We start from the raw sequence: 72,089 nt of genomic DNA, 5'->3' as shown, positions 1-72,089 counted from the left end.
TCCTGATTCTGTTTCATCTTCATCATGGCCTTTGACAGCATCTCTAAAGCCTCCGCCAATCTCGGCTCAGAATTTCGCCGAGTTGGTGTCTGTTGCCTTTCGAAACCAGGTGGTATATCATCACTCACCTCTCCATAGAGAGGTAAACTTTCTTTCTCGATGTTTCTGACCATGTGAGCCACATACATTTGCAGAAGTAGGATCATCCATTGTATCCTGCGATACAATCATATCTTTTCCTTTTTCACTTCGAGTTCTCAGCATATGTCTAGTGTCCCACTAGGCATGCCAAAAATTGTTACTGGCATTTTGCGATTTGTGTGAATAACCGTAACAACAAGTGTGTGAAAATTGCGGGCGTGCCAGGAACTGATTCCAATTTGTAACTTGACTTTTTAAAAACAAACGACTGGAGTTTGGTTAACCTTACTACAAGTATTCCAATAAGTAATGCTAAGAGAACTTCAATAGAAAAGTACAGAAATTTAATCGTAAAGTTGTTTATTGATTGAAGAAAATGAAAATAAAGAGTGTTTGAGTGTTTAGCCTTTGGGCGTGTTTTTTGGATGATTGATTAGGGGTTAAAATCTTCCTGCTCCTTTCTTATTTATAGCGTTTAGCACTTCTGGAAACTGTCACTCATCTTCAACAACACACGTTCTCACATCACTTCTCCGCTTCTACAAACTGCTCCCGAACTGTCGCTTTACAAAAAAGAACGTGATTTCTTGAATTTCTGGCACCCTGAACTTGTGACACGGGGTCATCTAACCCAATTTATACTTTTTTTAGCAATTAACCCCAAAACTCTTCATTTTTTGGTCAAATAACCCCATGATTGTATTTTTATAACGCGTAAAATACAAATGGGAAATGAGGGATGTAAAAAAGTAATTAAATACTTGCCTAATTGTTGCGATATAATTATCCTAAATCTATTTTTTAAAATAAAACTATAAATTATGAGGTTATTTGACTTAAAAATGAAGAGTTTTGGGGTTAGTTGCTCAAAAAAAGTATAAATTGGGTTAGATGACCCCGTGTCACAAGTTCAGGGTGCGCGTTGACCCTTTATTCTATAAGTTTTTATTTTTTATAGATTAACAATTTATTCTATAAATAATCATCATTCAATAATTTCATTTTATAATTAAAAGATAAGAAAAACATGACAAAATTAAAGTACTAAGCTTAATACTAATTTTACTCAAAATTTGCAGAGAGTAAATTGGCCCGTTTGTTCATTCATTTCCTTACATCGCCGCTAAGGCGCTAACCTGCACAAACATCAATTTTCTTCATCTCTTTTGCTCATACACAATAATTTTCTTCTATCTTCCCATCATGCTTCACTTATCAATCTTGATTGGCATTGTTTGTATACCCTTTAGTCAATTAATGCAAGCATAATGTCATGGAGATACAAATGGAGCTTCTTCCCCACCCAAATCCTGAATTCATGCTCACCGCGCCATTTTTCTTCATTACCAACGGTATGTTTTGATGTTACTGATAGAATTAGAACCCATAAATTATTTGGTCGGAATAATCTTAAACATATCACTCTCACACCTCAAATTGTACAGTCCACTTTAGTGAACTGCACTTCTGATTTGATTGCTTTGAGGTTCTTTATTTGGTGTGCTAAGCAGCGTAATTACTTTCATGATAAACCATCTTTTGATTACATGGTTAGTGTGGTTGGCAGGTTAACTAACCGTTATACAACTGTTGGAAAAATTGTTGGAGAATTAGAGAGTGTTGGTTTAGTTGTAAAGGCTCAGACTTTCTTGCTTTTGTTGAGGATTTATTGGCGTGCAGGAATGTATTCTATGGTTTTTGAAACTTTTGAGCAAATGGGTACTCTTGGTTTCGAACCGAAAACATTTGCACATAATGTGGTAATGGATGTTTTATTTAAGGTTGGACGTGCGGATGCTGGAGTTGGTGTTTTGAAAGAGATGAAGTCGCCGAATTTTTTGAGTTATAACGTTGCGCTGACTAATTTATGCAAGTTGAATGATTTGGTTAATGCTAAGGATGTACTAAACATTATGTTAAGGGAAGGTTATTTTCCTAATGTTGAGACTTTTGAGATGCTTTTAAGTTGTTGTTGCAAACTAGGGAGGTTGATGGAGGCATTTCAGTTGTTGGGTGTGATGATAACTCTGGGAATTGGTTTCTCCGTGAATACTTGGAACATACTGATTGATGGATTTTGTCGGTTGCGTCAGCCTCATATGGCGTTTTATTTGTTGGAGAAGATGGTTAGGAGTTGCTGTTATCCTAATGTAATTACTTATACAATTCTATTTAAAGGGTTTGTGGAATCCAGAATGATTCCTTGGGCATTTAATATTTTGACTACCATGCTATCCGAGGGTTATGCTCCAGACTTGTTTCTTTGTAATGTATTGATTAATACCCTGTCTAATGTGGGGAGATATGATGACGCTGTAGATGTATTTTTGAGTTTGCCGAAATGGAATTTGGTGCCTGATTCTTATACTTTTAGCTCTTTGCTGTCAAGCATATGTTATTCTAGAAAGTTTAACCTTTTACCCAAGCTAGTTAGCGGACTTGACATAGAAGCAGATCTGGTGGTGTATAATTCACTTTTGAATTATTTTTGTAAAGCTGGGTTTCCACATCTTGCTGTGGAGTTGTATAATGATATGATATGTAGGGGCATTGTAGCTGATAATTACAGCTTTGTTGGGTTACTTACAGGGTTATTTGGACAAAAGAGGGTGGATGATGCCGTCAATGTTTACCTAGGGATAGTAATGAATTATACCGGTGTTGATGCTCATGTACATTCTGTAATTATAGATGAGCTTCTAAAAAGTGGTAAATGTCATATAGCTATAAAATTCTTTAGGAGGGCTATTAAGGAGAACTATCAACTAGATGCTGTATCATTTACAGCTGCCATCTCTGGGCTCGTCGAGAGTGGAAGGACTGCTGAAGCTGCTGCTTTGTATGCTCAAATGAAGGATTTTGGTTTGTATCCTAATGCACACATGCACAACTTATTGCTCTGTAGTTTTTGTGCTCAGGGAGACATTAAAATGGTCAAAATGTTGCTGCAAGAAATTATTAAGGCAGGGGTTCAACTGAAGTACAGTACGTTTGTCAGATTGAGAAATTGTCTGATCAAGTTTAATCTATCTAAATCACCCTTTAAACTGCTACTTTACCTGTGGAGTTTGGGGTTGATGCCTGATGAGGCAATACATGAGTTATTGCTTGGACTCAACCTTAATATCAAATCTGGTGATGCAAATCATTTATTACGAAAAAGTTATCTATTTGTGGATTCATCAAGTTCAGATGATCTCCCTGATGTGGCTGCTTCAATGGGTTGATTACCGATTTTCTTTTTTCATGTTCAACTGTACAATGTCCAACCTTTGGATCTCAGCATGCTGTCACGTAAGGCATTATTACAAAGGTTAGACAACTCATTTATATAATTTTATGATAATTTTGTTTTCAATTGGTATGAGTTTTTTTAAAAAAACATTTTTTGTATTATTTTTTACTGTGTTGCGAACTTACCTTATCGCAAATTGTTAGGGCCAAACTTGGGATTCTATTAACTTGTGATTTCAACAAATTGTTTTTTTCGTTATTGCATTAAAGCTGCCTTCAGTAATTTAGAAATATTTTCCAAAGTACTATTTGTACGTTTTCCTTTTCAGTTAAAGAAAGATAAGTATTATATTTAAATTTTATTCTTCAGCACTTGTAGACTGAATTATTAGACAGGATAAGAAAAAATTAAAATCTTGCAAAGGAAAGGTTTGTCTTCACTAATTATCATAACCAATAAATATCATTTTTAATTTCTTTGAAATTTTTAAAATATAGTAAAAATTAGACAGTTTTGTTTTGTTTTGGTCAAATATCAATACCGAAAACAAGTTCGTTTGGAGCTACAAATAAAATTTAAACAGATTTTAGTATGAGAAAGGAAAACTAGAAGAGTACATTTAATCAATGAGAATTTTTTTTAGTCCTGATATATTCTTGAACGCTGCCATAAAAAGTTGGCACATGTATGCATCTCGATTATTTTTGACTTCTTGCTTATCTAAATAGTGGTATCTGTTACTTTAACATACCTCGAATTTATGCTGTTATCTTTACATATAAAGCCACACATCTTTTCATTACATTTTCTCCATTGTTTTCACTTTAAACCATTAACCTATTCATAGTGACTACTCTAATAAAATGGTGGAGATTAATACTAAGAAAATTTTCTCTTTGCATCAACTTGCCTCAGATAGCAATAGAAAAGATAGCTGCATATCATGATCTACTTGAATTTTTTGTTTTCTTAGATAAACTTGCAATATTTGTTCCGATGCTTTAATCCCCTTTGCCTTTGTCAGGGGGACGACTGAAGCGATTGTTGCTGACATGATTCTTCACGTATGTGAACTAGTCTCCTGCCTACATTATTCATTTGGCATCACGGGGGAACGCTTTGGCACTCCTTTGCCTGCATTGCACATTATATAAAGGTTGCATTTATTTGCTACTTTTGTTTTATTGATTTTGGTTGTGGAATTTTATTGCTTTGTTGATAGTATTGGCAAGGAATAGAATGACAAAAAAGCTAATAAATAAAAATGATAAGAGAAGATATTTTATAGCTTGTTCAGTCCATTAAATATGTAGAAACTAAATATCTGCTCACAAGGTTACCATTTGCAACCTAAAAAGACCCATGTTTCTCCTTTTTATTGATTTACGATTCAACTTGTCTAAGATTTACAATACTTGTTATGTATTTAATTTTCATTAATGTCCGTGCTCATGTTTTTGGCACTAAATGAATATTTTTATATTTTCAGGCAGCGGTAATTTCTAAGTTACAGAGCTGTTTCTTAATATTATCTGATGAATTTAGTATTCTCTTAGACAAGGTAATATGCATATATTAAGTTAATATGTTACCTTATTTTTCTTAGATACATGATCCATCATGTATATTTTAAAACAAATTCTTGCAGTAGTGATTCTCAATAGACTATGAAAAACAGAAAAAATAAACTAAAGTCTTTTTCTTTCAATGATGTAGCAAACATGCTGTGCATGAAGTTACTTGACTTGAGGACCAGAACGAGGATATTTGTTCCAAAAAGATGATTAAATGGATATCTAGATGAAATTGGAACACTGGAACATGGTCTAGTAGCTTCTTGCTTGTGCTGTACAGAATTATTATTGCACATGAACTAGATGTTTTTCATATTTCGGTCAGGTATGAGTACTGGTTCTTGGTGTAATTGTGAAACAGCACTTGTTAGTTTAAAATTTGATTGGACTTCAAACTTCAGTCAATCTTGATGTTTGCGGTTTTTTACTTACTAGATGATGCTATTGCTTTTCTTTCATTTTTTTCTTGAGATTTTGAATGTCGTGTTATGTTGAATTATTATCAAAAATTCGTTTTTGAATAAAATAAAATGTTTGATATGTTGCACGGAAACGGAAAATGCTAAAATGGGAAAGGCAGAATTGTAAGTTTAAGAATATGTTAAAAATATAAGTTTCGGAGATTCAGAACCGGAAACGGAATGCCGAAGTGTAGGACTCACTAAATTTTCATGCAACATAGTGTTTGAAATGGGACATGCTAAGAATTCAGTGTTGTTTCCATGCTCTAAAAAATAAAGAATCAAAGATGAAAATGCTTCAATTGAAAGGAAATTGTCTGCGTAGATTGCCTTCAGCATATTAGGAGCCTTCAACTTTAACATTGAAGTAAAAGGATTTAACGAGTGTACATGGAACACTCGATGTCAGAACAAGTCTCGGAACAAACAGGTGAGAAGTTGGTGCTCAACGAAAAGGCAAACACTCAGTACTGGGATCACTTTGAGCCCGAGTTTTATGCATTTTTATGAAGATAATAGATTCGCTAAAATGAAACACATTTCAATCATCTTGTTGATTTTTGTGGATGGTATGCATTTGCGGCTTTTTGTTTTGTCTCATCACGTGCTTGAGAAACTGTCATGAGTCATCAGATAGCTGAATAAGTGTTTTATGTTGTGCAGTTAAGGTGTCACTGCTGAACATCTTGGTTCTCAGGTTTCGTTGGCTGTGGCGTGAAGAACTTATTCATCTCTTGCAAATTTTACTTCGGTCGACTTATTTTACTATCGAGGAAGCTCTTTGATCAAGGTCTTCTCATTTGTTACATCAACAACTTCAGCAATATAAAGCAAAGATCTGAACATGTCTGCCAGTATTTTCCATCTTGTTGATAGAAACGACAAATATATTCACCCCTCCTCACTGTTCTAGTTTTATCACTCAGATGTCGTTTGTTATCCTAGCCTCTTTTGATTTTAGCTTCAATAAAGACTAGCCTATTATTCCAGCATTGTGTATACGTTATATCTGTAAAAATTTGTTTGGCATCACAAGAATATGGAATTCAAGCAAATTTGTTTTTTGAACCTCAAATATTTTATTTATATATCTAAAATATGCTAGCTTCACTTGTCACTGTCTAATTTAATTATCACAGAACTTCACTAAACTCGCTGAGTTACCGAAAAATCTGGTAATTTGAGTTCAATTAAAGCTGCTGGTGTGAATTCTGAAATAGTAACAATATTTAGTCGTACGTTAGAAATCTGATTTAAAATACTATCTTGAAAATTTATATTGAATGTAAGCATAATTTTTGTTGACAGATAACATAGTACTTGCATGATGCGTCAGTTTAATAATTACTACTCAAATTGGATGTTTCGATGCTTCAGTTTAAGTGTCTGAACACTGCCGAGATAATTTTCTTTCTACTTATATAACCTGAATTTATATAAACTGGGTTTTGCAATCACATAAATAGAAACCGTAATAAACCAAAAAGATAGACAAAGTGACAGAAAATCAAACAGAAGAAACAGTGAATAAAATATTCAATCTTGCAATTAAGAGTCAAATAATTCCAATAATAGAAATACATAAGTGGCTGTACTAGCCTAACAAAAATTGGTCTAGGAAAAATTCAAGCAGATACTTATAATCTGAGTCAGTGTGGATGGTGATACCCAAAAACATCAGCTCGAGCATCTTCATGCCATCCAAAGAAAGGCCGCACATGATTGCCACCAGCAGCAGTTTCAGTCAGTGGTACTTCAAGATCCATAAGCTCCAAAAACTGTCCATTATCCATGCTAAAGCTGACATCATGCGCACCAAATCCAAACATGCTTCCCAGATCTCCTAAATCATCATAAATATCAGATCCATCCACCACTGCATTACCAACCTGCTCTACCTCTCCACCCAACCCATTCAAGCCATTCATAACCTGTCCATCCAACCCATTTATTCCAGTGTTCTCTTCTGTAAAATGAGCCAACATGGCAGTAACATCATCCTCATTCAAGGGATCTTCAGAAGCAAAACAATAATCAGCAGCATCCACCTCACCAGCATTCACCTCGGATACATACGTTCCCGACCCACATAATAAGCTAGATTCCCTCTCAGTCTCAGCCACATGTGAGCTTGTCGTCGCAACGTTACTATAATGATTAACGCCTATTGTGGTATCTATAGCAGAAGCAACAGCAGCCTCTCCGACAGTCACAACATCTTCCTCTCCGTCGTCATCATCCTCATCCCAATCCTCTTCCCTAAACGGCGCACCATACTGAGCACCATTTTTCGGACCAGGACCATCCTTCTTGAAAATCGAACACAACACATAAGAATCCTGAGCAACACCTCTCTCCGCCAACTCCTTCTCATCAAGCTTATACTCATACATAACCCAATCAGTCCTATCGCCTTTCGGCGCTTTCCCTTGATGAAAAACCAAAGTTTTAATACTACCCACAACCTGATCATTATACTTAACAGCTCTATCTTTCCCCGTCGTTTTCCAGTAACCAAATTCAGTAGCGCGTTTCGCTCTAGACCCGTTAATATACTTCTTCTCCCTAGGGCAAAAGAAATACCATTTAAGATCACCACTCCTCAACAAAGACTTACTAGGCAAATCCCAGGGATCAAATCTATAAATATCAACCTCAGCAATTGCTTTCACATGAAATTTCTTCCCAAGCACTTTCCTTTTCAAGTAATACTTAACTAACTCAACATCAGTCGGATGAAACCGAAACCCGGGCGATAACTTCACCATTTTTAACACAAAGCTCGAAACTTTATTGAAAATTCTTCACGAGTAATGAATAATCTCAAATGGGTAATCAATAATCTCAAATGGGTATGCCTAAATTGTAATAATCTGAGCAATAAATGAAGAAAGTGCGATAAATCAAAAAAATAAAATCAAAGAAAAAAAAGAGGGGAATACCGATTAGGTCAAGTCCAGTCCCTAAAATGATTATTTTGAGAGAACCACAGTCTGCCTCGACTCATAAACACAAAATAGAATGGGTAATAACGGACTCTCTTGTGTGGAGCGATTGACATCTGAAGCACAGCGGAGCCGACGGCGGACGGAGAGACGCGACGGAGAGAGTGAGCGTAGGGCGAAGAGTGAAGGCTTAGGGTTATAAGAGAGGCATTTAAAGGCGTGTTCCTATGTTTTTATTTTCTCTCCGAGCATTGGTGAATTACTTATAAACGCGTTTAAAATTTTGTTTTATTTTTTGAATTATTTACTCAGCGTATGATTGAAGTTTTGTTAAGCAAAATGTTTATTATAAGATAATAAATTGTCGCTATTAATCCAAATATTTCATTTAAATTTATATGTGAAAAATAATGTTATTATAGGCTGATGATATGTCACTATTTAGTCCAAATATTTCGTTTATATAATATGAAAATAACTTTTAAATGTATATGTCAAGAAATAATGTTATTATAAGCTAACAATATGTCACTATATAATCCAAACATCTAGATAATATGAAAATAGCTTTTAAATTCATATAGTTACACGTAGAAGCAGTGGCGGAACGAGGGAGGGTCGAAGAGGGTCGGCCGACCCTCCCTCGCCGGAGAATACAAGGGACCGGTGCTATTCCATCACCGGTCCCCTTCATCTTCGACCCCCACCAGCAGATCGAAGATCTGCTAGTTCCTCCTTCAAACCAGTTGCAGCGGCGCTGCAACTGGATTTTTTTTAGGTTTTTAATGGGCCGAACGACACATTTTTTTTTAATTTTTTTTAAATCCAAACGACATGTCGTTTGGTACAAATCCAAACGACGTCGTTTGGATTAAACACTGAAACAGAAACAGACAGAGGTGCGGTCTGTTTCTGTTTCGAATATACAACCATTATTTGCACAAATTTCACAATCAACCCCTCCTTTTCTTCACTTCTTCTCTTTTTTTATAAACCCTAATTATTAAATTGAATCTCTTTCACCCAATTAATCACTCTATACCACTTAATTCTTGAAACCCATCATTAATTCTACCCAACAATCAAAGGTATTGTGATTTTAACCTAATTTTTTATATTCTTTATAATTAATTTAATTTTTTATATTATCTAACACTAATCTTAAATTATATCTTTTTAGGTTATATAAATTGATCTAGCAATGTCAAGTAGTGGTTTTGACAAAACTTCAACAAGTAAGTCCTTTGTAATTATTATTTATTTTTATTATTAATTGTTTATTTAAATTGCTGTGATGATGATGAATTGTGGATAAATTAATTTTTTGTATGTTAATTGTTATATAAATGGATTAATTTGGTTGCTTGTTTATGTTTTGTATTAGTGAATTGATAAATCAAAATTGATTACATAGTTAACTTGATGAATTAGACAATAAAATTGATAGATTTTTTTTGTTAATTTTATAAGGTAAATCAAGAAATACAAACATATTGAATTTTTTCAAGCCTAGAAATCTTGATTCGAGTACCCCTTCATCTTCTGAGGCGACTAGTATTCCACTAAAGAGAAGTCGTGTAGAATTTAATCCCAATGAACTTATTGTTGATCCTGGACTACGACTGTGTATTAATGATTATGATGTGGGAATTAGAGATCAAGTTAGAAGAGAATATTTGTTAAAGGGTCGGTGTCAACCATATGGTCATAATTTTTCAAAAAAAAAACAAGCGACAGAAATGAGAAGCTTTTTAGAGGCATGGTTCAAAAAGTTTCCTTGGTTGGAGTATAGTGTAGAGAAAGATGCTGCATTTTGTTTGTATTGTTACCTGTTTGCAAGTCCAGGTTCAAAGAGTCATGACGCTTTTACAAGGAAAGGATTTAACAATTGGAAAAAGGCAACGGAAAATTTTAATGACCATGTTGGTGCAGTAAGCAGTGTTCATAATGACGCAAGACGTCACTGTGAGGTTTTTCAGAATCAACGTCAAAGCATTTCCTATGTTTTGACTACTCAAGGTCGTGAAACAGAAAATGCTTACCGAACTCGTTTGACAGCAGTGTTAGAAGTTGTTCGCATTCTTCTTTGGCAAGGTTTAGCATTTCGTGGTCATGATGAGACTCTTGACTCTTTACAAAGGGGGAATTTTCTTGAGATAGTGTCATGGTATGCCAAGATGGATGAAAAAGTTAGGAATGTCATAGGTGGTAATGCTCCTGGGAATAACCAAATGACATCTCCCAAAATTCAAAAAGAATTAGTTAGTTCTTGTGCCTCACAAGTAACATTAGCTATTCTTAGTGAACTTGGAGATAGAAAATTCTCCTTACTAGTGGACGAGGCTCGGGATTGTTCTGTTAAAGAACAAATGGCAGTTATGTTAAGGTTTGTGAATAAGAAGGGTGAAATAATCGAAAGGTTTCTTGCCATTGAGCATGTTAGTGACACTTCATCACGTTCTTTAAAAGCGGTTGTGGATATGTTATTTGCTCGACATAATTTATCTATTTCTAGATTGCGAGGTCAAGCATATGATGGAGCATCCAACATGAGGGGAGAGTTTAATGGGCTGAAGGCACTTATTCAACGAGAAAATCCTTTTGCTTTCTATGTCCATTAAATTTTTTATTTAATGTACTTTTATATTTAAATGTGAAATTCCGACCCCCCTAATTTACCCTCATGGTTCCGCCACTGCGTAGAAGTGTCCATTCGGTTTTCGGTTCGGTTCGAAAATGTAATTATCAAAACCGATCGATTTTTAAAAAAAATTAAAATCGGTTAGAACTTTGATCAACAAAATTGGTTCGGTTTTACCGAAATAGGAAAATAATTTTTTTTCTTTAAATTTTACTCATAAAAAATTAAAAAAATAAATCTAAAATTCAAATCTAAGTCAATTATAATATTTTGCACACAATAACACTTAAATATGAAAAGAAAATAATATTATTTTTTAAAAATAATAGTAATATTTCTATAAAAAATTAATAAGTTTTAGAATATCGGTTTTTTCGGTTTTTCGGTTTTTGAAAACTCAAAACCGAACCGAACCGAACCGAGATGTGAAAAAAATCTTAATTTTAAAACCGAACCGACAATTTTCGGTTCGGTTTCGGTTCGATTTTTTATTTCGGTTCGGTTTTGCACACCTCTAGTTACACGCAGGGCAGACCTAAAAAGAGTTTATGTTGGTCAGTTGACCACTTTAATATCTTGACTTTTTAAAAAAATATGAATATATAATCTAGTATTATAGTTTTCCCGCATTAAAATAATAAACATCACCCACCTTAAAATTTATATTTTGTCAATTTTACAATTTTCCAGTACAATTTTGCCCACTTTATAAACAATTTATGGATCTGTCACTGGTCATGCGTCGTGCCATTCTTCGCTCTCAATGGAGGTTATATTTGGAAATTCTACGGAACGCTCTCGGGTTTCATATTCTGAAATTCTCTGGAACATTCTAGAAACATTCTATTCTAAATCTCTGAAATATTTAGAATCTTCTAAACCATTCTAGAATCCTGTGGAACATTCTAGAAGCTTTTTTTACGAGACTAACCAGAATTATGTAGAATTCTTAAGACTTATCTGGTGTAATAACTCGCACTATCGTGACGTAAGTTTCTGACGTGTGACGTGTGATCCGTCAAAATTCCGATGAGGCATGTGTCATATTGACTTATGTACTTTATGCAATCAATATTTAAATGAGGAAATCTCCTAGAACACCTTGTTTTAGATTTTATGTCTTAGATTTCTGTCAGCGGAATGGAGTTTAAGGGCTCGTTCGTCCAGGCTTATGCCTGACTTCAGATATTTTTTACACAATAATAAAATCACTTGGTTGTGTGCATCGAATTTAGTGACAGGCTACACAATATTGGGATTAAGAGAACGTGCATTTACTATTGTTTCATTGTGGTAGATTCGGCTAATAATCACTCATGGCCCCTGACTTTAGAGGTACCTTACGACAAACCCCATGATAAAAAAAACGATCAGTAAACCCTCTGATCTTTGTGGCGGCGCCACCTAAACCCCCTAAACCCCAAATATTACGAAAATATCTCTGACGCAGTCTTTTTCAGTCAACTGTCATACTTCAAAAAAAAACTGACGGCGCCACGTCAGCAAAATTGTCACGACCCAAATTTATGAGCCGCGACCGGCGCTAGGGAATGGGAGTGGTAGCTCCAAATCCCGTAGCAAGCCTAAAAACCTGTGTAAATTTTTTCGCAAATCAAAACATATTTCATATATTAAAATACATGTGACCCCATTTACAAATAATATCAGAGTTAAAAACGCGTTATACAAAATTCTAGTTAAAATATCTAGACTACTGCGGACTGCTAGAATGAAAACCTTCTTTTTCTTCTTATACAAATGACTTCCGAGAATTAAAACTTCGGAAGCTTAACTCTTCAAATCATATCATACCATCCCTGAAAAATGGGAGGAGCAACGGGGTCAGTATAAAACTGAGTGAGTTCACCAAATTACACGCAATATCACATAAAGGGTTAAAACATTTGAAAACCCATTTTATATATAGAAAATACTCTTTTGAAATCATATTGCATACTCTATTTACTTTCCTTCATAACTCTTTGTTTATTTCATAAACTTATAGTTTATACGTATCTGACATCTTTGATTTCTTATTATGGTATTGATATTTTTCTTTCTCGTTTTGTTGTAATAGTTTTCGATCGGATCTTAAATCTTAGGTTATATCATCATGATTCTAAATCGAATTAAATCATTGGCAAGTCTCTTGTGACTTGATCCTTATGGTTGGGTCCCGAGATAGTTCAACCGAGTTACCCATAACCATATGGTACAGTCCCGAGATAATTCAACCGAGTTACTTGTACCATTTCTCAATCCCAAACGATCGATAGGAGTCCCGAGATAATTCAACCGAGTTACTCCTTAGACACGGGTCCCGAGATAGTTCAACCGAGTTACCTTCGTGTCTGCATTCGGACTCTGCACCCTGCAGGTCTTTTGAACTTAACTGTCGATTCATATAATTTCTATTGACATTTACTAGGAGTGTTTATTCACATTGTGTCTCGATCTTGTTTCGTATTGATTCTCGATGTATCGTACTTACTTTTTATTACGTATGAGTTTGGAGGATTATCATCGAGAATGGATGAGATACAGGTCCCGGGATAATTCTACCGAGTTCCACTTTGTATCTCAGTTCTTATTATTGAATATATCAGAGTACACTTTTCTTATATCATATATTTATCATTTCGATGACTTATGTTGGGTTTTCTTGATCCTTTATGGACCATGACATGCACATTACACTCTACAAACATACATCTATAACACACGCACGTATGGGTATTTATTATAATTGAAAGTACGTATAGGAACGTACTATGTTTCTTTATAAATATATGAATAATAGTACATATAGGAATGTACTATACTTTTCTCATGCATATTTGGTTCGATACTCGTATATTATTCGATATTTGATTACGATTTATATTGCTTAACCCTTCCCCAATATTTTAAGCATATACGTTCTTTTCATCTATTTATGTTATTCTTAAAATAACACAGTACAGAAAATAATCGTTTTCAAAACATATAACATAGTACACATTTAAACATACATGTAATACATTCAAACGTAAAAATATTCGTAAAGCCTTTCGTATGAAAATACGTGGCTTTATGAATATTGACGAGTAATTTAAAGTGTACTCACCACTTGCTATCCATAATCTTTAAATAAACACGAAGACATCTCGATCCGTTCCCCTCAAGCCTTGTCGATAGTCGCTTCGTCGAGTCTTGAACAATAGGGCTAGATCAGTAGCTCTCCTTCTTCTCGTTCCGTGGCCACAAGAATCGTCCAATTTCGTTGAGAAACGAAGAAGTTATGCTCCTTTGAAATTTGGTTGATGATCTTCCATGGAGAAAGGATGGAGTACGAAATTTGGGAGCTGAAAATGATAAGCTTGCTGAGTTTAAACTCATATGCAAGTGGCTTAGATAAATGAGACAAAAGTCTCCTTTAGTCCTTGAGTTTGCCACCTCCTCAACCTCTAACTTCTAACTTTTCTTTCGTCCAATTTAGTCCACTAATCCTTTAATTATTCGATTCTCGATGAATTCCGTATTATTATTTTCCAAATAAATAGTATTAGTATCATATCTTATAATATCACTTTTCAACAATTTATTTTGACAATTTTGGCCAAAAACGCTCAAATTTCCATTTTGAGCTAATTTGCACTTTTTCTCACTTTTTCGTCCAATTTTCATATTAATGACTATCGATAACCACTTTATCGATATTATTTTCTTATTTTGAGAAAATAGAGTAAAACATAACTTCCTTCGGAAGTTTGTGGTTAAAAGTCCACTTTAGCCTAAAGTGGCTAATTCACATTTTACCTCAACTTCTCTATTAACTGACATGCTTAACTAAACAATGTCTGAAAGTTATGAAACTTTTTCCATAATTTCTAAAAATTATTCACGGATCTTGGCATGAAAATTATTAGCTCGGGCTTTCCAACTTATTTTATTTTATTCCCTTTAGTCCCGATTAAATCCAATTGATCGCATAATAATTTTCAATTAAATTTATTATTTTATGATAATTCCAATAGACCCGCTTCGGTCTAAGTCCTTATTATCCAGTCTTAATCTGATAGTCTCATTCTTAATCCTTACGATTATGCCTCGTGGCGCTACACGTAATACCTCAAAAATTTAGGTTATTACAAAAATACCTTAAAATTTTCAAACACCAAAATACCCCTAATTTTATTTAGAAAAAGACAAAAAAAAAACAAATCAACCCACTAACCATTTGATTAACTAAAATAACTAACCCAACCATCAACACCACCCAGACACCGCCGCTACCCCAACCACTGCCGGAAAATTTTCCGGTCACCCTCCTCGCCGGATCTGTTCCAAGAACAGATCAATCGTCGGATCTGTTCTTGGAACAGATCGCACAAACAATCAGAGATATGAAACAAATAAGAAATCAAGGATGAAAAAATCGATTGTGTTCGTTTTTAAGAATTTGAAGCAACAGAATATTACGTCATCGCCACCATCATATCCTCTTATTCTGGATCTTCTTCCTCTTTCATTTTTTATGTATTATTTTTTAGTTTTTATTGATTTTTTGTTCATACGTTTGAAACTATTGTAAAACGTTTGAAACTGTTTTTAAAAATTGTTTTAAATTGATTGTTTGAAACCATTATAAATTGTTGAAAACTTTGTAAACTATTTTAAATATTTTTATAACTAATTTAATTTTTTATGAAATGTTTGAAACTGTTTTTAAAATCCGTTTGAAACTGGTTGAAACCATTGTAAACTGTTTGAAATTTTTATAAACCGTTTTTTTTTTTGAAATTTTTGTAAACTGTTTGAAAATATATTTTTTTTAACTCTTTGAAACCTTTGTAAACTGTTTGAAACATTTTTAAACTGCTTGAAACTGTATTTAGATAAAGGCTGCAAATTGTGTTTTATGAAACTGTTTGAAACACTTGTAAACGGTTTGAAACTTTTATAAATTGTTTGAAGCTTTTAAAAAAAAACTGTTTGAACGCCACTAAACTGTTTGAAACGCTTGTAAACTGATTGAAACTTTTGTAAATTGTTTGAAGCTGTTTTTTTTTTGAAACTGTTTGCAACGCCTGTAAACTGTTTGGAACCATTCTATAAACTTTTTTTAAATGATAATAAAACTGTGTTTTAGAAACTTTTTGAAATCGTTTGAAACTGCATTTGAAACTGCAAATGAAGCTACATTTGAAACTGTTTGAAACCGTTTTTATTAAATTTTTAATGAGAACAAAAAATCAATAATTTACAGTTTTCTTTGTTTTTGGAGAAAGTTATGATCGTTGGATTTGAATTTGAAGTGAAGTTTGAAGCGATTTACGAATTAAAGATTCAAGCGTATCAGAAACTAAATTTGAAACTTACAAAAAAATTTAAAAAATAATGATAAAAATAATGATAAACTTACAAATATTTTCACTATCTAGGTATTCTCCTAATTATCCCTTCTTTTAATTGTGTTATTGTGCTCTTTTTACGGCTATATTTGAACGGGGTTAATTTCTTTTTTGAAAATTGAGGATTGTACATATCATACTATATTCACGTTGAACCATTTAGAGAGAATGAACAAAATGTTATCAAATGGCGCATCAAAATTTTACTAAGTGATTTTCTTTTTAATTAACTTCTAATTTGTTAAAACATTTCACAATTTATAAACATAATTGTTATTATGATGATTAAAAAGTATTTTTAAAATCAATCAATATATTTTATTTTACATTTAATTAAATCATATTAAATCATATTAAATAAATAAATTTAATTTAAAAGTATTATCTTATATTAACAAATTCAACTATTATTTTAAATAAGACTACAAATTTTAAAATTGAAAAAAAAACAATTATTATAAAATTATATAAATATTTAATTTCTCCGCGCAACGCACGGGTATCAACCTAATCTATCTATAACTGTCTTATATGAAGGGGGAGAGCGGGGAATTACGATAATATGGTTCATTAAGGGTATAATTTATAGTACATATATAAATTTAATAGGAGTATAATTTGAATAAAACAATAGCAATAAATATAATAGAATGGCAAAGATTTGGTTTTATGGAACAACTATAATAAATAAGAATTAATCCGGATCATAGAGCTTAAGGAAAGTCAGACTCCATTAATGTAAACAATTATGTGATACACAAGTCTAATCTATACTATATATAAAAGCACGGATGGGGGAGGGACAGACAAATTTACTGAATAATCCTTTTCAGTTTACTACTAAATAAAAGTTTTATAGTCATTAACTAATTAGTTATTTAATTAATCACTATTGTAATTAAAGTACTAATTAGAATAGGTAGATAAATTATCTCCAATTTAATTTTTAATATCTAAAATATAACTAAATTGTCTCCAAATTAGTAGGAATACCTATCTTTTAGTTTGATTGAACTACAAAATTAAAATACTGTATTTGGTCAGTATATTATTATTTAAATTTCTATCTTATTATTTTTAAAGATATTATTAATAAAATTAAGTTAATTATTTAATTATGGTTATTATAAAACCAAAAGAAGAATAAATTCAGTATGGAAAAAAAATTTAATTACCGAATATACTATATTTACTTTTACAAAAATTCTTAACTAATTTAATATTTAAAATAAAAAATTGATATAATTATAATAAATTTACTAATATGTTTATTGAAGAGTTACGTTACGAGCCACGTGCATAGCACGTAATGCGAAATTAGTTTTATTAAAATTAGCTCTATCTACAGCACAAATTTAAGAGTTTAGATTTAATAATAACTCTTACTGATATACGAATTTAAAGATCATGGGATTCTCATATATAAGTCATAGCAATATAATAAATATGATTAAACAGAGTTGAAGTCATTTTAAATAATTAAACTTTTAATTAACAGGTTTTGTTGTAAATTATCCAATAAAAAACGAATTCATATAATAATTGGTTATTCATCCGAATGTTTTTTTCTAACTTTTTTTTCTATTTGGTTTTTCATGATAAGTAAACTTCGATACCTCTACGTTTATTTTAGAAAATAAAGCCCTCTATTTTGTATTTTTTTAACACAAATACTAAAATATTAAGCTCTATGTAGAAATGATATTTTCATCATATAGAACACTAAATTAGTTGGATTTTTCATCTATCGATAAAAATATATATAAAATCTATATTAGTAAAAGATCAACACATTAAATATAAATGAAAATAATTTATAATAATTTATTTTAAGACAAAGTATTATATTTGATATTTTAATTAATTTTTAATTTAAATAACGGGTCATGTAAATGCTGCTCACGTGCGTAATACGCGGCGAAACGCTAGTACTATATACAAAAGCACGGACGGGAAGGGGGGGGGGGGGATAGGCACATTTATGTTAATGTCTTTTTCACTTTATAAAATTTAATTATTAATTAAAAACTATTAAGATAATTATTAGAGTTAGAGTACTAATTAAAATAGAATACTATGTTAAGATAAGTTAGAGTACTAACTAAAATAAACTATTACGTTAAGATAATTATTTAGAATACTAATTAAAATAAACTACTTTGAATATCTAACAATTACTATTTTAAATATTTTTTAATCATATAGAATTTAAAATAAGATAAACTATTCCAATAAATTATTATTTTAATTATTTTTTATTAAAATTTCATATAATTATAAAATTTGGATATTAGTTAAACATTTCAAACAATTAAAATAGTAAGGTAAACTATCAAAAGTAAACTATTATTTCAAATTATATTTGATTATTGAACGAGTCACACTACGAGTCATGTGTGAAACACGTAAAACAATACTAGTTAATAAAAAGAGAAAAAAACAAAAATATTCAAAAATAGACCAAATATTACTCAAATAGCCCCAACCCAAGATCTTTACTTTCATAACTAAATCAGTTAAAAGTTTACATTTACTAGCCAACCACTAAATAATAGACACATGTCACACTTAAAGTGAAAAAAAAAGTAAAAAAAAAACGTGTTGACAGCTGTAAAAACGCGTGACAACGTGACAGTAACGCGTCTGACACGCGTGTTAGAAAGGCGTGCCAGTCACGCATCAATGCGTGTCAGCGTGTCAGAATTATTTTAAACATGTATCATTTATATATCGTCAATGTATCAAAACATATTTGCTACTCAATTTCAGTTTTTATGATTTTATTTGGTTAATTAATCAACCAATTTCACTAATTAGGCAATTGTACTAAATTTCTATTATTAGATGAATCTGTTTCAAGTCTTCAAGAACCCAGAAACTTGGATTAGTTAAGGATGTAATTTTGTCATAATGATTTTTTTAAATAGGGATATTCGAATTAGTTTTGTTCATTGAAAATAATGTATCGACGATGTATCTACAATGTATCAGTCTCTCCAAAATTTATTCGTTGAATATAATTATAATGAGTTGTAGACTGTCTAGAAGTTATACTAAATGATATATCTATAATGTATTAGCGATGTATCAATATTGTATATATAATGTATCGTTTATGTATCTAATATATATACATAATCCTACTTAAAATTTTGTTAGAGATAGCTAAACGTTTATGGAAGATCAAGCAATATGTTGTCAATAAGCATATGATTTTAAATTTTATAATATATGGTGTATCTATAAAATTTATTTCGTTAAAATAATGCAAAAAATAAAAATATGGATCTACGATGTATCAACAGTGTATCTATAATTTATCGGCAATTTGTCTACAATGTATCACTTATGTATCTTATATGTATCATTAATATATCAAAACATATATGTAACTCAATTTCAGTTCTTATTTATTTGGTTGATTAATCAACCAATTTCACTAATTAGGCAATTGTACTAAATTTTTTATTATTGGATGAACTTGTTTCAGGTCTCTAAGAACCGAAAAACTTGAATTAGTTAAGGATGTGATTTTGTCATAATGGGTTCTTTAAATAGGGATATTTGAATTACTTTTGCTTATAGAAATAATGCATCGGCGAGTATCTAAAATGCATCATTTTTTTCAAAATTTATTCGTTGAAAATAATTATTATGAATTGGAGAATGATTCTAGAAGATATAATAAATGATGTATTTATGATGTATCAACGATGTACCAATGTTGTATGTATAATGTATCGTTTCTGTATCTAATATGTATACATAACATTATGTACATAAAAACTGAACCAACTTAAGTTTTAGTTAGAGACAAATCAAACAATATGTTGTTAATAAGAGCATATGATTTTAAAAATTATAATCTACGGTGTATTTACAAAGTTATTTCGTTAAAATAATTAAAAAATATAAAAATATGTATCTACGATGTATCAGTTGTGTATCTATGATGTATTGGCGATTTATCTACAATATAACAGTGGTGTATACGATGTATCATTGATGTATCCAATATGTATATACATAATAAACTGAACAAATAACTATATAATGCCTTCATTAAATTTATCATCAGTTGAAATTAATCTTACACATGTGAGTTTATATCAAAAATGTAAATATTTTCATTTTTTTAATTTACATAACAAATTAAATCTCAAAAATAGTTCGAATACATCTCAAAAAACAAATCATGTACATTTTAAAAACACTTCAGATACGTCTAAAAAACAGCACATATACGTCTCAAAACTAGCTCAGCTACATTCTTCAAAATAAAGAAAGTAGACTAAACTTCTTGCAAAGAATATTAATCAACTCATCAAACTGCAAAACAAAAGAGAAAAATCAGTAAGCAAAAACAGGCATGTTGAAATTTATGAACAATAATAATGAGATTGAAAATAACACTTATTTTCTTATTCATTTACAATAACACATTATAGCCTTTTATAGGCAAATTCCTAACAAATAAAATCTGAATAAACTACTAAAATATTTTAACCTAGAGATAATAGGAATATCTTAGATCGAATATTGACTTATTTTAAATTCAAATAACAACTAACAATCTAATTTTTAATTATTTCTAATATTTTCCCTTAATTAAAAATTGCATAAAATTAAAATTTCATGAGCACTTCTCTCATCTTCATCACTTCTCTTCACTATGATGCACATCTCATCATTTTCATTGTAGGAGCATTTTCTCTCCAAATCATCTTTTGGTGCACATCTCACCAATAAAATTATAATAAAGTTTCTTCTTCGATTTCCGCCATTTTTGCATACTCTTATTTTTTAAACCTGCAATATTGTTGTAGATGTCCAAATCTCATACAATTGAAACATTGAGGCTTGCCTTTGTGCCAACAATCATTTTCTTCATGGCCATTTTTTTTACAATGACCGTACTGAGATTTTTCTTTCTTCCATGATGCTTTGGCCATTAATGCTCCTTCAGTTGTGTGTTCATTTTCTTGATTTCTCAAGATTCTTCTTTGCTCTTGAACTTGTAATGCTTTTACTAATTCAGACAAAGATATGGTTGACAAATCTTTTGTTTCTTCTAATGAAGAAATCTTAGACTCATACTTTTCAGGCAAAGTTACAAGAATTTTTTGAATAATACGTTCATCAAGAAAATTCTTACCAAGCAACCTTACCTTGTTTGCAATGCCGAGTAATTTTTTGCTGTAACTTTTTATGCTTTCTGTCTCCTTCATCTTCATCATTTCAAACTCTCTAATTAGATTGAGTGCTTGCATATTTTTGGTCTTTTCATCGCCTTGATATTCTTGCTTGAGATAATCCCAAATGTCTTTTGCGGATTCCAGTTGCATAACTCTTGAATATATTGAGTTTGACACAGCTGAAAATAAATAAGCCTTGACTTTAAATTTTCTTGTCTTCCTTTCCTTTTGAATCTTTAATTGATTCATGGTAGAATTTGTAGGCAATGGCGGAATGGCATAGTTTTCTTAATTGCCTCCCACAAATCCAACGCTTCAAGATGACAGTGTTGACATCTTCATCACTTCTCTTCACATAATACATACAAAGATATAAAATAATACATTTTAGATACATCTGAAAACAGATACATACATCTCAAAAACAGTAAAGATGCGCCTCAAAAATTTTAAAAAGTTATAACATTCTATATCTCAGATTTTCAAAATAAAACGAAGTGTTTTAAACTTCTTACAATCAAATGACAATTTTTTTGCATCAAAATAGCTCAACAACTTTTTTCTTACACATCTAAAACATAAAAGCGGTCCATTTGGCTCCATTAATTAAAAAAATAGGCATTTATTTGGTAGGACAAACAAATTATTAAAAATTTTAAAAAAATATTTACAAAAGGGTAAGGTGAGTTGGTAGAGAAGAGAAAATTATGTCAAAATACAGAACAAAATAACACTTGATGCTTCATCTACAGATGATCTATTTTAAAAATTAAGAGCTATACATTTTGTACTCTGCAACCTCTTAATTTCAATTACTACCCATTATCTCTACATGCATGTTCAGATCAAAAAAGCCACCATCTTCCTTTCTAGTAGACTTCTGAGACGGCGTGCTAAATGAGCCAACCACATCCTTTTTTGATTATTCAAAGTACACAAACATCTTCATAATTAAAAGAAACGACGACAAAAAAGTTGCAATTTTATAGAGATAGAACTAGTGAACTATAAATGAGATCTGAATAAAAAATCAAATACAATCGGACAAATCAAAACAGTTTTTAGATGAGGCACCCATAAGTGACCAATTTTTGCATCCTGCAGTCTGTTAGATTCCATCAATTTCTCTTTCAAGACGACAGCGATGACGACATCAACAGATCAACACCATCAGCAACCTGACTCAAGATCTTGGTTTTTTTCAACCCATTAAAATTTATAGTTATTAATAAATCAAGGATTTTTAAAAAGAGACAGAGAGAACATCAACAACCAGAAGAAAGGAGAACCGCAGCAGTCGGTGAAAAAGAAAGAAAATAAAACAGGAATAAAAAGTAAAAGATAAAGAAGAAGATAACTATTTAAGCATGTAATGTTTTAGCTGTTTGAAATCAAACTAGCTGTACACGTGTACAGTGATAAAGATTAGTTAGAAAAAGTAATAATTTCAAATAGTGAGTCAGCGAGAGTTAATATGAATTGGTTAATAAATGAAATAAATTAAGGAAGTGGCTATTTGAGTAAAAAACAGTTGTGAAGTTAATATATCTGTGATTTTCTCTAATAAAAAAGGCTTAAAAAGGATGAGTGACACTTTTGCTGTGAAGATTTGGGTGAAATCGATCTACTATTTTTAACGCTAATCACCACAAATACTACCGACCTTTTAATTTTTTATTTCAATAACACCCTGATCTTGCAATTTCATCAATTGCACCCTATTTTGTATTTTTACGTTTCAATGGTACCCTAATTTAAAAAAATTAGATGATTTTACTATTATTAGGATGAAATTTTATAAAACAATCAAAGTTAAGAGTCATTTTATACCTTTTTCTACTTGGACAAATTCTAATAAGTTCTTTAATTTAAAAGACTTTTAAATAAATCCTAAAGAAAAAATTTAATTAAATACATATTTAAAACGGAATCCACCATCCCCGCCATCCGCCGTTCTCCGATCTCTACCGGAGATGAGCTGCTCGTCTCCTATGGAAGACAAACAGCTCGTCTTCCAAGGAAGACCAGATCTACTGGTCTTCAATGGAAGACCAGTAGATCTGGTCTTCCTTGGGGAAGACGGCTCGTCTTCCATAAGCAGATCTAGTCTTCCATGGAAGACCGGTGACGGAGAGCGGTGTTCAAACGGAGGTGGTGACGGAAAGCGGCGACGGGTCTAAAGGGAGGCAGTGATTTTTTTTAATTTATTTATATATATATTTTGTTATAGTGAAGAGGGTTTGTACTTATAATTCAAAACATCATATGACATTTAGAGTTTCAAAAATATGAAGGATTTGTTTTGAACTTAATCCAAATAAAAAGAATTCAATTTAATACTTTAGGGTGATATTGAAATATAAAAATACGAAATAGGGTGCAATTGACGAAATTATAGGGTTGAGGTTTTATTGAAAAAAATTGAAAGATCGGTAGTTTTTGAGGTGATTAGCCTAATTTTTAACCCGAATAGAAACCTGAAAAATTAAAATACATTCATTCCATGACCCCCAACCTTTTTCCCTTTCCCCTTTTTCAGTCTTAGGACAAAAAAATGAAATTTCACTCAAGTTGCATAACATTTAAATTTGGCTTAATACATGTGCGTGTCCCTGCACTTTTCATTTTTTTGCACATAAGGTCCCTACACTCCACCATATATATTATAAAGTCCTACACTCCTGAAATCAGTCGCCCGTGGTCCCTGACACCAAGCGAGTGCTAACGCCGTTACAAACTTCCGTCCACCTATTTACATGTCAAATACATCCCTTATGTGGCAGATGACATGGCAGAAGGGTATTTTTTTGAGTCTCCTCTTCTCCTCTCCAAACCTAACCCCTCTGAGAATCCATTCCATGTCCGGTCCCGTAGTGAGCTTCCAACACCATTACAAGAGCTAATAATGGAAGGTGGTAGTGGTGGTGGTGATGGCGTTGTTCTGTGTGATTGTGAAACTCCGGCGTGAGTTCAGACCTCAACCACTGAGAAAAATCCAAGCCGGAGGTTCTATACCTGCCCAAAACCAAATGTAAGCTTTTATTTATGGTTTATTTTGAGCTCAGTGTTAAATTAGGGTTGTTATTGTTTAGGCTTGTGTTACTTTAGGGTTGTTATTAGCTTAGGGTTTTGAGCTCAGTGTCAAATTAGGGTTTTTATTATAAATTAGGGTTTGTACATTGCTGAGTTTTGTACATTGCTGATTTGGTTGTGTGATATGCATCTATGATACTTGATTGCATAATCCATATTGTAAGTTCTTTTAGTGGGTTGACAAAGATTTAGATGGCTACGCACATATGGTGGTCACTAACTTGAAGATGGAGGTGACTCATTTGCAAAACGAACGTAATGCAGCTCTTCTACAAGCTGGTGAAGTCAGAGCTCATTTGGCAGCTAAGGTGTTGGAGAATAGTTCACTGAAGGGAGAAGTTGATGCCCTAAAGGAGATTGTTGACATGTACAAACATGAGAACCAAATTCTGAAGGAAGAAATGGGGCTGGAAATGATGGAGGTAGAGACATTGAAGGAGAGGATTGAGGAAGTACAGTTTCACCATGCACAAGCCAAGAAAACCAAAACAAAGCTGACATATGGATTGTATGGATGTGGGGTAGTTACAGCTGGGGCAGTTCTTTATGCATTACATCGCTAGGCCTTGATCTTTAAGCTGGGGCAGTTCTAGTTTCATTTTGGTAGCTAATGTATTGTATGTTGTGAAACTGCTCTTATTTTGCTAGGATTGTAAGACTGTTGATGTTCTCTTTTTGCTAACATTTGTAAGAATATTGATGTCATTGCAATGGTAATCTTATTCTAATGTTAATCTGAATTGGTATATTGTTAGTATGTTTGCTTGACTTTTGCATGAAAAAGGGGCCTCTGATTTTGCAATAGAAATGCATGAAAATGACCTATAGTTTGCAAGAACTTTTTTAGCTTGAAAAACACCTGTATTGCACAAAAACAGTTGCCTTCTATTGAACTTTAATAATAAACATGTATTGCACAAAAATATAGCTTTTACTGAAAGGGTAAAGTAATTACATTGTTTAGATCCTTTCTATACAAAAAGTGTTTTCAAAAGCAAATCAATGCTTTAATAAGGGCCATATGCAAATGTTATCAACACATTTCACAAAAGTTATCAACAAGGGCATTTAAAACACTGCCCTATACCAAAAACACTGCCCTATACAAAAATTTTCCAAAAAACTAAACACTGCCCAATACTAAAATTTCCCTACTAGAAACAAAATATGCTGCCCATTCATTGAGTTTGCCTTATCCTCGACCTTAGCTTTGCACGTGCAGCAGTGGTGGAGGCATCTACCTGCAACCAAACAAATAAATGACATATTAAATATTGCATCTAACCCAATTAAATATCTCAACCAAATACAAACAGAAACTTACACCTCAACCAAACCATCAAGTGTAATGAAAATATTAAACTTACAGAAGGTTGATTCCTTTTTCTTTTTCTGCTTGTGTTTTGCTGTGAAGGTGTTGCCTCTGGTTGGCTTGCCTGTGGTTGCTTCTTCTTATTTTGCCTTGGCTTATACTGAAACCATAAACAAAAATTTATCAAATAGTTTAATAATCAATCTTATGTAAGTTGAGTGTTTGAGAATTACCTGAGTGTTTGTTCCTTTTTTAGGACAACTCCTGTAATTATGTCCAGTTCCCTTGCATATTCCACATGTCATAACTCTCCTATGAAGTGAAAGCTTGGCTTTCTTCTTTACTTCAAATGGTTCTCTTCGCCTATTCTTTTTGGGTCTTCCAGGTAGTTTTTTGAAGGGTGGTGGCTCTATTGTTCCTTTCTCACTCTGAAGCCAGTGCTGGCTAGATGGTATAAGCATAAGCTTTCATGTATGTGTCTCTGCTGTAATAAGCATGTACATAGGCCTCTGGATTTCCACGCTTGGCATATATAGCAGTGACACTATGCTTGCAAGGGATCCCAGTCAAGTCCCATTCCTTGCAAGTGCAGGTCCTCTTGACAAGGTCCATTGTATGCTTGTTCCTTCTATCTTGAAGCCATGCCACCTCAAATGCATCATCCCCATTACATTCCACCTCCCACTCAAAGGACAGTATCTTGTTCTTTTCAATAACTTGTAGGGCTCTTGGTGAAACATCTGAAATCCAGCCCCTTATGGAATCTCTCTTATTCCACAACCTGTTCATCACCTTGATCCTTATATCCTCCAGCATACTAATAATATACTTACACCTAGGCTCCAAAATCCAACCATTAAATGTCTCTGCTAGGTTGTTATCAACCACATCGCATTTAATTGATGTGTCAAAGTACACCTTGCACCATGTATCAATGTCATAACTTAAAGCATCCTTTGTTATATCCTTCCCTAAAGTCCCTAGGTGTTTAAGTCTGACTTTCAAATCTGATCCTATAATTTCCTTTGCACAACTCCAAAATGCCTTCTTTCTCTCATCACCCCTCCATTTTTTGGCCCAATTAGCATATACATGCCTGGCACATCTTCTATGTTCTGCCTTGGGTAGTATGTCTTTCAAAGCACTTTCAAGACCCTGCACATACAGAAACAGAAGGATACAACATTTCTGTCCAAACACTTGCAACAATCACAAAGCACATACAAAAACAGAAGGTAGCAAAACAATATCATACCTTTTGCATATCTGATATGACTGTAAATCCTTCTCCATCTTCAAGTTCTAGATCATATTGAATCATCCTCAAAAACCAACTCCAGTTGTCTTTGTTCTCAACCAACACCACTCCCCAAGCTATTGGAAACATTTGGTTGTTGTCATCTCTGCCCACAGCAATCAGTAACTGCCCTTTACAAATCCCCTTTCAAAAACACCCATCTAAGCCTATCACTTTCCTACAACCCTAAACCCACCCCTTTTTGCAGACAGCAAAGCACACATAAAACCTATGGAATTCTTGTTTTCCCTCAGGGTTTTCAGATGTGGATTTGACAAAATAATGTGTGCCTGGGGTGGTATGGCAAATAATCTCAGCATAGTCATTTAGCATGGCATATTCCTCCCTATAAAAACCCATCAATTCAGCTATAATTTTGGTCTTTGCATGCATACACACATTCAAACTAACACTCTGCTTTAGTTCACTCCTGACAATGGACCTAAAGTCACTAAGTTTGATATAGTTTTGGTTGGTCACCATGGTCTTGTACCTCTTAGCTAAGAAATTACTGTCATAAAATGACACTCTATTGCTTCTAGTACATCTATGGTCAGGTTTGTAGGTCTTAATGGTCCACTTGTGGTCTGCATTATGAGGGCTCACTTGTATCACCCATGGACAGCCAACAATGCTTTTAGCCCTACTCTTTGTAGATCATTCTTCACATACCTAATGCACATCCCTTTCATCGCTGCATACCTGGCTATTGCATCTCTAACCTCAGCTAAGTTACTGAAAAACATTCCTACTACAAACTGAGGAATCTCAGTAGTGGTATCAAACTGCACCCTTATACTCTCCTCCCTCTGTGAGTCATCACCATACTCATCTTCATTCTCACTAAACTGGCTACCTACATCAGAACTACTGTAATACACACTCTCATTCTCATAAGTTAAGTCTGCTGAGTCACTATCTCCCTCTTCATCCCCAGCCACCTCTGTCCTAGGTTCAGGTACCTCCCTTTCACCCTCACCCTCATCCATAACCCCAGCATCCTCATCAATCTGATCCCCAGCCACCTCACCAATGTGATCCCCAGCCACCTCATCAATGTTATCTCCAGCCCCTAGTACATCAATGTCATCCCCTGCCCTAGCATTTGCCAAACCTGCTAAATCCTGCCTAGATTCTAAGACATTTTTCCTAGCCTCCTGTAATTCTACCTCATCATCATCACTATGATCTTCTATATCTATGCAAATATCATCAAAATTCAAGTCTTCCCCAACATCTATTACCTGTGAAGCTAGCACACTGCCACTAGCTTCACAATCCCCCTCTCTACTAGGTTGTATGCCCTAAGGATCTAATATTTTTTAATAATCAACATAGACAAAAAATTTGTTCTCTTTGTTGTCTAGAAGCAGTTTCCAAAAGGGAAGGACACATCTGTCATTCTCAAATTTTGTAAACTCTATCCTATAAGATTTCAAATATAAATCCCCCTTTTCTATCTCAAAGTAATGCAGATATGACAATATGTTAAAATATGAAAGTTTGTCTAAGCTAAACATGGGATCACCTATCTCCTGAATCCCTCCCACATAAGTTAAAGTATCCTCATTCATTTGTATTCTACCCCCATAAAATAAAAGCATTTTGACAATCTTTGCCTCCAACCTGTCATTACCTAGATAGACAAACAAATAATATAAATACAAGCTCAAACACACAAGCAAAAATCTAACCATAACAGACTAAAATGGCAGACAAAAATGAAAACAAACACAAACATTGCATACTTTAACTTACAAAAATGTAATACCCCAAAATATTTAAGTATTTAATTGGACTATTTGTCCAGTTCTGATTCGCCAGGGTGGTGATATCGGAAATAATTTCCAAGAGATTAAAGGAATTCAATATCATATTCCAATTTTAAAGTTGGAATTTAAATTAAAAGGGAAAATGTCAAGAAAAGTCCTGAACCAGAATTCAGGGACTAAAGTGGTAATTTGACCATATAAATCTCGAAATGAAATAATTTCGCCAAGGACCGCGAAATGTTTTATAGTATCTATGGTAAAAGTTTCGGGTCAATCGGAGACCTTTTAAAATTTGGACGCGGATGTGTTTTGGACTAAATTGTAACTTTTAAAAAGTTTAAGGGCTAAAGTGAAAATTAGCCAATTAGATCTCGGAAATAATAATTAAAAGATTATTGACGGAAAAATAATAATTTTGAATTAGTATTATTTAATTGGATATAAATAATACGTATGTAATTGAGTTAAAAAGATAATTTAACCGTTTGGTTAAATTAGAAAGTTTAAAAGGGAATTGGTTTAAGTTAATGAAATGAAGGATTGAAATGGACATTTAACCAATATATATATATGTTCCTTAAGAAGAAGGAAATGATCAGAAGAACAAAAGAAATGATACAGTGCGAGAGAAATTCGACGATCGATTACAATCCGTCGTCGTTTCGCCGTTTCTCGCCCAAATCACAAGTTCTTTATATCGATTTCTTCAGAATTCAATTCTCTATCTACCACGAGCATCAAATCGAGGTAATTTAGTGATTTTTGAGATTGAAATGATTGGATTAGGGTTAATTCGTTTTAACGAATTAAACGAATTGTAATTGCGTTTCTATTATTGTTTTTGATGGATTTGGAGTTGAAATTGTGTTATAATGAGATAGGGGCATGTCAGAATCAATATTAGGCATGTCGGGATCGGCCGGAGACGGATTCCGGACCGTGCGAATGCACGGTGTGCGAAGCACACAAGGTGTGCGAACGCACACCATTGTGTGCGAACGCACACAATGTGCATCGCTAGGGTGTGCGAGCGCACACCTATGTGTGCGAACGCACACACGATTGTGCGAACGCACACATCCTCTTGTGCGCTCGCACAACCAACGACAAAGTCGTTTAAAGGCATTTTTGCTCTGTTTAGACATAGATTTCCGACTTCAAGTACGTCGGACATTAAAAGTAAACTACGAACCTTGAAAACGAGAAATTTATGTGTCAAACATAATGTGTTCGATTAAGATTCCGAGATATACGGAATTTAAGTTTAAGAATCAAGGAATAAGAGATATAGCGAATATCTCGACTAAGCATTAAAATAATATTAAAGTTAAGAATCGTTTTTAAAATACGATTATATTAACCTAAGTTTATAACTTAGGATTATGAGATTAAGTCTACGTTTATGAGTTAAACGTACATATGATTTGAATAGGAACTGGATGTATCGTTAGGCTACCAGGCCGTCGAGCTAGAGTAGCTACGGGATCAAACGATGCACGGAGCTTACGTATTCGGGTGGCGATAATGCAGTTTTGGATAGCGGTCACTGTGAGTGGCAAATTTACTTTCGCGTATTATTAGTATAAAAGTTATTTTCTTATATTATGAGTATTGTTATTAAATATCTCGTATCTATATGATTTGCTCGTATAAGCTGTTTTGTTTGATAGATTTGATTATATGAATGTTGTTGTATTCGTTGTTTTGGAGATAAGTGTCTAATGTGCGGTCCGAAGAGACCAACTACCTATTGGGTGTCAATAGGCTGCATGATCATTGGTGAGTCAGTCTAGAGTACCTGACTTTATGATTAAGAATTAATATATGTCTATGCATAATATGTTATGAATTCGATACGAGAGTGAACTCGGCTACGGTGTAGTCTGGAAGTCCCCGTATCTAGTGGGCTGGGCCCACCAGTGGCTGGGCCACCACTGAGTTGGACTCACACTTTATGATTTCGATACGAGTGAGCACTCGGCTACGGTGTAGTCTGAAAGTCCCCGTATCTAGTGAGTTGGACTCACACTTTTGAAATTAATAATGTTTGCTTATGTCATAAGTTTATATATGTATTAAGCGGGTAACGCTATATTTTGATAATACTATAAGTAACTTGCAAACTCACTCAGTATTTTCCCAAATACTGACCCCTCACTCTGATGTTTGCAGGTAGACGGAGTCGGATCAGAAAAACCACTTTCATTGTGCCAGAAGTCATTGGACTTGCACAAGTATGAGTTCTTAGAGCTGCAGTAGTCAATAGATGTTAGTATTAAGGAGACAGTTTGATTTCAAACAGTATTTTATATTGTAAACTCTATTATAATATTTTATTATCTATGAGTATATTATTTGAAAAGAGTTTTTCCGAAAATGTTTTATATATAATATTATACTTTTAAATGCGAAAAAAAATTATTAGTGATTTTAGGCTTGCTACGGGTTTCGGAGCTACCACTCCCATTCCCTAGCGCCGGTCTCGGCTCAATAATTTGGTTCGTGACAATTGTGGTATCAGAGCAGTTAGTCCAGTTACCTCTGCTAAGATGCGTTTGTCGGTTAAGTAATTTAGGAACTACTGCAGCTATAGAGTTGAGCTTTGTCTGATCCCAGTCATTTACGTAAAGTGTTTTTTGATAAGTATAATAGATTGACTTGTGAAATGTTTGTTTGCTTTTCGTGACACGTATATACAGAATATATACGTATGATTATGTTTTCGATAAGATGTGCTTGCATGATATGAGATTGATTTGTATGAATTGAATCGGATACATCGGTTGGCTTTGCTATCGATGTCAGACATATCCGATACATCGGTTGGCTTTGCTATCGATGTCAGACATATAAGATACATCGGTTGGCTTCGCTATCGATGTCAGGCATATAGGATACATCGGTTGGCTTCGCTATCGATGTCAGGCATATAGGATACATCGGTTGGCTTCGCTATCGATGTCAGGCATATAGGGTACATCGGTTGGCTTTGCTATCGATGTCAGACGAAAGAGATTAAGAATAATATGCTTTTTAAAATGAAGTTTCTAGGAGAAGTATTGTCTCCTATGAATAGAATATAATTGATGTGAATGTGATTTGATGTTATATATATGGGTGTTTAGCATCAGATAGTAGGAGAGATGTTATTGGATTCGATCGATCGAAATTTCAGAAAGAGTGAGAAGAAGGAATACAAAGTTGTTAAAGTTGAGGAACTTTCCAGAAGCAGAATTTAAAGGTCTAGAGAACTTACAAAACTCGAAGTTTATAACTTTTAAAAGTTATTTGTTTTAACGATTCTAAAAGCATAATTGTGCCTAGACCCGTAATAGGCATTGATAATTGCCACGGCATTGATAGAAATACATCACTACATACATCAATACATGCATTAATAAGACATGCATCATATGCATTATGTTCAGACAAAGAGGTGAGATGTGGCAACTCTTTGGGGATGAGAGACGTCATCACCATAGTGCACAATTTTGCTAAGATTTAAATGAAATTTTTAAATGAGTCGTTTTATTTGAAAGAGTTTTCAAAGAGTTTTGTTTTTAATGTGAGTATACCTAGACCAGAACTCTGTGACGGAAGTGAGATGCTCGCGAGCAAGCTGTGATCTAGGCTATGAGGCGAATGAATACATATAGTTGTGAGAACATAGGATTTGTGCCTCTAGCTAATGAACTTAGCCTTGATTAGACAGACTAGTAAATGACTAGGATAATAGATATGTGTTCGGATAGTAAAACATATCTGATTAACAATGTATGATATGTATGCTATGTTTTAATACTCTTGATGTTTGATTAAGTCCATGTGAGCGGAATGCTCACAAGACTTAAGTGATGATATATGTGTGTAACATATACAACGCGAGTATATGTTTTAGTAAATTGCTAAGTCTACAATGAGTTAGAACACTCAGAAGACTAGCAATAAACGACGTAATCATAAAAGGTAAAAAGGAAGGAGATGTTCCTAAAGTCCAACGTACGTGGACAACGATTAGTTGTGATGATTAGTAAGTGTTATATTTAAGGAGTTTGTCAGTATTCCTTTATATAATCGCTATACTATGAACAAAGAACTGCGCGAACGCGTGCTGTTGCACAGCAAGTATACGAGACGCGAGAAGAAGATAGAGGTAACAAAAGCAAACGCAACCAGTCCATGTGGCTAGTAGGGGCCAGGAATGAAATGAAGGTAAATGGGAATCCAGCAAGACAAAATAGGAATGTATAGGCATTGGGAATACTATAACCACCCAAAGTCAATATAATCAGTTAGCAGTAAAGGCAACTGATATAAGGAATTGTGTGTCAATGATAAGACGATGGATATAAAGACAATATTAGCGTGAAGAAAGAGAAACCTATAAAGGTTTAGTAAAACTGTGATGACTTTAAATTGAGCTGTTGGATCAAGTTGAGATCAGAATATGATGTTTTTAAGATAATTACCTAAATATTGATCGCTGCGATCGTCGAATTAAGAGCTTGAATTAGTTTAATAGGAATATCAATGGAAGATATATATGGATAAAGATGACGAGCCAAGAGGGCGTGTGACGAAAACACGAAAGACGGAGTATAGAATTTGATTAACTAGGTATAGTTAACGACAAAGTTACGTGAGATTGAATAGTTTAAAGTATAAGATTTGGCTTGCTGAGTATAGCCAACACCAACCCTGTATGAGAATGAATAGTTGGAGGTACACGATAAGAAAGATCAAGAGTTAGACGACAAATGTTGTAATAAGTGAACTAGAAGTTGGAATCTCCACCATAGGTTGTGATTATAAAGCAAATGAAAAGAGTAAAATAAATATAAGTATGATAGATGTACGCGAAGCACGGAATCCTAAGTTTTGGGTTTGACTAATAAGGAGTAAAGTGAATAGTGCGATTGATCTAGAAGGTTAATAGTAACCCTTATAAGAAGGTGTAGATATAATATATGAATGGTTAAGAGATGGTATATGACATCGAAAGTGTCAGATATACGATTAAAGTTTAGTATGTTGAAATAAGTGATAGAATGTAAAGCAGAGACTCAATATTGGAATTGAGCCATAAGAAAGAAAGTAATGTCAGATAAATCAAACAAGAAAATAAGATATGAAAGTAAGGTATGCTAAAGGTATAAAGTATGCATTCGATGAGAATTAAAGAAGAAGTTAAGGATATTAAGAAATCATTTAAGAGAATAAGCATTAGGAAAGTGTGAATAGCTTGCGTATGTCGCAAGGAACTCTATAAGGAAGATCGAGGGAAAGAAAAGAGAAATTACGTGGAGAACGGACAAGGAGATTAAAGAAATGGAACTCTATGTAGTCGCGGACACATAGAAACGGAAAGGAATAAAAATGATTTCCCCATAGGATCGGTTTCACTGAAAGTCAAGGTGTCAGTATGAGTACGATAAGACGCAAGTAATCAAGAACGGATCATGTCAAGGAATTCAGACGAAACAGGCTACGACCACCACTTATGATCAATGTTGTGAATGCTAAAAGAAAAGTACACGATGTACAAGATGCGATGAAAAAGAATACAAGGGATACAACAAAAGATGATCGAGACGCATGATAAGAGCGTGAATATGGAACATAAGGAAGGTACCGTAGGGTTATAGCATTACGACTATTAATCCTATTGGTTAATTAGGAACAAGAAGTCAAAGAAAATTATAAAGAAGTACATCTACAGTATGAACAAAAGTAGGAATAACAAATGAAGTAACAAGATCATGGATAGTAATGAGAAGTAAGCTTAACGCTACATGATAGTAAAGGGAAATGATTTGGAAGCTAAGAGCTAATTAAGATTAAGAATTGGAAAGAAGGAATAGATAAGAAAGAATAATATTATGATGAATAAAAAGATCAAATATGGAGCAAGTAACGATGTCATCAGAGGACATTCTGATGCAAGTATATAATTAGAAAAAAGGATTAAGATCCTTATTTAAGGATTACAAGCAAAGAAATCTTACCAGAGTATTGGTCACACGCTGCCTTATTAAAATAAAAATTCAGCGACCAATATAACAATCCTTTCTGGCTGAAAACCAGATTGATGAAACAGATCGATGTGAGGTAAGAAGAGATAAGGAGTTTCAAAGAATAGTACGTCATGCTTAAAGGAAATAGAGCAATAGGAATAGGTATATGAGATATCAAGATGCAAGAAGAAAGGCAAGTAAGCCTTACAAGGAACGTAAACAAAGACCTTATAAAGGTATGTCATGAGGATTCACCTCATCGACAACTATGACAAGCAACGATGACGAAAGAAGCTTCATACGAGATAAGAAGTAACGAGGCAAAAGAGGATGACGGATAATGAAATAAGTTTCTAGCTAATTGAGTATTCATATTACTCAACAAGAAACAACGAGATGGAGAATCGTAAGTACATATGTATACGACTAATATTATCATAAGAAAAGAAGATGTTTAAGATCAAGATCAAGTCGTAATAACGACTGAATGAAAAAGATTGAATAGAGCGAACTAAGGAGTTGTCTACATCAGCCGGTGATGAATAAGAAAAACCTAAGAATTACGACTAGCATCTTTAATGATGAGACGTCATTAGGACGAACTGCCATTGAACATCAGTAATGAACTGAAAGTTCAATTATGAATACAAAGTTCATAGTAGTAAATATTAGACAAGGAACATATAAAATGATTATGTATAAGAGATACAAGAGAAGAAGACCATATAAAGAGATAAGAACATGATGGTCGTCAATGACGACTGATATTAATGTACAAAAAGTACAAAACTGGAATAGTAGCTCCACACGCCAACAAATATTGTAAGGTATACGGTATAATTATGTATGTGGAGCAAAGATAAGTAAGAAGAGTATATGAAAATTCGAGGACAAATTTTTATAAGGGGGGAAGAATGTAATACCCCAAAATATTTAAGTATTTAATTGGACTATGTGCCCAGTTCTGATTCGCCAGAGTGGTGATATCGGAAATAATTTCCAAGAGATTAAAGGAATTCAATATCATATTCCAATTTTAAAGTTGGAATTTAAATTAAAAGGGAAAATTTCAAGAAAAGTCCCGAACTAGAGTTCAGGGACTAAAGTGGTAATTTGACCATATAAATCTCGAAATGAAATAATTTCGCCAAGGACCGCGAAATGTTTTATAGTATCTATGGTAAAAGTTTCGGGGCAATCGGAGACCTTCTTAAATTTGGACGCGGAAGCGTTTTGGACTAAATTGTAACTTTTAAAAAGTTTAAGGGCTAAAGTGAAAATTAGCCAATTAGATCTCGGAAATAATAATTAAAAGATTATTGACGGAAAAATAATAATTTTAAATTAGTATTATTTAATTGGATATAAATAATACGTATGTAATTGAGTTAAAAAGATAATTTAACCGTTTGGTTAAATTAGAAAGTTTAAAAGGGAATTGGTTTAAGTTAAAGAAATGAAGGATTGAAATGGACATTTAACCAATATATATATATGTTCCTTAAAGAAGGAAATGATCATAAGAACAAAAAAAAATGATACAGTGCGAGAGAAATTCGACGATCGATTACGATCCGTCGCCGTTTCGTCGTTTCTCGCCCAAATCACGAGTTCTTTATATCGATTTCTTCAGAATTCAATTCTCTATCTACCACGAGCATCAAATCGAGGTAATTTGGTGATTTTTGAGATTGAAATGATTGGATTACGGTTAATTCGTTTTAACGAATTAAACGAATTGTAATTGCGTTTCTATTATTGTTTTTGATGGATTTGGAGTTGAAATTGTGTTAAAATGAGATAGGGGCATGTCAGAATCAATATTAGGCACGTCGGGATCGGCCGGAGATGAATTCCGGACCGTGCGAATTCACGGTGTGCGAAGCACACAAGGTGTGCGAACGCACACCATTGTGTGCGAACGCACACAATGTGCATCGCACACTGAGTGTGCGATCGCACACTAGGGCGAGCGCACACCTATGTGTGCGAACGCACACACGATTGTGCGAACGCACACATCCTCTTGTGCGCTCGCACAACCAACGACGAAGTCGTTTAAGGGCATTTTTGCTCTGTTTAGACATAGATTTCCGACTTCAAGTACGTCGGACATTAAAAGTAAACTACGGACCTTGAAAACGAGAAATTTAGGTGTCAAACATAATGTGTTCGATTAAGATTCCGAGATATACGGAATCTAAGTTTAAGAATCAAGGAATAAGAGATATAACGAATATCTCGACTAAGCATTAAAATAATATTAAAGTTAAAAATCGTATTTAAAATACGATTATATTAACATAAGTTTATAACTTAGGATTTTGAGATTAAGTCTACGTTTATGAGTTAAACGTACATATGATTTGAATAGGAACTGGATGTATCGTTAGGCTACCAGGCCGTCGAGTTAGAGTAGCTACGAGATCAAACGATGCACGGAGCTTACGTATTCGGGTGGCGATAATGCAGTTTTGGATAGCGGTCACTGTGAGTGGCAAATTTACTTTCGCGTATTATTAGTATAAAAGTTATTTTCTTATATTATGAGTATTGTTATTAAATATCTCGTATCTATATGATTTGCTCGTACAAGCTGTTTTGTTTGATAGATTTGATTATATGAATGTTGTTGTATTCGTTGTTTTGGAGATAAGTGTCTAATGTGCGGTCCGAAGAGACCAACTACCTATTGGGTGTCAATAGGCTGCATGATCATTGGTGAGTCAGTCTAGAGTACCTGACTTTATGATTAAGAATTAATATATGTCTATGCATAATATGTTATGAATTCGATACGAGAGTGAACTCGGCTACGATGTAGTCTGGAAGTCCCCGTATCTAGTGGGCTGGGCCCACCAGTGGCTGGGCCACCAGTGAGTTGGACTCACACTTTATGATTTCGATACGAGTGAGCACTCGGCTACGGTGTAGTCCGAAAGTCCCCGTATCTAGTGAGTTGGACTCACACTTTTGAAATTAATAATGTTTGCTTATGTCATAAGTTTATATATGTATTAAGCGGGTAACGCTATATTTTGATAATACTATAAGTAACTTGCAAACTCACTCAGTATTTTCCCAAATACTGACCCCTCACTCTGATGTTTGCAGGTAGACAGAGTCGGATCAGACAAACCACTTTCATTGTGCCAGAAGTCATTGGACTTGCACAAGTATGATTTCCTAGAACTGCAGTAGTCAATAGATGTTAGTATTAAGGAGACAGTTTGATTTCAAACAGTATTTTATATTGTAAACTCTATTAAAATATTTTATTATCTATGAGTATATTATTTGAAAAGAATTTTTCCGAATGTTTTATATATAATATTATACTTTTAAATGCGAAAAAAAATTATTAGTGATTTTAGGCTTATACGGGTTTCGGAGCTACCACTCTCATTCCCTAGCGCCGGTCTCGGCTCAATAATTTGGGTCGTGACAAAAAAGCAGACAAAAAAGGCAGATAAAAATTGGTCTCATACAACCACTAATGCATACTTTAGCAACAGAAATGGGGACCAGCAATAAGAGCAAGGAAAATATAAAAATATTAACCTAGGTGATGTCAATTGGGACCAGCAATAATAGCAATAAAAATCTAAAAAATTAACCTAGCAAACAACAATGGGGACCACCAATAAGAATCGAAGAAAATCTAAACAATTAACCTAAAACACATCAATGGGGACCATTTGCATAACAAGCATTTCGCAGGTTACAAATTAACCTAAGAATCAGAAAAATTTAACCCATTCATGTTTAACCTAACAACCAACAAATAATCAAAATACAAAAACCCAACAACCCAAATGCTTTCAATTGTGAAAACTAACCTGGTGCGACCACAATAACGTTTCCTTTGTCCTTTCCTTCCCAGAAATCGCAGTAACTTTTTTTCTTGCACTATTTTTTTTCATCTTCACGTCGATTTGGGTCTTCAATTGCTAAATGTGTTCATTAATTTCCTTAAAACCTTCACCAGCAAATGAATCTTCAATTTTGTTTTTCTTCAGGGTTAGGGTTAGATTGAGGGGAAATCAGTTTCTATCTAAGATGAATTAGGGTTTTAGATGGATGTTTAATTTTGTTTTTCACTTGAAGCGTTTTTCACTTTGGGTTAAATGAGATAGGTGATGCGCCTAGGTGATGTGGCAACTGTATGATGAGGTGGACGAATGAGGTGTGTTTAAGATTCGCGTGAAAGACACTCGCCATCTTCTGTTAACTGAGAGACCACGGGCGACTGATTTCAGGAGTGTAGGGCTTTATAATAGATATGCTGGAGTGTAGGGACCTTATGTGCAAAAAATGAAAAGTGCAGGGACACGCACATATATTGAGCCTTTAATTTTTATTATAGAATATTATACAACTACTAAAATCACTAGAACTGTGAAAAATAAATAAAAATAATACAAAAAATACAACAATAAAGATAGAATTCAACAAAAAAGTGTTTAATTTTAAAAGCTTTCATTTTCATATGCATCTTTAGATCAGCATATTTTTTGTTGCATTCGAGCATTATATGCTTCTATTTACAGCTTGTGGACCAAAGTTGCTACATTGAATTTGTAAGTGAAGCTGAGAAAAAAATGAACAAGAATACAACAAAATTGATTCCCAAAACCGAAACTAATGCAATATCAGACTTTTATCTTTATTGCCGTCATCTTCTTCATGCGCCTGTCTCATAATTCGGACTTTACATATGAATCCATTCATTGATCCCTCCACTTTTCTTTTAACCTCTCTCTCTCGCCTCTACTTTTGAGGATAACTCAAATTTTCAATACTGCCTGAAATTTAAAAATATTCTTAACACCGACAACTCGAAGATGAATACTTCCATGCAAAAATATCCACATGTCCATAGAAATAGACTCATAGAAGTTACAAGTCTTGAGCCACGATAAAAGAAATTTCCGTAGATTATTAACTTGAGGATATCCAAAATAATTAGGTACTACTGTTCAACTCAATTAAGCTCTAAAAAGATGCCACTATAACTATCTAATAAAATGACAGCATCCAGCAATAATTTAGATTAGAGAAGCATTGGTGTTGTTATGTCAAGGTTATCGAGGAGACAATTATGTTTCCAAATCTGCATTTCAGCAAGTTCAGACAGTAAAAAATCAGGTTCTCAACAAAGAGAAGACATTATTATGTTATATTCCCAAACCATGCAAACATGGTAAGAGTTGTCAATCAATAATTGGTAAAATGTGGAAGAAATGTTTTGGTTCTCTCTCTTCAGGCCATTCTTAAACATTTTTTGTATAGAAAATAAAGGAAAATAATTGAGAGATGGAAGTGCAAACCTGGTACAAGAGCGGATATGGGACTGAATGTAGACTATTAAAAGAAACATATTCATCTTCAAAGGAAATGGCTTGCCATTAAAAGTTGGGGCTTCTCATTATCTTCCTCAATCTGTATTGAAGCTTCAGATTTTATTTCCTCGACCCTTTTATCCCAAATGTCATCCATAAGCTTCCATGTTTCATCACTAATAACCTGGGTCTGTCATTAGATCATTTCAGGAAAATAAAAGGAAACATTAGCATTGTCAGCATTATGCAAGCAAACTAGAAAGTTAACACGGTATAATTTAATTTATAAATAACATTTCCTTCACCTCCATTGGTCTAGGCGCGCCAAAGGTTGAAAAGCCTACATTTCCAGGAGCAAATGTGACTCTCCCAGGAAGTGAAATCCCATGTATTCCCCATCGTCCAGCATAAAGTAGGGCTCCATATTCGTCAACAGGATTCACGGCAGGCTGAATAAATAAATAAACACAATTCAGTCATTAAGATATTTAAGAATTTTTGTAAAAGCATAAGTATTCGCAAACTAGAAACTGTGCTACAATGAAGGCGAGACACACCTTGCATGAATTAAATCATTTATGCATTTTTTTTTCATTAAACAAAAAAGTGAAATAAATTTGCTAGAGCAGTCAAGTAGTCGCTAAACTATAATGTAAGCTATTTTTCAAAGCAATTCATCAATGCATCTACCAAATACACATTGCACATCCTATTCCACACAAGCAACAAAGATGGCTCAATGATCAAAACAATCCAAGCCTCCACCTGTTTCAGTTTTACATTAACCTTTGAACAGTGGTAAGAAATAGGTGAACTACCGACTCAGAACTGGAGTATATCATTAGAGCAAATATAAATTCCTTGTTAGCTTGAAAAACAGACTCGTAGTTAGAAATCGGATGCTTCCTCAACAACAACAAAAAGAAGAAAATAAGAATTATAAGAGAGAATAAAATAATAATTGGAGCCTCACTTAAAAGCTTAACCTTGTGGGTTTGACTTGTATGAGAGCCTCTGTATTCGAAAGTCGAAGTCCAAAGTTCAATCTTTGACAATTCTCATTTAATCAATTAAATATTTAAGCACAAGAGAAGATGAATGTTAGATTCCATTTTAAAACCAATTGGCGTTAAACGCCCAACCAATATTTAAACACACCCCCATTCACAGGATACTCCCACTTCGACACTCCCCTCACGCATAGCGTGTCGATGCCGAGCAACCAATTCCCCCCTCACGCATCTCACGTGGACCGGGCCAAATTCAAATTGTATGAATGGATAAACCTCCATATTAGATTCCATCTTAAAACCAATTGGTGTTAAATGCAGATGCCCAACCAATATTTAAACACATGTCCATTCACACACAACCAACATGGAATACTCCCACTTCAACAATGAATATATATTTATTCACGCTTCAAAGCCAATATGTACTCACGGGCAAAGGTATACTAAAGATAATAAGACCATATTTGGCGTCTCACCTAACAATTTAGCCTTTTAGATTGATTGGTTATTTAACAAGATAAATCCTCTCAATTAACAGAGATAGGGGGCATGAGAGGGCCTTGGCCACCCCAACATCCAAAAATTGACTAAAGGGTATAGGAAATTAATGCATATTGTGATTTGGCCCTCCTAAACTCCATAACTGCTCTCAATACAAAAATAACTGGTATATTAGCTTTTCTGTTTTTCTTATTTTAGAAAGAATCAAAACAATCATACTATTTATTAACGAAAATGAAAATTTTTATTTACCAGCATACCACCAAAGAAATGGTAAAAACATATCTTGCCAATTGGGATAGTTTACGTAGGCTTTACATATTTGTTCTTGTTCATCGAAAAGGTGACTAAATTGTTGTAAGAATATGCTAAAATTGACAAAATTGAAAGAGTTGTATTGATAAAAGGAAATATTCAAATGAATTTTTAATTTTTTGGTAGCCTACCAATGTTCATTTATGCCGAGACATCAAACGACTAAGAAAATTGATTATCCAACACTAACTTTAGAACTTACTTGAGGTATTCGCGGAGCTCTTTTGTATATATCCCAAATTTCTGCAGCTTTTATTTCTCCCTTCTCAAGTAAAATATCTACACCAAATGAAGGCATCAGGTGAGACCAGTAAACATTTCAACATATAAGTACTTTAAGCCATATCATAAGTACGCTTAATCTAAGGAGCATCTCTTATGTGAGTATCCTAGAACTAAATATGAAACAAACGGCACAACTCAGGAAACATAATGAACAAGAGAAACATATTTCAGATGAAAGCAATCTCAAGTCTGTGTGCTCTTACTTTTGAGTTGTTAGTAGAAAAGAGTGCTCGAGTGTGTGGAAGGGGAAAATTAGGGCTGGTGGCTTTCTAAACTCCTATCTTTCAGCTGTGGGCAACTACTGCACAGCGTTTACCTTGTATCTTCCTTCAATTAATTGGAACAGACAGTTCGAACTAAAATCATATACCTCGCTTCGACCCCCTCAGTCACTACGAGGGCCCTAGATAAGTGCAATGGAAAGTGTCTATTTATCTATCCCTTGACTCGATATGGGAGCTTGAAAAAGGAAATAAAATTTTCAAATATTGTAAAACTAAATAACCTGTAATTGTCTCGACAGCTGAATGGTACTCTCTCAGAACAGATGAACATTTTTCAGTCGAATAACGCATGTATTCATCCCGAAGTGCTTCAAGTTTTGCTGCAAGCTGCAAAAAGCAGTTAAAAGTTTTAAACGCTGATAGTTTCTTTTAGAATGTCATAAAATATATACTAATACTTCAGCTGCTTCAGAATAAAGAGCTTGGAATTGTACATTAGGTACAAGATCACTGTGATTCCGGTAGAATGCTTTCCCAAATGCTGTCATCCCAGTTTGCAGAATCAAAAGTTCTGCAAGCCTTGAAGCTTCTAATGTTGCTTTTGCAGAAATCCAACACAAGTTGTTTATCCCAAACATCTCCTCTTCAATGACTCTAGCTATATGACATCAGATTAGTCAGGGAACCATATTGAGTTCATAGAAAACGAGAGAAAGAGATTGTAATAATTTTCATATAGCACCACTAAAAAAAAATTCTAAATCTGGTTGTCAAGTACAATTTCATTTTGCCATAGTTGACTCGTCTATATTCCAAATCATAGGATCTTCCATTAATTTAAAAGTGTCAAATTGTTGTCTCAGCACCAAGCATATGCTTGTTAAAAAGAACAGATGAAGTGAGAGCCAAATTACCATGTTGTAAATCAAGGCAATTCACTTATCACAAATTCTGGGTGATCACAAATAGGATATACTACTGATAATGGTTACAAGAACCAATAAATATATATAATTTGGTAGAACAGACAAGCTTCAAAATTTTGAACATACTAGTTGCATTTATTAAATTTGACAAATGTAAAAAATGCAACTAGTATATTAGAATAAGTTACAGAAAATTTTTGAAATTTAAATTCACTGTTTATCAACCAAATTGAAGAAAAGAGCACCCAAATTTTCTTAATGTGGCACGCAGGTGTCTCATGGGCTAGTTTTTTTTTTGCACCAAACTATGGTTGTCTCCCCAGTTCAATCGAAAGCATCCCCGAAATAACTATCACGGTTGTGAAAGAAATTTGCTCAAGAAAATATGAGGAAGAAAAGGAAAGGCCGAGGAACTAAAAAATAAATATTGTAATTTAAGTTTTTGCAAGGCGAACCCACAAGAGATATTTAACACATTGAAGTTGGATTGTTAAAGCTATAGAACTCAACCAGTTCCGGGAAAAAAAAACTCCCTCGCAGCATTTGTTTTCATTACCACAAGAAAGGAGAAGGAACAAGGAAAAAGGAGACAAAATTATGCATATTTTTATGGAATTTACGTTTAAAGAATAACAACCTTGAACGTTAGTTCCCAACATCTTTCACCTATACTTTGTCCCAAAATCCCATTAAATGACATGATTTAAGGGCACTTATTAAACTCTTTATAGGAACATGTTTAGTAATGATAGAAAATACCATACAGGAGTTTAGAAGTAGAAATTTAAGTCCAACTTTACAAAAGAAGTCCTCAAACATAAAGCAAAAAAGAAACTATTTTTTTCCTTTGTGTAAACTTCTCCACAGTAAAGTTAAAATTTTCTTTTTTCTTTCTTTCCTGTATAGCACTTCCTCTATTATTCTATCTGATGGCGCTAAATAACAAATAAATTAAAAGATTATTGATAAGGAATTTGCAGTTCTTTATACTATTACCAATCCTCCAAATGATAAATTGACCCAAACTTTAATCCTCCAAAAGAAATTCCATGGAAATGGAAAACTAAATATGTTGATCTTGCATCTCCAGTGTGCAATAATAAATTCAAATTTGAAACCCAAGTTTTATTAGATAAAGATGTCCGAGCTTCTAGCAATCTCCAATGCGGAAATATAAAAACCAAGGACAATACTAGGTACATGCTAGTGACCTTTTCTAGTAATTCTAAGACCTTTATAAAACAATTCTTCTCGAGATTTTCTATGTTTGTCCAAAGAGAAAACCAGGACAACAGAAGATAACAACTAACCCTAAAAGTGAGTGACAATAATCTTATAGAAAGAAAATTTAAATGCAACTCACGAGCACATGCACGGGTTATAGCATTCACATAGTCTGGTTTCTTCGCGAAAACCCTGCCTGCAATTTCTGCATACCGCATATTTGGCTGGCTATGTATAGAATTTATATCCGTCTGTAGATGATAAATGTAAGCATGTGATTTTTAAAAACGTCACAATCAAACAACAAAAGAGCATTCGAATGTATCATAACAATGACCTCTGTAAAAGGGCGGTAAGGATCAGGAAAGTGGCATGCAAGAACAGCAACAGCTGCTTCTCGGTATGCCAATCTTAGTTTTAACTCCTCTGGAATTTCAGTGCTGTCTTCCTGGCCTGTTTCAAAAGTACCTTTTTGCTGTGGAAGAAGGCAATAAATGTATAGAGAAAATGAGTGTGTTGAACTACGTAATGCGATTCACATTTTTATAAAAATTAGAAAGAGTAAAGTATGCAATGAAAATATTTGCATGTCACAGAAATGAGGAGGAAGGTAAAGAAGCACAAACCCTTTTCAGAGCCTCTAGAAGTTCTTCCCTTCCAATGTAGTCTAAATCCTTCCTTGCTGTCAAAATACCGGCTTCGTTCCTATAAATATTAAAGAAACATTAGCATATCTTTAAGAATGAAAAACAAAGAAAAAAGGGTCTCAGTAGTCGATAAATACAGTATATTCTGCAGCTCTGCTCCTGTAAAATCTTCGGTCAGTTCAGCAATTTCAAGCAGTAAAGCCAGCTTTTCCTCTTCTGAACGAAAAAATTTATTTCTAGCATGCACCTGAACAAGTTAATCATACTCATGATGATTAAAAAAAAAAGTTGATTTATGCTTCTGGGATGCCTATCCACATGTTCAGAAAATTACCTTCAAAATTGCCAATCTACCATTTTTAGATGGCAGACCAACCCTTATGATCTTGTCAAACCGACCCTTTCTCAAGAGGGCAGGATCAAGAATGTCAAGTCTATTTGTTGCACCTATAACTAGCACCTGACAAGAGTAAATTTAGCATTCACCAAAGTAGATAAGAGCTTAAATCTGTTATTCATATAAAATAGAACAGCACATACCTGAGATGTAAATTCCTTAAATCCATCCATCTCGGTCAGTATCTGAAGTAGGCCTTGCTCCCTCTCAGCACCACCCTAGGAAAAAATTTACAAGTTCATGCCATGTGAATTGAAATCTAAGAAAATATATTAATGCTCTTAAAAAAAGGAATCGCATACTCATATTTATTATCATTAACAGTAAAAATCTGAAGTCAAAACTTCATTTAATATTTTTGTCTGTCATCATTATGCTCAGTAAAGTTGATCTATTTTGTGCACACGCCTCAGTTGAATACTTATAAGGTCCATCCAACAATTTATGGATATTAACTAGAAGTCCAAATCAAGTTTCATGCAGACTGAAGATTGCAAAACTGGAATGATTTTTGAATTAGAGATTAGACAGCAAAACTAATTTAAAATGCAGAGTTTCAGAGACATAGATGTACTTGAAATAAGACCAATACAAAAACTCATCTTGGTTTAACCTCTTTTAGCCATGTGTTCTCACAGAAACATGTAACCAGTTTTATAGGTTGTTTGCAGCACTGCACGGCTCGTGCCTTTTGCAGCCAATATTTAAGAACAGATACAATATATCCCAATTTCCGCTACGTCAGTAGCACCTAAATGGCTAAATCACAGTTTTAGAAAAAGGTTATTGAGTTCTTATCTATTACCCAGCACCCATACCACAAAGAGAGAGAGAGAGAGAAATAGTAAATAATTTTAGGCCAAAGCAAAGGTACACTACAGAATTAGAACTGACTTCACTAAAGCATAGTTGTTTTTATCACTTAACACTTATTACATGGATGCAGCCCTATAAAAGTTCAAGAGATGCTTTAAATTGTAAGATATCAGACCGTTCTTTCTTTCATCAAACAAGGTATCTAAGAAGTTTAAGACATGCATTACAAATGATGTGATTTCCAACAAACAAACTATCTAGAAGTTAGCACCACTTTCGACTTGTTACTATGTGATTTACTTCTTGTTTTACTAGGTTCATAATGATTTTTAATAATATATCAAAGGCCTTTTAGTACCATTCTAGCACAGTTACAATTTCCATATCATGTCGACTCCAAGTCTAACAAGGGTTAATTGCCAATACACATTGGTCTTCCCTTGTTTCATCTTTTAAATCTAATCAAACAATGGTTAATTGCTAATATACTCCTATCAGAGGTTATTCCCTATTAAAAACTTCAAATTTAACTACCCCTGGATCCTTAAACATTAAATGTCATAATAGTTTAGTCCTGACTTCTTTACGTTGTCTGCACTCTTCAACATTAGTACAAGAACTAGAAGTGCTAATTGTCAGATACTAAGAATCGAAGGCCATGTTATGTCCAAGTAAATAAACCATAGAGCTGAACAGAAGTCAATAATGGCACAAGAATCCTTACCCCGCCAATATCAGGCCCCCCACGTTTGCTGCCAATAGCATCAATTTCATCAATAAAGATGATGGAAGGAGCAAATGATCTGGCACTGGAAAAAAGATCCTTGACACGAGATGCTGCCACACCTACGAACATCTAAAAAAACAAGTCATTTTTTCAGTTAGCCAAGTTGCTGTATATTCAGAGAATTCCAAAGAACTCATAGCAACAATAAAAGTAAAAGTCTATTAAAAACAAATATCCAGACAATACCAAAATCAAACAGTTTAATAAGAATATTACGGAGCAATTAAGGAGGGCCATAGGTTATTCAACTTGCAGTCAATTATGCTATATGATTACTGCTTGCGTTTTTTATAATTTTGATATACTATAAGTAGGCAGGACAAGTAATTCATAAGACGGGAAAGAAGAGGAAATCACAATGAGAAACTGCTCAACTACTACCTCTATATAGGGAGTCTTTATGCAATGCGGTTGTGACTAGCTGTACATCTCTAGGAAAGTGTAATACTAGTGGTTGGCTGATCAATTAGATGTAAATTGTAGATAAGTAGGTCTAAAGCTTTCGGGTCAAGACATATCATTGTCATAATTTCCAAGAGGTTCACTGGGTGGAAGTTTAAGAGTGCATTTTAAATCATTCCGATTTAGTTGGTATATGGCATTAATATTCAAAGACATCGTGATCAACATCAATGAACTCATTTTCTACTATATATAATTATACCAAAAGAGACACACAGCATAAATATTACAGTTATTCAACAAATTCAAATCCTTTCGATTCAAATGTCCACCATTCCAAATGCAATCTCAGCTTATATTTACAGTACGGAAGAACTATTGAGCATTTTCTCTAGTTAGAAGTTAAGATTTGGTAAGGCTATGGAATTACTTTGGAGGAAATATTCCACACCTAATTTTCGAGAATGGTTCTCTCTCAAAATCGTATGTCTAAAAATATTCTCTGAATGAAAACCAACAGCTGTGACTTCTTCTGAACTGAAGAAAAATGAGAATTGAATTTAGGAAAATTAAGAGCCTTACCATAATGAAGGATCCCATGACATACAGTCCAGCACAAATATCTAATCCATTAGTTTAACCAATTAGACGAAAAGTCAGTGATTGCATCTCTACCCTTCTCTTTTTGTTAAGATCGCTCAATGATTCCACTTTCTACTTTTTCCACTCAGTCCATTCTCCACAAAATCAATTTGACTGGGATCCTTCATTGAGCGATAGAAGTGTGTACAACAACAGAGCCACAAAACTAATTAAAAGAAACCCCAAATAGGTTTTTAATTTCATCATAAGCAATTAGAAAGAAAAAAAACTAGTTCTCATGGAAGCATACTAACAAGAAAATTAAAAAACAAATTCACAAGAAACAATGACAGAACACATTTTTAAAATAATTAATGCCAATGCATAATATGTAAATTTTATCTAATATAGAAAATATTTATGGAAGTTCATAGAAATCTGAGTAATTTATTGACAAAATTAATCGCCAACTACTGCTTATACTCTTGTCAAATAACCAATCAACTCCAAAGCTCAATTTCAACAGGGGTCTTCTTTATCTTATAATTCCGTCAAACCTATTCCCTTGATTGTGGTTTTGCTGGATAGATGCTCTAATACCATGTCAAATAACCAATCCACCCATTTGGTTAATTAAAAATTTGAGCACAAGGTAAGATGGACACATGTGCTTGTTTATTCACGCTTCAAAACCAATGAGCATTTGTGCGTGGGGGTATATGCTGGATACAATAAAACTATTGAAGATGCCTCAGCTAACAGCTTACACTTTTAGATGAATCAATTATTTGATAGCACTATATACAGTGAAAGAAATCTCAAAATGATGTAAAAGACTCGAGTAAACCTATTCTACCTCCTAATGTTTAGATGATGAAAAATAACAAATAAACAAAGAAGCAAAAGAGCAACTAAGCTATTTTATTGGAAACATTCTCGGTCTACACCGGCACCATTATATCAGAATTTTTTGGGTTGGGGGGGGGGGGGGGGGGGGGGGGGATTGGATTAGAGTTAGAGATTGATAGAAAAGCAAGAATCAACGAAATATGACAAAAAAATCAAATCCATTTATTTTACAGATATCTCAATAATTTTTAAATGTTATATGATAAGAATTATACTAGCATTAAGAATCTTTTCAAAAAGACAAAGTGAACATGTAAATTGCAATCACGTGCATTAAGTTTCTAATCTGTTTCAATGTGAATCATTTTAAAATGATAAAGAAATTAAGAAAACATATAAATGATATCATGTAAGTTCAAAGAATAATAGATATTTGTAATAGCATCATCATTTGTTATAGGATTGTAAAACTAAACATATGCACAAAGGTAAACTTAATTATAATTACACTTCAAAGAATAAAATCTTTAACTTAGACGAAAAAAGTGAAAAATATTTATCTGCACAGTTAAAAGTTTGGAACGCCACAAGGTAAACAATGAAAAGAACAAGTATTTTTCAAGGCATAAGGGGCCCGACTTAAACACACAGAAAAATGATAGGCATTCAAAAAAAAGTCAAATGGATTCAATTGAAATGGAAATTTAAAAGAGTTATACAGGTCTACAACAGTGTTATTGTGGTTCCTTCTCATAGCGCACAAAGTTAATCTCAACAATAATTACACTTCAACGTATAATATCTTGAACTTACACGAAAAATGTAAAATACATTTATCTGCAATATTAGAAGTTTGGAATGCCACAACTAAAAACAGGACAAACAAAGAAAAAAAAACATATTCAAGGCATAAGGGGCCCAATTTAAAAATGAAGAAGGTAGGCATCCAAAAAATGTCAAATGGATTCGATGGAAATGGAAATTTGGAGGAGTTGTACAGATCTACAGCAGTTGTTACATTATGGTTCCTTCTCTTAGTGATTTTTTTCCTTTCAATCAAGGTACTTGAGATTCCAAAACAATTAATTTTCAATACAAGAAGTATATTTACGTCACGTCCACGAGAGATGCTCTATATCCCTCAATGACTCTACTACGGAGAAAAAGCATCACACTTCTGCTAACTTATAAAATGCAGAAATTGAACATACTATTCATGGCGTTAACATCAGTAAAAGAAGAATAAATCATACTTTCAAGGAAACATGCATGAAGTATCAATCAACTACTTCACAGCTATTGCAACCATTTTGGTTAAATTCAGTCATATATAGGAAAATCAGCCTTCACCTCTACAAAATCTGTGCCATTTGCAGCAAAGAAAGGAAGTCCCGCCTCACCAGCAATAGCTTTAGCTAGCAAAGTTTTGCCCGTTCCTGGAGGTCCATGGAGAAGTACACCTTTAGGGCAATAGATACCTTTATCCTGGAACTCTTCGTCATTCTTTAATATTCGTACGATCTCCTGTAATTCCCTTTTTATGTATTCCTGGCCAGCAAAATCATCAAAGGTAACACCAGTAGTTTCTTCTGCCGATATAAACTTTGCCCTGGTGCAAACAGAATTCAAAATTAGAACTTACATTCACTGATAAAATCATCCAAAGTAGTCAACTACTAATTACAGAAGAACGACGATTGAAACATAATGATACTGAACAAACTATCAGAACAAAGAGTGGTCATGGTTCAAAAGCAATAAAGTTTCAATAAACTAATTCTTGAAGACAATGCATATTGCCATATTATAATAACCCAAAGAGGTAAATGGAAACATATTATTTTTTAATGCAAAACAAGGATAGATATATATCACAATGAAGCAAAGGGACAGGGGTGCAGGGTGGGGTGACAGAATGGTTAAAAACAATCAGTGGAATATATTTCGAACTAAGAGTTACATACAGATCAAGATCAAAACATTGAAACCTCTTTTAACTTATTGACTTATATTCCTCAATGGTTACAAATGTGAACACCAGTTTTACCAACGAAAAATGGTGTCATAAAAGTTGATGGAAACTGATCAAGAGTCTAGCATAATGTTGCTTGTACTAACAACAACATAGTAATAAAATTGGATTTCTGTAAATCTGCAATAGCAGTCATCATTGTTCCACTGGCAAACTTTTCATTACAGCAATAGATAGTAATCTTAAAATCCCCTAATGCCAAGGAAAAGATCTTATTTGACATAAACGAGAAGAAATGTTACATGTTTTAATAGGAAAAATACAAGACAATAATGCAGCATAGTCACACTCTTTTAATATTCCTTTATTCAATTTATTGTCAGCTCATTAAGATAATAATTTGCTTAGATGATAATATGAGAAGCATGTTTTGTACTCCATTATACCGTCATTTTAGAAAGAAAAAAAGATAAAAGATAAGCACCTTTTTTGGTGTTTTCAAGTTTGCTTATTTCAAAATTCTTCGGTCCAAATCAAAATTATCATTTTACTTTGATAGCAAATGGTGTGTACTTTTCGTTCAACTCTAGCGACTCTTTTTCATAACCATGCACATAACAATTCAATGAAGAAAAAAATGTTGTCACTCATTCATTAAAACAAAAATAAAAAAGAAATTAAATGCAAAGAATGGATGAAACACATTTTATATTGCAACCACAAATAAATGCAGATAGAGGCCAATCTCTATCAAGGAACAAAGTCAATTGAAAAATAATCAAAAGAAAGGATGCCAACAATTACAGCAGTTCACCGAACAATTAGATTTCCACTTACCGATTCTTGCCCAGCGATCCAAGAGCACGGCGTTTGAGCGGTTGCCTAGTTGTTTGGGTAGGTTTTCCCAAATCACAAGGTATTAACTTTGCATAAATAGGCCTCATCATATTATCAATCCAGACATATAATCCAACAGCTAAAGCAAGCCGCATAGACCAAATAACCGCAATTGCAACAGTAGAGTAAACTTCTGCAGGAACAGTATCGACATTGTGAACATCGACATTTACTATTTGATTATGTAACTTTTTCCAAACATCATTCCAACAATCAATTGGCATTCGATCAACCACATGGCGCCTAAATACAATTTCCTTCTTAGAATTTTCTTTTCCTCTCTCTGCATTGCCATCCTTGTAGTACGGCAGAATCACTGCATTAACACAACAACTTTCTAAGCAAAGCCTGTAGTATGAAAGATCATTTAAGATATAGTAACTGAGCTATAGACAGTAGAAACAGTGATAACCTAGGTAGCATGGACACTTCACCCAATCAACGTTTCCCGTTAAACGTGTCGGACACTTGGAGTTCCAGACAAAAACTTCAGTTTTAACATAGGAAACCTTAAAATAACGCTGTTTTTCCGTGTCCTTATCCAAATGTGCCGTTTCCCCGTGTCCGTGCTACCTAGGTGATAAGTATACCTGAGACAGTCTGGCCGTAGTTGGAGTACTCCATGTACTGCACATTATTGGAATTAAGAAGCTTCCAGAAATCACTGAAATCCAACTTATGAGAGTTCTCAGGATCCCACTCGGTTCCCTTCAACTTTCCGCGCATAGTCAACAAAGTCCTGCTCCAATCGGACGCCAATACAAGCTGCCTCTCCAGTTGCACATTCGCCTTCCTGTCTAACTCTTCCAATTCATTCACTCTTTCCCTTTCTTTCTCCTTCAATTTCTGAAAAACAAGAATAACAATAAAATTCCACCAACAAGCTTAGCTATAGTACAAGCACTGGGCAGCATTCTGCAAAGCTGGTGAGTTCTATTCCGGCGCGCCGCTCCCCTCCCCAATTATCAAATAAAATTTCATTCAACCGACCATATTACAAAGCAAAAAAAAAGGAATTACCTCAAATAACTGAGCAGACTCAGCATCATCTTCTTGTTGTGGTTGGAGAAGTGAATTAGAGGTGGGAGCAGCAAAAACAGAAGTGAATGTGAGTTTTGTACTGTAACTGAAAGGAAAATTCAATTTCTTAAACCTGAAAGCATTTTTGTGGACAAAAATATTCAATCGATTGGTATTGTGAAGTTGAATTGAATTCAGTGGAGTAAGGGTTTTCATTTCCTTATACTCATAAAAGCCAACAGAGGAAAAGGAAACTAAAATATTTTCTATCAGTATCTCAGTCACAGAAAATTTCACTCCCTCTGGTTTGAGGTTTTGCAGAAGTTTTGGGTTTTTGATGATGACGATGATTTTTACTCGATAGAGCGGTGTCGTTTCAGTAAAAGGAAACGTCGACGTTTTGAATTATGAAGTGCCTATTGTTTTTCTTTTTTTTTGAGTAAATTATTGATAGGCTTGTAGAAAAAACAAAATCACACTGAATAACAATATTAAATTTTAAAAAAATTAGTCTAAACCTATCATAAAGTTCCAATACTATTAGTTTTTATTTCAATAAAAACTTAATAAAAAAATGAGTTAGTTAGACAAAACACGGGCTTATCCAAAATAATTAGATAATTACGGTCTTAACTTTGAAAATTGATATTTGTTATTCTATCTCATATGCTTTGATTTTCAATCTTTCTAATTTCATTTTTTACACTTTCAAAATGAGACAAATACGATCCTAATCGCTGAGTCTTTCTTCTCCAACTTCTATCGTCTACTTCCGCCCGGTCGTTTTTCTCCGCTGCAAGTCATCTTCATATTTTTCTAGCCGCCGCTCGTCAAAACAATATGCGGCTCGTTAAAACCATTATCATCATCTATTGGGTAAATCGGTTTCTTGTTAGGGATGTGGTTGGAATCTTAAGGATTGAAACTGAAAGGAGTTTGAATGGAAGAATTAGAGGATGGATGGGATTGGATTTGAGCTGACAAACGACATCGGTTAAAGTTAGCTCAAGGTAGAATTGGCTTCCTCTGCTCTCTCTGCCTTCTTCTTTTTCAGTAAAGTCATTTCACATTTCGAATTTTATTTTCTGGTGTGTTTTATTTGATGTTTTTCTTAGTTCAAGTATAGTTAATCGTGAATTTTGCTTCTAAATCAGTTTGTTTTAAATTTTTAGAGCTTTAATGTAGATAATTATTCTTTGGGCATGTGCTTTTTGTATTACCAGCAAAGTCATTACTGAATTAAGATGAAGAAATGCTTATAAGAATAGAACGTTAATGTGTTGTAATACCCCAAATATTTTAAGATAATTAAGTCGTGCCACGTGTCGTGATTTCCGATAAATTAAATTAAGAAGAATTTAATTTAATTATATCGGGAATTTAGAATAATTTTTATTAAGCGGTTTTACAGGAATTAAGTAAATAACTTCGAAAATTAATATAAAATAAATTATAAATCCTGTGACGGAATTTATTTCTCCAAAGTCCGCGAAATATATTATAGTATTTGTGGTAAAAATTAAGAGTCGATTGGAGACTGATTAAAATTTGGACGCAGATAGGTTTTGGACTAAATTGCAACTTTTGAAAAGTTTCAAGGACCAAAGTGCAATTTAACCAATAAATATATATAAAGAATGAAATGAAAGAAGGATCCAGATCCTTGTTATCAGCTTCATCCTTTTCTTTCATTTTCTTACGACGATAACTTACGGTTCCGTCGCACGATTCCGTTTCTCGTCCGTTTTCGACATTCTATAGCTCGAAACGATCGTATTTCAGTGGCGTATCACGGTAAGCTTGACGTTTTATCGTTTGGATCGATGAATTTCTTGATATATCGAGTTAAAGTTTTAGGCCACGAAACGATTTTATCGTTTTATCGATTATAGGATTGAATTTGGGTGTTTTGAATATAGATTAAGCGTTTTGGATGCGTTTGCTGCGTTTTTACGCCTATAGCATGTCGGAATGCCCCGGAAAACGATTCTGGGGATCGTGCACCTATATATGGTGCACGACCGTGCACCCCAAGGCACGAACGTACACCCGGACCCTTGTATTCCCGATCGTGTTGTTTTAATACCTGTTTCGTATTCGTATATCGAGATTGAAATCGATTGGTTATCGATTAATTGGAATAGTTAACCTAACGAGGTTAAACGTGAAATGATATTCGATCCGTAAACGAGTTAGATACCGTTTATCGGGGTATGCGTGTGAGAAGCACGACGGTTAATAAGAGTAGTATGTCGTATCTCGAGTCTAGAGTCAATCTTAGAGTAGGATTCTAATATGAGTCAAATGTTTTGAAATTGTTTTAGATCCGGCGAGGCAAGAAGCAGCTGGATCAGGAGCTCGGGAAGCTTGACGTTTCTAAGCCTCGACGTACTTTTTGGATAAGCGTTTTCAGTGAGTTTATACGATTTACTTTTAAAGTATTTATACAAGCAAATATTTTATATTGCTTTATGCTTGATTTGAATGTTGCAATGCGAATTCTTTTATTTGAATTGCATATATGTTGATGTGAAACCAGTGTCGATCTGATGGAACGTGCTACCTATTGGGCGGCAATAGGACTGTGTGATCACCAGTTTCGATCTGATACAGCTGTGAATTCGATTATGAATATGAACATGACTATGAGTATGAATTTCAAAGTTGGACAACGAATTCGATACGAGTGAGAACTCGGTTACAGTGTAACCTGAGCCCCGTATCTAGTGAGTTGGACTTACACTGGAAGATTAAGAGTCTGGTCGCGATCGACATGGTAGAGTGTGAACACTCCCGGGTCGGACCATTTGGATCAATTTGATTTGATTATGTAAATACGATTGATACATTCGAGGATTAGGATTTCAATCGGATCTTGTACTTGGATGCATATGATTTGAATGCTATTGCATTGTTTACGATTTATTTGAATACTTATTAGTAAATGTATGAACTCACTCAGTATATTCCTATATACTGACCCCTCACAAATTTCCTTTCAGGTGAAAGACATTTTTGAAGCAACGGACTTCTATCCTACTTCCAGAAGTCTGTATTTTTGAAAAGTATGTAAAGAAACAGTACTTTACTCATAGAGCTGCAGTAGATAGGTGTTATGTATTTTATACTAAACAATTTTCTGTATATATAACTGTATGTTTTTAAAGTATATGTATGTTTTATGCTTGCTGCGTTTTGAATGATTGCGATTGCCAGAGGATACATATGCCTGACATGTTTTGTAGCATGACATGTGTATGAGTACGTCATGCATGATGTTTGATATTTACGAAAAACTATTTTACGTTTTGAGGCTTGCTACGGGTTTCAGAGCAACCACTCCCATTCCCTAGCGCCGGTCTCGGCCCATGAGATTTGGTCGTGACATGTTTGTAATGTTTTAAGTGTTGGTTAACCAATGGTTAATATTGGGTAAACTGTTGGTTAACTTGTAATAAATTTTTTGGTGTTACAGCTTTTTTTTTTGTGAACGACGGTGGTGATATGCTGGTGGTTTGATTTTTCGGTGTTGCACAACCTTCACTTTTGGTGTTTGAAGAAATGCTTATGAGAATATCTATTGATGTCCGTAATATATTGGGTATAGGTTAACCAATGGTTAATATTAGGTAAACCGTTAGTTAACTTGTAATAAATTTTATTTTGAATATATCATTAATAAAATCGTTAGTAAACTGTTGCTGAATTTTCTTTTTTTGTTGCTAGTTAAACATTATACCATAAATTGCAATATAGCGTGTCACTTCAGATTGCAATATATTTTGATTTTGTTAGCTATATGTCTTTAGCATAGAATGAGAACTTCAATTAGTTAAATTGTGTGTTAATAAATTCACAATGTTTTTAGCACACAATTGGTTATTGTTTAGTATAATGAAGTGTTGATGAATTTTATTTTATTTTTTCTATTTATTATATTTTATTGAATTAAATTAAATATTCTTCTATACTATCAACTGTATAGTTGGTATTATATTGGTAAACCAATAAATAAATCGTTTATCGGTATGTATAATATTGGTCAACTTTTGGTTAACATTTGAAACTTAATGAACTGGTTTAATTTAGTATATAGTTGGTCATCGTTTAGTTGACCATTGGGTAGTTAATTGATAGACTATAAATTTATCAGCGTTCTACTCACAGTTCACTAATAGAGTACTAAAATTAATAATTTTTTTAAAAGGTACAATTTGTTTAAAATACACAATTTATATTCAAAATAAAATTTATTACAAGTTAACCAACTGTTTACCAAAAATTAACCATTGGTTAACTAACACCCGAAACAATAGAGATACTCATAAGCATTTATTCAAACACTTAAAGTGCAGCATCAAAATCAGACCACCACCGACAACCACCATCATCCACAACTATCAAATTAGACAACTTCTTCAAATCACAAAGAAATTAATTAAGAAAAGAAAAGAAATATCAAAGCAGAACAACCGCCGCCTCCACTAGTGGTGCCATTGTTGATGGTGGGAAGAACGGCGACGTTTTCACTTATGAGGAGCGACGGCGAGCTCGTCCGCGCTGAATCTTCTGATCAATTCGGTTTTTTCTTTGTTGTCTGATGCAATTCTATTTTTTATTTTTGATTTTGATTTTGAATTTTAAAAATTGAGAGCAATCTTAGTAATATTTGTATCATGAACTGATTCTTTTTCTTATTTTTATGATTAGCATATTCTTGCAATTTAGAAAATATAGTTTTGTAAGAAATAAAAAGAGAACCGTAATTATCAATTTGAAAACTTAAGCCAGTATCTTTGGGATAATTTATGCTAATAGTGGGTAGTTATCAATTTTTCTCATAAAAAATTTACATTTAAATAGTCATTTACCTATTTAGTTTGTAAACTTATGATTCTTTTATGGATAAAATTATAAAAAAATGTCGTCGTTTTAGTTGCATGAAACTACAACATTTTATGCATTAAAAACCACATGTTTACAAAATAAATAGGTGAAAAATCACTTAACTGTAAAAAATTTCAATATAACTTTCTTACAATTATATATATCTATCTACATACGAAAAAGGATATAATCCTACTCGTTGGTTACAACCATCGTTCGTGAAGCAACTTCAAACATTCCTTCTTGTACACGACTAGCCCATGAGGTTTAATTAATGTTGGGCCCTCTGTGTTCTGGTTCCCACGACTTTTATTCCTACTATATGGCATATACATCACGTATACACAATTCCATCATATATACATGGTCATATCTCGTTCATATTTTATGTAAATAATATGATCTTTGACATATTCTAAACTTAACCATACTTCTTTACACCTATAAATCGGATCCTAAGAAAATTTATTTGTTTAGGATCTATTCTGTTACCACGCGTATATCATAAATCTCGAGAGTGTACAACTCTATGCAGACCTTATATAAGAAAACATAGGGTTTTTGACGGATCTGTGCCTATGGGGCTTAGAAAATTTCAATTTTTTGCCTCCTTAAAAAATATTACCTTAGTGTCTGGGCCCACGTAATTCGCGATCCTAAATCGCAGGTTACGTGGCAATCCGCGATTCTAGATTGTGGATTGCCACTCTCCCCAATGATTGGGGAAACAGTTTTCTGTCTCCCCAATCATTTGGGAGATATTAACACGATGATTAGGCAATTTATTGCCCAATCATTATACACAATTTGTAAAAATTATATTTTGTATTTAGCATTTTTAAATATTTCTTGTTTTCACTACAATATACAACAATTATGAAATGAATAAATATATTTAAATGATAAACAATATAACAATAATAAGAAATAAGAAATAGATTGAAATTGGAATACAAATTTTACAATGTTTTAATAAATAAATAACAAAATCATAAAAAATATCGATATCTAGTGTTCTTTTCCAATTGAATCCTCAAATCGCAGCCCTGATCCTGTCGGCGGTGCCGCATGCTCTCAGTCAGCGTGTGATACTGTCTGTCATCCGGCGGGCCCTCACTCTTGTCATCGTCATTCTCGGCATCCTGGGACGGCTCCTCAACATCTGCAGATTGTGCAGTACCGTGGCCCTCCTGTGACTCCGGAAGGAGGCTGAAGTGCGGACCTGTGAAATCCATAGCTCTCAAATGTAACCCACCGAAACAGTCCCCCCCGAAACATGGACTGTTCAACCAAGACTCTAATTGCAAAAAAATATAGCTGCGACGGATCTGGAGCCTGGATGGAAAGAGAGGCCCCCGAATGTCGAATATGATTAGTGAGCTGCCATTGGAACCGTATATTGTCACTAAAATCCTCTTCCTTGCTCCCATAAAAATACTCTTCTTCCTCTTCGTTACTGCCTTTATCCGACCCACTGGATTCACTTAGGAACAATTAATCTAGAGAAATGTCGTTACGAACGAAAGTCCGGTACTCCACGTAATATTCCAAGATATCAAGCCTTTAGAACCTCATCGCCTCTCCTAGAATCGCAAATATGTGCTCGTTTTTCTCCACGGAGTACAATGAGTATGAGATTATATGACCCTTTTCGATTTTTTAAGCCGAAAGTAGATTTTCGTAATCTCCACTTCCGAGTCCGTAGAGACAGCCCTTATACATATATTCTTCAATTATTCAATTATTCAAAATTCATTCTCTCGCTAATTGGCATATCCACCCGACGCCCGCCCTGGTATTCTACTCCACACGGGGAGCTTATTATGCGACCATCGCACCATATAAAAAACAATAGGTTTACAGTTGTCATTGCTACAGGTTTCGTTAAAATAAACTTATATCACTGTTATTCCACTTTATATCATTTTTTACAAATTCAAATTATATGATATTTTAAGTGTACTAATTTTAATAATTTTTTGTAAAACTAATTTTCAACATTTTTATTATGTTTTTTGACAACGTCCGACAAATTTAATGTTTCTCTAAATTAGGACTTGTCAATAAACTACAATAACACCTAGCATTTTACTAAATGAAAAATTATTAAAAATTAGGACAATAAACTATAATAACACCTACCATTTTACTAACAACACAATTATTCAAAATTATAATAACACACAACTACAAATTCTAACATTTATGTGTACTACTCTAGCATTTTTATTTTAATAAAGACTTAAAATTCTAAAATTCAAATGTATTACCCTAGCAATTCTCTAATAACAAAATTATTTAAGATAATAATTAAAAATAATAATTAAACGCACATCTTGTAATCCACAAAAATAATAATAGCGCTCCAAAGAAATTATCACCACTCCGAAAATAAAGCAGCTCTAAACAATATTACCTCTAAAATAAAATGCTCAATTCTCTCAAAAACACTAGAAAAATTAGTTAATTGTTGTATGGTGTTCAAAATGGGGGAACGAATCCCCCCATTTATACACAGCAATCCGCGATTTTAAATCGCGGATTGCTGTGAATGTGACTGTTCGAAGCATCAACTTCCAATTATCAGATTCCCTAACAATGACAGGGAATCTTAATGGCAATCCGAGATTTAGGATTGCAGATTACGTGGTCCTAGACACTAAATCAGTATTAATTATTAAACAGATACAAAGTTACAATTTCTAAAGCCTCGTAGGCACAAATCCGTCAAAAACCCAGAAAACATATCATTCCTCTAAGTGAACATACTATAAATCACATCATATAATATCGATCACAACACACACATTGCCATATATCATATCATATCAAACGCATATATACTTATAATCGAATCATAATCATTATGATTAACATATATTCTTATAGTTGAAAGCGTAACGCTTATTCGAGTAAACACATAACATATGTTGTGTTTACGCACACATCTAGCTCATACTTAAAACTACAAATATAGGAGAGGACGTTTTGAAAAACGTTTAAAAAATTGATGAAAACGATGAATACATTTAAAAGACATGACTGGAAATTCCTATAATCTGCAGTAGTACATAGGTACTGATTGACTCTTTCCTATACTCCAATCACAAAAGAACAATGGCTTAGAGACACTAAACCATTGATCTAATACCAACATTGTCACGATCCAAAATCTTGAGTCGAGACCAGCATTAGCAAGCCTCAAAATACAGTAAATATTTTGCTTTTCAAAACAAACATTTATTTATAATTATATTCATAAAATACATATGACCCCGTTTACAAAAACATCAGAGTTAAAACACTTTAACATAAATACATGGTCAAAGAAACTCTATCTACTGTGGACATCTAGAATAAAAAGTCTTCTTTCCAAGTCTCGTATAAAATGACTTTCGAGAAAGTAAACTTCGAAAGGTTTCTTTATAGTATCATTTACTATTCCTGAAAAGGAACAACAGAGTCCGTATAAAACTGAGTGAGTTCACAATATTACTAATAAATATTACATAAAGCGTGAAAACATTTTAAAACCTCTTTATGTAAAATATAGTTGTGTTAAAAAAATACTTATAGATTGTTTATTATTCGAACTCATGAAAACATATACCTTAGAATATTTATATAAAATGTTTCAGCGAACATACGATCATTATCACATATGTATATTATAATTTTTATTTCGTATTGATAATCCTTTGACCTCACCTGTGTGGCATCGGTAGTAAAGCCAACCGATGTAACCTTATACCTAACATTGATAGCAAGGCTACGCGATGTATTTGAAACATCTAACATCGATAGCAAAACCAAACGATGTAAACTTATTCGCCTAACATCGATAACAAAGTCAACTGGTGTATCCTAATCGCTTGAGACTGATATCATAGCCAACCGATTTTTCCTAGTCACCTGAGACCGATAGCACAGCCAATCGATCTATTTTAATCGTCTGACATCGATAGTCAAGCCAAATGATGTACCATATTCGTATCATATTTATCGCTCTCACATTATTATTTAGTTTGATCCTTTCTCAGACCATTCAAACACATAACATCTAATAACATATATCTACAAAGCATTCAGATTTAAAACATACATAATTTCAAAACAAAACATATAACATTTAATTCATATAATTGATAGTATATGCAAATACTCGACTTTATGAATATCCAAAAGTGATAAAGTGTACTCACTGTTTTCTTATTCAAACTTTACCATTTAACATCCTGATCCCGTGATCATAAACTCGTCAGATCAACGCAATTCGTTCGAGTTAACTCCGTCCAAATATCCGTGAAAACAGCCCGAAAGTTTCACCTCTACCTCTACCGCACCACCCGCTGTTTAGCCTCCTCGGGCCATTGCCGCCATCGTTATCAGTCATACCAAAGATTCTTGACGCCACTGAGTCCATTTCCGGTGTCAAAACGGCGAGAAAATGGCTGTAACACGATGAACCAAAATGGGCGTTTTGATCTGAAATTTAAGTCACGGGTTTGATATATTTTTTTGGCCGAATTTTGCGGAAAAAAAATAGTAGAGTTGAGTAGGACGTCGATAGCTTTGATTTGATATAAAGCACATCAAATTTCGATATCGGAGTAAAGAGATATCGACAAAACAAGCTCGATGTATCAAAACCGCTTTTAAGAGAATATATCGATCAGAGAAGAAAAATGTACTATAAATGTTTCCTATATATAGAAATATACATCACCACGAACGTGTTGTTGCACATGCACGCCGCGTATCGCCGCGTGTATCTGCTCATGCACGTAGCGTGTCCCCGCTCATGAATCGCCACGTGTCTCCGCTCATGCATCGCCACGTGTCCCCACTCAGGCATCGCCACATGTTTGTAATCGTTATCTTCCTTCGACGTTTTAATTTCGGGTTTTGTCTGAAACATTTAGCTCTCCATTTAGAGATGCATATTGATATTAAATTCTTAGGTTTTCCTTAGTCTTGCTCGCACCCGCTTTAACAAATAAGATAATGGAATGCTTCCTCTCATTGATTATTGTGAGTATGTTAAGGAATTAACATATTATATGCGACATCAGATTATGTTTCCCGACAGGCAAACCCTTCATGCATAATCCTTCACATATCAAACTTGTAGAATCAATGTCGTAACAAATTGTCTCATAAGTATGTCAAGAGTTCGTTCTGAAAGAGCAGATCTTGGAAATTAAAACATAATAATCAGGCAAAATAACATTATAAACGAGCACACAATCTGCAACAAAATTGAATTGAGAAAGATCAAAAGCCAATATTAAAGCTGAACAATCTTGTGAAATAGTTATGCCGTTAGAAGCATCCTTAATTCATTTGTCACACGGTAAAGTAGTACTAAAGTTTTTTGCAAAAAGAAGTTTGTGAATCACCAACGTAAAACTTTATAAAACAAGAATCATAAAGTATATTTTTTGTCAAAAATGGACGACGTATGCCAGATTTTAAGCCAAATCAGTATAATATTATTTTATTCTAATTTGCTCTTCTATCTTAAAAAATTCAAAGATTTTTTACACAAATAACCAATATTTATCTTTCAATTTTGAAACTATTAACCTTATTTAGGACTATCAAATATAACTCAAACTCTTTTATCTTTATTTTTTTATAACTTTTTCTTTCCTTCTTCTTCATCTTTTCTAAAAATCTCCACTGATAATCCAGTAGGGGAGAAGCAACCTCTAATAATATATATGTGACTAATTCTAGAAAATAAAGTTAATTAGGTCCATAAGCCCACGAGGATTTTAATCCCAGATAAAAAATCTTTCAATCCGGGACTGCCTAATGTCTTATCCCAGATCACTATACTGTCGGGATTGAGGCATAAAGCTCATTTCTTGTAAAACAATATGAACAAAGGATCAAATCACCCCCTCAACTTGACAGAAAATATCAAATCAGTCAATCTCCCCGCTTTTGGTTCAAACAGACCCCAAACTTGCGTATCCGTATCAAAAAAACCCCCTCCACCGTCTTTGCCCAGTCACACCCCCTCGAGTGAGTTTCATTCTCCACTTACAACATTGAAAAAGGTTTAAAAAGACCTTAAATATTTTTTATACCTGAAACTAATATTTAATCATTTCTAAATTTTATTTATAACTGTAATTTTAAAAGTTCAAAAATTTACATTTTTAAATAAAATTTGAGGGACTATTTTTGCCCTTTTTCTATTAAACTCTATTCTTTTTCTTCATTCCTCTTTACCATCATCGCCCTTCTTCTCCATTTTTATCTACCTCCATTTTTGTCTACCTCCACATGCCATTTTCAAAGTAATGAACAGCTCGGTCTTCGTCTTCGATGAAGCAGCGCGAACCAGTAGTTGGTTTGTCTGGTTCATCTTCGTCGATGACAAACACACAAACTATTTGTTCGTCCAGCGCTGTGAGGGAGAAGATTTGTCGTTGCTTTGTTGGTTTCGTTGCTTCGTTGTTGTCACGACCCAATCTCAGAGCCGAGACCGGCGCTAGGGAATGGGAGTGATTGCTCCGAAACCCGTAGCAAGCCTAAAAATGTAAAATAATTTTTCGCGAATATAAACGTCATACATGACATACATACACACGTGTCATGCTAAACACACATGTCAGGCATTCATATCCTCTGGCAGTCTCAATTATCGAAATGCAGCTAGCATAAAATATATATAGTTTAAAAACATAAGGTTATATATACAGAAAACCACTTGATACTAAACATCTATCTACTGCAGCTCTAAGAGTAAAGTACGATTTCTTTACATACTTTCAAAAATACAGACTTCTGGAAGTAGGATAGAAGTCCGTTGCTTCAAAAGCGTCTTTCACCTGAAACAGGATAGATGTGAGGGGTCAGTATATGGGAATATACTGAGTGAGTTTGCATAGTTACTAATAAGCATTTATATAACATAAATTCGATAATGTAAACGATTCGATCAAATGCAGCCGAGTAACTGATCCAGATGAAACCCTATTCTCCAAATATCCGTCGAAATACGATAATAATCAAATCGATCGATCCAATAGGTAGGGTCCCGAGATAATTCAACCGAGTTCAACCTCTACCGTCTCTTCATCCCAAGTTGTTGGTCCCGAGATAGTTCAACCGAGTTAAACCCACTGGATACAGGTCCCGAGATAGTTCAACCGAGTTAAACCTCGTATCCAATTCGATATTTATTCCAACTTCGATATAATACGATATTCGATAATATGGGCCCTTTTTATAACTTCTCAAATCAAAACTGGTGATCACACAATCCTATTACCGCCCAATAGGAAGGCACGTTTCATCTGATCTATACTGGTTTCAAATTCAAGTATGAATGCAATTTCATATAAAAATTCACGATATAAGCAAATGCGATATAAAAACGATACATTTTTAAATACTTGAAAAGTAACAAACAAACTCACAGAAAACGCTTATCCAAAAATACGTCAGTGCTCAGAAACGTCAAACTTCTCGAGCTCCTGGTCCAGCTGCTTCTTGCCTCGCTGGATCTAAAACAATTTCAAAACATTTGACTTGTATTAGAATCCTATTCTAAGATTAACTCTAGACTCGAGACACGACACGCTGCATTCATTAATCGTCGTGTTTCTCACGTATATCCCGTTAAACGGTATTCAACCTCGTTTACGGATCAAATATCACTTCTAAATCGATTCTCGTTTAACCTCTTTAGGTAAACGCCTCTAATCATTCGATAATTAATCGAATGTTAATCCATTTCAAATCTCGATATGCGCGTACATAATTTTCTCGGAAAACTAGGTCGATTGGCGAAAACATTGTGCGTACGCGCGTCTGCCTGTGCGATTGCATAGGGGACTGTGCGTCCGCACGGTGTGACTCTGCGTTCGCACAGTCCAGCTGTGCGTTCGCACTGTCCAGCTGTGCGTTCGCACAGATCGGCTGTGCGTTCGCACAGATCGGCTGTGCGACGCACAGCCACAAGCCTTCGCCCGGGAGTCGATTCCGACTTGCTTCAACGCGCCAAAACGCTCAAAACGTATCCAAAACGCTATTTCTAACTTCAAAACACCCAAATACAATCCTATAATCGATAAAACGATAAAATCGTTTCGTGGCCTAAAACTTTGAATCGATATAACTAAAAATATACTCGTTTAAATGAAAAAACGTCAAGCTTACCGTGATTACCCGTCGAAATACGATCGTTTGGAGTTATAGAACGTCGGAAACGGACGAGAAACGGAAACCGCGCGACGAACCGTATGTTAACGCGGTTTGAAACGAAGAAAGGGAAAGAAAAGGATCTGATCATCTTAATTCCTTCCTTATGAAGGATTCTTATATATATACTGGTTAATTTGCCATTTGGTCCTCTAAACTTTTCAAAAGTTTCAATTTAGTCCAAAACCTATTCAATTAATCTTTTTATTAATTCATATACGTATTATTTATATCCGAATAAATAATACTAACTCAAAATATATATTTCCATCGAAAATCCTCAAAATTTTTTATTTTCGGGGCTTAATTGGCTAATTTGCACTTTAGCACCTAAACTTTTCAAAATTTACAATTTAGCCCCAAAATACCTCCACATCCAAATTTTCAAAATTAACTCCTTAAATCCCGCTAATTGACTCATTAAATTTTTATCCTGAATTTCCGATATAATTAAATTAAATTATTTTTACTCTAATTTATCGGAAATCTTAACACGTGGCACGACTTAATTATCTTAAATTATTTTGGGGTATTACATTCACCCCCCCTTAAAATAAATTCGTCCTCGAATTTAAAATTAGCCACGTACCTTGAGTGAAAAGGTAAGGGTACTTCTGTCTTATATCCTCTTCTGTCTCCCACGTGCACTCTTCTATGGACTGACTCCTCCATAGGACTCTCACCATCGGAATTCTCTTCGTTCGAAATTGTCGTATCTGTGTATCGACAATCTCCACTGGCCGTTCTTCGTATGTTAGTTCCTCGCTCACGTCCACCACTTGCGGTTGAATTATTCGAGAAGGGTCTGGTACATATTTCCGAAGCATGGAGATATGAAATACAGGATGAACTTGCGACATCTCCGGTGGCAAGTCTAGCTTATAGGCAACTGAGCCTATGCGTTCTACGATCTGATATGGTCCGACATATCTCGGAGCCAACTTGCCCTTCTTTCCGAAACGAATAATTCCTTTCATTGGTGATACCTTGAGAAACACGTAATCTCCGATCTGAAATTCGATATCCTTTCTCTTGGGGTCCGCTTAACTCTTCTGTCGACTAGAAGCAGTATTCAGAGGTTGCTTTATCAGCGGTACTTTTTCTGACGTAATTTGGATGATTTCTGCTCCTGTGAGCTTCCGTTCACCGACTTCATCCCAACAGATAGGGGATCGACATTTACGCCCGTATAGTGCTTCGTAAGGAGCCATTTCGATGCTCGAGTGGTAGCTGTTGTTGTAGGCGAATTCGACTAAAGGTAGGTACATATCCCAACTACCTCCGAAGTCTAATACGCATAGTCGAAGCATATCTTCTAATGTTTGAATTGTTCGCTCAGACTAACCGTCTATCTGAGGATGAAACGCAGTGCCGAAGTTCAATCGCGTTCCTAACGCGTCTTGTAAGATCTTCCAGAAATGAGAGGTAAATACGGAACCTCTGTCTGAAAAAATTGACACGGGGACTCCGTGTATGCTCACGATCTTATCGATGTAAATCTCCGCCAACTTTGCTGCAGAAAAAGTCATCTTGATCGGTATGAAGTGCGCTGACTTCATCAAACGATCCACGATTACCCAAATAGAATCAAAACCTTTCTGCGTCTTGGGCAATCCGACTATGAAATCCATCGTGATTTGTTCCCATTTCCACTCCGGGATAGGTAACGGCTGAAGAAATCCATAAGGTCGCTAATGCTCCAATTTGACTTGCTGACAAGTCGGGCACTTCGCCACGAACTCCGCAATGTCCTTCTTCATTCCGCTCCACCAATACGTTGATTTGATGTCATGGTACATCTTCGTGGAACCTAGATGAACTCTATACATCGTTCCATGCGTCTCTTCCATGATCTTCTGTCTTAAGTCTTCCACATCTGGAACGCACATTCGATTGCCGTATTTTAATATTCCGTTGACGATACTGAAATCTTGACTCTTTCCTTGTTGTACTTCCTCAATTAGATGCTTCAATTGAGGGTCATCTGCTTGCAATTCTTTGACCTGATCTATCAACATCGATCGTATCGTTAACTGAGCCATTAGGTTTCCGAGAGATGAAATCTCGAACTTTATTCCTTGTCTAAACATCGTGTGAATCTCATTGATTAATGGTCTCCGCCATGTCGTAGTAACATGCGCGAGACTTCCTGCCGACTTCCTGCTTAACGCATCCGCCACAACGTTGGCTTTGCCCGGATGGTATTGAATCGTGCAGTCATAGTCTTTTAATAGTTCCATCCATCTCCTCTGTCTGAGGTTTAACTCCCGTTGATCAAAAATATACTTGAGACTTTTATGATCTGTAAAGATCTCGCACGTAGCGCCGTACAAATAATGCCTCCAGATCTTCAGCGCAAATATTATCGCTGCTAATTCCAGATCATGCGTCGGATAGTTCGTCTCGTGCTTCTTATGCTGTCGCGAAGCGTATGCAATTACTCGACCATGTTGCATAAGGACGCATCCTAGTCCAACTCTTGATGCATCACAGTAAACTGTGAATCCTTCCGTTCCTTTTGGTAATGCTAGAACTGGTGCCGTCGTCAGACTCTCTTTCAGTTTCAGAAAACTGAATTCACACTGGTCCGTCCAGTTGAATTTCGCGTTCTTCTGAGTTAACTTCGTCAAAGGTACAGCGATCTTTGAAAAATCATGTACGAATCGTCTATAATATCCCGCCAAACCAAGGAAACTTCTAACTTCCGTAACTGATTCAGGTCGCTTCCATTCTATTACCGCTTCGATCTTCTTTAGGTCAATCTTAATACCGCTTTGTGAAACCACATGACCCAAGAAAGCCACTTCCATTAGCCAAAATTCACATTTCGAGAATTTGGCGTAAAGCTAGTGCTCTCTTAGCGTCTGTAGTACTATCCGTAAATGCTGAGCGTGCTCTTCTTCTGTACGTGAATAGATCAGAATGTCGTCGATAAACACAATCACGAACTGATCCAGGTACAGTTTAAATATTCTATTCATCAAGTCCATGAAGGCTGTTGGCGCATTCGTCAATCCGAACGATATAACAAGAAATTCTTAATGACCGTATCGAGTTCGAAAAGCAGTCTTCTGAACATCATCATCGCGAATCTTTAGCTGATGATAGCTCGATCTCAGGTCAATCTTGGAGAAGTACTTCGCTCCTTGTAACTGATCGAATAGGTCGTCGATTCTAGGTAACAGATACTTATTCTTAATCGTCACCTTGTTTAGCTGTCGATAATCAATACATAGTCGAAGCGATCCATCCTTCTTTTTCACGAATAGCACTGGTGCACCCCATGGGGATACACTCGGTATAATAAAACAGCGATCAAACAACTCTTCTAGTTGATCTTTAAGTTCTTTGAGATCTGCTGGCGCCATACGATAAGGAGGTATCGATATCGGCTTCGTACCGGGAGCCAATTCGATACAAAACTCAATCTCGCGATCTGGGGGTAATCTAGGTAATTCCTCTGGAAAAACATCTGGATACTCAGACACTACTGGTACATCACTTAAGTTCCCACTTTTCTTCTCCACGTCTCGTACTATTGCCAAGAATCCTTGACATCCCTTCCTTAACATACGACAAGCTTTAATAGCTGAGATAATATTCGTAGGAAATTCCATCTTATCACCCTGAATTGATACTGCTTCAATTCCAGGCGTGTTAAACGTTACCGTCTTCTTTCGACAATCCACATTGGCATAGTGCTGAGCTAGCCAATCCATTCCTAATATGATGTCAAAAGCTAATACCTCGAGTAAAATAAAATCAACTAACAAATCTCGTCCTTGAACTCTCACAGGACAAGACGGATAAACGATACTAACTTCCACACTCTCTCCAACTGGAGTAGCTACGGACAAAGGATTCCTAAGATACGCCGGTTGCACACTTAGCCTACTCGCAAAACTAGGCAAAACAAATGAATGCGTAGCGCCCGGATCAAACAAAATTAATGCGTCTTGAGAAGCGATAGGAAAGGTACCTTGCACCACAGCATTGGAAGCCTGAGCCTCCTGAGGATTCAGTGCAAAGACTCTGGCCTGACTCCCGCCAGCCTGCGAAGTCTGACCAGTACCACGACCTTCGCCATTTCTTCCTCCTCGATTTGTGTAACCACGGCCTCTCTGGCCAGTGAAGGTACTCCCTGTCTGCTCATATCCTGATGCTGTCTGATGCGCAGTTCTCTGCTGCTGATAAGAAGGTTGCATTACAGTAGTCATCGAACCCTGGGGCATCTGCCTCGGACAATCTCTAGCAAAATGACCCCGTTGGCCACAATTGAAACATGCCCCAGTAACAATGTGGCACGTGCCATAGTGCCTCATATTACATGTCAAACAAATAGGAGCTCCACCTCCTAAACCACTAGTTGATCTAGCACCAAATCCTGTGCTAGTAGTTCCAGCTCGAGATCCATGCCGAGCTTTCTTACGTTCTCGCTGACGTTGTATCGGCCTTGAATAACTCCCAATATAAGACTGTGTTGGAGCACTCTGCACGCTGCGAAACGTATCACTCCTAACTGGTATAACGTTAGAAGGATCAGGAATTCTCCCAAACCGGATCACAGAAACCTCCATCTGCCTGGCGCTATCGATGAGTTGCATTAAAGGTTTACTTATATCAGATGTCAAACTCACAAACTCGGCTCCTAAACCTTCTACAAACCTCGAGTTCACTCTGACTGGATCTGTCGTCAGATCGAGTGCAAATCGACTCACTCTAGTGAACTCAGTCACAAACTCCTGCACAGACCGATTGCCTCTACTCAGGGTCAACCACTGGTTACGATAACTTTCCGTCACCGCAAACGGTAAGAAAAATTCCCTATAGCGATTCACAAATTCAGCCCAAGTCATAGTGTCCATAGTTGGCTGAATGTGCTGCTGAAACCAGTCCTTCGCGGGTCCTCTCATAGACATTTCCACCATAACGATGGTCTGTCTCTCATTAGCTTGCAAGCGTCGAGCGTTACGTTCTACTTCTTCGAGGAAATCTAGAGCATCATCAGAGCCGTCAAACTTAGTTGGCTTAAGGCGCATATAAGCCAGGACGGTGTCTCGATCAGTAAAAGCAACATTGCGTAGTTGTTGCTGCTGTAGTTGTTCACGATGCATATTCTGCACCTCAGCTTGATTGGCTTGCATAGCCGCGATTCCCGTAAGAAACCGATTCAGGTCAAAACCCACAACGTTAGGTTGCTGGGCTTGCGCTTGCACTCCAGGTGCCTGCACCTCTTGGCCTCTGTCATCACCAGCCGCTTCAGGTGGTAAGTTAAGCCCACCCTGAACAGAAGACTCATCTTGAGCTTCTGGATGAACATCATGTGCCCCTTCTATAACATTTCGTGCTGCAGCGGCAGCTCGTTCTGCTTCTTGTCGCTGGTCAGACATCCTGACCAAGACAAACAGCGTTATTTAGCCGCATAATCGCATATCATCGCACTGTAAATCGTATTAAACGCGCATCTCATCACATGCGAACACACACGTAAGATAGACTCACATCCTAGAGGGAGAGCTGAAAGTTTAAAAATCAAACGAATATGTACAAAGACAAGACTCAAATCCTATGTGCTGCAGTAGAGTCCTAGAAAAATCAATCACTCTTCTGACATAAGCAATGGTAACTGGACCATGCTCTGATACCAATATTGTCACGACCCAATCTCAGAGCCGAGACCGGCGCTAGGGAATGGGAGTGGTTGCTCCGAAAC

At 34.6% G+C, this 72,089-nt stretch overlaps 5 protein-coding genes and 1 long non-coding RNA gene across 8 annotated transcripts; 2 read left to right on the top strand and 4 right to left on the bottom strand.

Annotated features, from left to right (window-relative positions):
* The first annotated feature begins 1,198 nt into the window (after positions 1-1,198).
* Positions 1,199-6,528, top strand: LOC126656526 (putative pentatricopeptide repeat-containing protein At1g16830). Of its 2 annotated transcripts, XM_050351111.2 has the most exons (5): positions 1,199-3,454; positions 4,401-4,532; positions 4,866-4,937; positions 5,093-5,275; positions 6,075-6,528. In XM_050351111.2, exon 1 carries the CDS (start codon positions 1,410-1,412, stop codon positions 3,366-3,368), a length of 1,959 nt encoding a protein of 652 aa, XP_050207068.1. In that variant the 5' UTR covers positions 1,199-1,409; the 3' UTR covers positions 3,369-3,454; positions 4,401-4,532; positions 4,866-4,937; positions 5,093-5,275; positions 6,075-6,528. The 2 variants fall into 2 exon arrangements, with proteins under 2 accessions (XP_050207068.1, XP_050207069.1); XM_050351112.2 differs by lacking the exon at positions 4,866-4,937.
* Positions 6,529-6,935: 407 nt separating this feature from the next.
* Positions 6,936-8,610, bottom strand: LOC126656249 (NAC domain-containing protein 82-like). Its single transcript, XM_050350762.1, has one exon. The coding sequence runs from the start codon at positions 8,177-8,179 to the stop codon at positions 7,061-7,063; it is 1,119 nt and encodes a 372-aa protein (XP_050206719.1). The 5' UTR covers positions 8,180-8,610; the 3' UTR covers positions 6,936-7,060.
* Positions 8,611-9,557: 947 nt separating this feature from the next.
* LOC126656870 (uncharacterized) lies at positions 9,558-10,977 on the top strand. The gene is made up of 2 exons (XM_050351492.1): positions 9,558-9,591; positions 9,827-10,977. The coding sequence occupies exons 1-2, from the start codon at positions 9,558-9,560 to the stop codon at positions 10,975-10,977; spliced, it is 1,185 nt and encodes a 394-aa protein (XP_050207449.1).
* A 1,632-nt stretch (positions 10,978-12,609) lies between these two features.
* LOC126655023 (uncharacterized) lies at positions 12,610-14,509 on the bottom strand. The gene is made up of 2 exons (XR_007632850.2): positions 14,104-14,509; positions 12,610-12,814 (listed from the first exon to the last, which is right to left on the bottom strand). It is a non-coding gene; the product is annotated as an uncharacterized LOC126655023 (long non-coding RNA).
* A 6,205-nt stretch (positions 14,510-20,714) lies between these two features.
* On the bottom strand, positions 20,715-21,834 carry LOC126656869 (uncharacterized). The gene is made up of 3 exons (XM_050351491.1): positions 21,234-21,834; positions 21,034-21,114; positions 20,715-20,719 (listed from the first exon to the last, which is right to left on the bottom strand). Exons 1-3 carry the CDS (start codon positions 21,832-21,834, stop codon positions 20,715-20,717), a joined length of 687 nt encoding a protein of 228 aa, XP_050207448.1.
* A 17,649-nt stretch (positions 21,835-39,483) lies between these two features.
* Positions 39,484-53,657, bottom strand: LOC126655637 (probable inactive ATP-dependent zinc metalloprotease FTSHI 4, chloroplastic). Of its 2 annotated transcripts, none has more exons than XM_050349878.2 (17): positions 53,273-53,657; positions 52,843-53,098; positions 52,193-52,568; positions 50,734-50,992; positions 47,488-47,619; positions 46,091-46,165; positions 45,885-46,010; positions 45,688-45,797; positions 45,530-45,608; positions 45,241-45,378; positions 45,043-45,154; positions 43,248-43,411; positions 43,035-43,140; positions 42,447-42,523; positions 40,721-40,864; positions 40,404-40,605; positions 39,484-39,878 (listed from the first exon to the last, which is right to left on the bottom strand). In XM_050349878.2, exons 1-16 carry the CDS (start codon positions 53,486-53,488, stop codon positions 40,462-40,464), a joined length of 2,514 nt encoding a protein of 837 aa, XP_050205835.1. In that variant the 5' UTR covers positions 53,489-53,657; the 3' UTR covers positions 39,484-39,878; positions 40,404-40,461. The 2 variants fall into 2 exon arrangements, with proteins under 2 accessions (XP_050205835.1, XP_050205836.1); XM_050349879.2 differs by lacking the exon at positions 39,484-39,878 and adding an exon at positions 39,995-40,186.
* Positions 53,658-72,089: the final 18,432 nt, after the last annotated feature.

The sequence above is a fragment of the Mercurialis annua genome, linkage group LG7, assembly GCF_937616625.2.
Source record: "Mercurialis annua linkage group LG7, ddMerAnnu1.2, whole genome shotgun sequence".
Taxonomy (NCBI): Eukaryota; Viridiplantae; Streptophyta; class Magnoliopsida; order Malpighiales; family Euphorbiaceae; genus Mercurialis; species Mercurialis annua.
This window is presented reverse-complemented; position numbering and strand designations above follow the sequence as displayed.

Coding starts and splice junctions, on each gene's coding strand:
- LOC126655637 (XM_050349878.2), bottom strand. CDS start 53,488: ATGAAAACCCTTACTCCACTGAATTCAATTCAACTTCACAATACCAAT. Junction 47,620..50,733: donor ATGGCACAGATTTTGTAGAG/GTGAAGGCTGAT, acceptor TTGTTTTTTTAG/ATGTTCGTAGGTGTGGCAGC. Junction 46,166..47,487: donor GGGGGCCTGATATTGGCGGG/GTAAGGATTCTT, acceptor ATTTTTTCCTAG/GGTGGTGCTGAGAGGGAGCA.
- LOC126656870 (XM_050351492.1), top strand. CDS start 9,558: ATGTCAAGTAGTGGTTTTGACAAAACTTCAACAA. Junction 9,592..9,826: donor TTTTGACAAAACTTCAACAA/GTAAGTCCTTTG, acceptor TAATTTTATAAG/GTAAATCAAGAAATACAAAC.
- LOC126656869 (XM_050351491.1), bottom strand. CDS start 21,834: ATGAATCAATTAAAGATTCAAAAGGAAAGGAAGACAAGAAAATTTAAA. Junction 21,115..21,233: donor CAAGCCTCAATGTTTCAATT/GTATGAGATTTG, acceptor GTGCACCAAAAG/ATGATTTGGAGAGAAAATGC.
- LOC126656526 (XM_050351112.2), top strand. CDS start 1,410: ATGTCATGGAGATACAAATGGAGCTTCTTCCCCACCCAAATCCTGAAT.
- LOC126656249 (XM_050350762.1), bottom strand. CDS start 8,179: ATGGTGAAGTTATCGCCCGGGTTTCGGTTTCATCCGACTGATGTTGAG.